Here is a 72,089-nt window from a genome sequence, read left to right as displayed (position 1 = left end):
CCGCCCCACTGTCCACGTGGACGGTGGGGATATACAATACATCATAATGGTGGGCCCCACCCTCACACGTGCATCACGTGTGGGGTGGGTCCTGCATCCTGCAATTAGATGGACAGCATGTATATATATTACATTACGGTGGGCCTTACACCCACCATCCAGATGGACGGTGTGAAAGTAGAATGCATACATCAAGGTGGCCCCACCTCCACACGTGTCACACGTGTGGAGTGGGTTCCATGTGATGAGCACCCTCCCAATAACATAATACTATTATATTATATATTTTATTATTATTATTATTTTGCAGCAGGCTAGTACACCACTGTCGGTTCACACTTCATTGTTGGCCACGTCCAGCATCCAAGGACGCTGGACGGACAGTGTGGATATGTATGCATCAAGATGGGTCCCACTGTCCTGCTGAGTGGACGATGAGGATGTACCACATCATCATAGTGGGTCCACGTCAGTGTGGCCCATCCGGCTGGATCAAACTAACATTTATTTTACCTCCATACAGCAAGTGGGCCTAAAGACCTAAGACGTTAGCAGCACCTCTGATGCTGCTATGGTGTAGCCCACCAAATGGCTGAACCTGGACGGTTAGATCTTCCCATCAGGGCTCAGGTCCTAAAATAATCATTTCAGAGGTGGACGATATGGATACACTATCACGCCCTAAACTCGGGGGCCGAGCTCACAAAATTCTCGATCGCCAAATCTGGCGCCGACAGCCTCCGTAGCACCCCATTCTCGACTCCCGGTACCTATTCGCCAGGTTCTGATCCTGGGATGCTACGAAGAGGATTTTCAACATCAATTTGATTCATAATAAGCATAACTAAAGGCATAACCCACAAACAACAACCAAAAACTGCATCACATTTCCACAATGTTCAAAATTTACAGGTATAGTGCAAGTAAAGGGAAATACAATGATGATAGACAAAAGCTCCAAAATGATCTGCCACGTGCTCTAGCCTTAGCGCTGCTACGATCCAACGTCACCTGCACACAACGGTCGCGCATAAGCTTATGGAAAGTTTAGAGGGTGGTGAAAGTGTGTGCGCAAGATAGTAATATTATTATACAGTATCAGAGTAATGCGGAATATGCTGATGAATCCATGAATACCATTAGCCGTACCAAGGCTATGCGATGTAAGACATGAATGATGTCGGCCATACCAAGGCCATGCAATGTAAGATGCAACTCAAGCATACAAATCCTCATCTGAGTCCACATATCAATACAGTTCAACTCTGGAATATAACCAGGTCTAGTACACTCCAACCAGATTGCCGCCCCATCATGCGCAATAAGGTGAGTGGAAGAGACCTCACTATCCACCTGCCAATATCAGGCTCGGCTCGTCGATAGCAGACCCATTCCTTGAGCTGGTCAGCCTCATCTTAGCTTTACCCCCTCCTCTCGGGTGGGTAAGGATGCACCCCCTTCCAACCAACCACGACACAGTGAAACGCGTGGCCTCCTGGTATTCGGCACTCGGCGCTCATGCATCCACTTGGTCTATACGTTGGAGCAACCTCCTGGTACTAAAAGGGTTTAGGGACTTTCACCCAAGGATTTCTATAACTTCCCATGGTATCCAATCCTGCCAACCATGATACTCCTATGGAGGCTACGACCCTGATGTCACTAGGCCGTATAATAACCATGTCATACATTGTAAGATGCATGAATCACACAATCCAGTCATACAACAAACATGTGCATACCGCACGCTCGTGCGGGCAACTTCCCTTACCAGGGAGTCCATAACAATCTGCCCATTGGCATGTGCTATGATCAATCACTCATCTCATCACAAGCATGCAGATGATGCGTATGGACATATATTATGATGCTATGGTGTCACATACCTATAATTAGAATCGATAAATCCGAATCGATCAATTACATACGGCAAATGGGGCCCACTTATTTGGGTTAACCCATGTAGAGAATGGGCCTAACAAGGCCTAAGGGAAGGTCACAATGAGGACATCAAACCATCATTGCCCATCAATATGGACGTCAAACCATCATTGCTCCCAAGGCATGACCGCCAAAAATATTATCACATACATCATGGTGAAATCTCAATCAATGGGCCAATTCGAATTGGGCTGATTTAAATAGACCGATTCAAATGGGCCGAATCAATTGGCCGAGTCAAATGGGCCAAGTCGATGGGCCGAATCGAATGGGCCGAGTCAAATGGGCTGAGTCGATGGGTCGAATCGAATGGGCTGAGTAAAATGGGCCGAGTCAAATGGGTTGAGTCAAATGGGCCGATTAAATGGGCCAACTAAATGGGTCGATTCAAATGGGCCGATTCGAATGGGTCGATCAAATGGGCTGAATCGATGGGCCTCATGAATATCAAATCGGGCCCACCCTTATGTATTTTTTTGAGATCCGACCTATTTATAAGTTAACATAGAGGTAGATGAAGTGAAACAAATATCAGCTTAATTGGGAACTATTGTGGCCCTTAGAAGTTTGAACAGTGGATGTCACTGTCCGCTATTTAAATGGTGGGGTCCACTTGAACTTTAGATCTGACTCACCCATTTACCTCATACCACAAAATGATCTCACAAATGGTTGTATGTTTTGGATACAACACATGCATCATGGTGTGCCCCACTGTCCAAACAGTGGATGGTGTAGATAACGCACATACATCATTAAGGCCCACACCACATGGATGAAACACATACACCTGGAGTGGATCCCACCGCTAGAAGAGCTTGGAATGTACACATACATCACATGGGACCTGTAGAACTCTAGACATTGAGAGAGAAAGAGAGCAGCTACATGGCTGCTTGTACGAGCAGTATGGCTGCCTCCTTTACTTTTTCTTTTTCCTATTTTTTGAAACAAAATAGAGATGGGTCCCACGTAGGGCCCACCACAACATGCATATATAATATAATATAATATATATATATATATAATATAATATAATATAATATTTATATAATATATATTTTATATCTGACGTCCAGGCCATCCAAGGCCTAGACAGTAACATACATCATGGTGTTGCCCCACATGTGGGGTGGGTCCCACCATCCTTGGACAGTGGACACAACACATACGTGATGGTGTGGCCCACCCCAATGGATGGACGGCGTAAGTGGGTCCCATGGACCCCACCGTTAGCACACACCTCCTGGCTAACCACCTGCACAGGCAATCAATGCCAAGACCTCTGCCTTGAAACGAGGTACCTTTTACTTAGCCTACCACTAGAGCTATAGATCTGGGCGTGGATAACATCTCAAGGAGGGCCCCATACGGACGTGGGTCCCACCGTCCAGGGGCAGTGGATGGTTTGGATAGAACACGTACACCATGGTGTGGCCCATCTAGACGGATGGAGGGCATGGATGGTCCCATGGACCACACTGCAAGCCCACACTCCACTGTTAGCACACCCACTGTCAACCATAATTTACTGTTAGCTACTCCCCGCCACACTTTACTGTTAGCTACTCCCATTGTCAACCACACTTCATTGCTAGCCCACGTCCAGCGTCCCTGGACGCTGGACAGTGTGCATACAACACAAGCATCATGGTGGGTCCCACATGGACGTGGCCCACCTGATTCTAATATTTGTGTTTCTCCTACATCCAGGCCCACCCAAAGACGGTCAGCAAGGTGGGCCTTACGGATGGGACGACGTGGATCAAACATCATAGTGGGGTCCACAATACATGAGAGAGAGAGAGACATCGGCGAGGATGGAGGGGCCTCGCTACTATGGGCCCCTCTTTGATACAAAGCCTACATCAAGGTGGGTCCCACCATAAGTGGGCCTTACATCACAAAAAAGAATAAAGAAATGGAGATCCAAGATCACCCACCGTCTTCTTCTTGCTCCCTTGGCTTCCTTTGCTCCTTAGCTTCGATTCTGATGGAAGATGATTGAGTTTTGATGGTTGAGATGGGAGATGAGAGGGTTGGAAGTGGGCCACACACAAAGTTCTCTTGGAGGGTGAAGAGCTTTGATGTGTGATCTCTTTTCTTGCTTGGGAGAGTGAGTTTGAGAAATGAGACAGAGAGGGTTGTAAAGAGAGAGAGAGATGGGTGATAGAGTAATGGATGTGGTGAGTGATGGGTGTAAGAACTTTTTGACTTTTAGGGTAATTTGTGTAAGAAGGTTATGGGGTGTGTAAGAACTTTTTGACTTTAGGGATTGCTTGGGGATGGGTGTAAAGTGATGGTGTACTTGACATGTACTCGACCCTTGATGAGATTGATGGATTGATGGATGTGACATTCGGTAGAGATTTTCTTGGGTTTTGTAACGCGCGGCGTTTTTCTCAAACCGAACACGGGCCCACATCTCCCGGCCTGGGTATCGCCTTGGCGCGCGAGTCACGGCATCGGAACCGTGGCGATGGTGCGGTCGCTAGGGTACAAGTCTCAGGTCAAGCCGACTCTAGTTGACAGGGCTCAGCTTAGGATCATACACAAACGTCTGATTAAGGTCGAAGGTTGCTAAAATTTGACCGGGAAGACCACGAAAGCCTACGAAACGGTACAGTCTAGGATACGGGGCTTACATACACTACATAAATATCAAGGTGGTACTGGCATTTTCCCATCATCCAACAGCCCAATCGGACCGACAGTCCAGTAGGGTGGACAGCAAGGCCGTCCCACCTGCTGGACGGTCTGGATTGTCCCTACATGTTCCAAGTGGGCCAACAAACTAGGGAAAAGGGGAGAGAGAGAGAGTGGCATGCGATGGAGGGCTCCGCCACTACAAGCCCTCCCTTACAAAACATACATCAAGTGGGTCCTAATACATGTCATCCCTAAATCAAAATGAAATACATAAATAAATAAATGAAAATAACAAAATATAGATCCTAGATCACCCACCATTCGATCTTCTTGGTCCGATGGAATCCCTAGCTCCTCGGCTTCGACTTTGATGGAGGATGATGAAGTTTGGAGGGTTAGGATGAAAGATGTGGGGGTAGGAAGATGGGCCACACCAAGCTCTTCTCATGGAGAGCTTGGACGGTTGGTGTTACATTTGATGGTGGGTGAATGAGAGAGAGAGAGAGAGCGATAATGGGAGAGAAGTGATGGGAGAGAGGAATGGTGGAGTGACATGAGAGGTAAGGTGCTTGTTGACTTTAGGGTACTTGTGTAAGAGAGAAGTAAGGCTAGGGTATGGGTTGCTTGTACTTAACTTTGATTGACAGATTGGTGTTACATTTGATGTAATTGATGGGATATTCTCTTAGAATTTACAACACGTGGCGTTTTCCTCAAACTGAACGCGGGCCCACATCTCTTGGCTCGAATATCGTCTCAATGTGTAATACGCGGCATCGGAACCGCAGTGACTGCGCTGTCGCTAGGGTATAAGTCTCAGGTCGAACCAACTCTGGAATATGGGATATGACACAGGGTCGCGCGCAACTATCGATTATAGATCGCGAGTTGTCGGAATTCGACCGGGAGGACCGCGGAAGCCTATGGAATAGTACGGGCTATGATATGGGCCTCACAACTCTAGCACTGGTGTATAAACTAAAAAAAATTAGAAAATATTTGTAATTACATCTATTTTACTTCTCAAATTGAACCGGCTAATATAAATGAAGCACTTATTGATGAAAGTTGGATATTGGCTATGCAAGAAGAGCTAAATCAATTTGTTAGAAATGATGTCTGGTACTTAGTTCCTAAACCTCCTGATAAATACATAATTAGAATGAAATTGATTTTTAAGAATAAAACTGATGAATTAAGGAATATTATCAGAAATAAGGCTCGACTGGTTGTAAAAGGGTACACGCAAATAGAAGGTATTGATTACGATGAAACCTTTACACCAGTTGCTCGCCTTGAATCCATAAGATTATTTATTTCGCTTGCTTCTTATATAAAATTTAAAATATATCAAATGGATGTTAAAAGTGTATTTTTAAATGGTGATTTATATGAGAGATCTATATTGAACAACCTAAGGGTTTTGAGGACCCCAAATCTCCAAATCATATTCATCGTCTTAAGGAGGCACTTTATGGTTTGAAACAAGCTCCCAAAGCATGGTATGAAAATTTGATTAAATTTTTATTTAGTCATAACTTCAATATGGGTAGCATTGATAAAATTTTATTCGTAAAAAAATATAACGATCATATACTGATAGTACAGATCTATGTTGACGATATAATTTATGGATCTACATGCTCTAACTTATTTATTGAGTTTGCAGATCTGATGAAATCTAAGTTTGAAATGAGTATGGTTGGTGAACTTAATTACTTTCTTTGATTACAAGTTAAGCAGCATGAAGATAATATATTCATCTCACAAACCAAATACGCATTAAATTTGTAAAAAGGTTTAGATTTGAGAATGGAAAGAAGTTTGATACTCCAATGAGTACAACTCTTAAACTCTTAAAAGATGAATCAGGTAAAAGTGTAAAATCTTGCTTATATCAAAGTATGATTGGTAGTCTCTTATACTTAACTGCTAGTAGACATGATATTGCATTTAGTGTTGGAATTTGTGCCCATTATCAATCCAATCCTAAAGAATCTCATCTAATTGCTATTAAGTGGATAATCAGATATGTCTCAAGTTAAGCTAATTTAGGACTTTGGTATCCACATGATACATCCGTTCAAATTGCTGGATATACTGATGCAGACTGGGCTGGAAATATTGGTGATAAAAAATCTATCAGTGATAGATGTTTCTATGTGGGGAACTATTTAGTTTCATGTCTCAGTAAGAAACAAAACTCTGTATCGCTCTCTACTTCTGAAGTTGAATATATAGCAGCCGGTAACGCCTGCACTCAACTCATTTAGATGAAAATAATGTTAGTCGATTATGGCATTGCGCAAGATACAATGACATTGTATTGCGATAATTCAAGCATAATTAATATTTCAAAAATTCAACCCAACATTTCCGTACAAAACATATTGATATTAGATACCATTATATTCGAGAACTTGTTGAAGATAAGAGTGTTGTGCTTGAATATATTCAAACTGAAAAGCAACTTGCTGACATTTTGACCAAACTGCTCGATAGGAATAGATTTTCAAATTTGAAGAATGATATTGGTTTGTGTGTTATTAATTAAGTATTTATGCATTTGTTTGTTTCTTATTTATAATTAATTAAATGCGTATAATACTAATTATATAATGACAATATTTTTTTTAAAAAAATTGGGTTCTTCGACGAGTCGTGCACGTACTTGACCAGTCAAACCCTTGATGGGTCGAGTACGCTGCTCGACCGGTCGAGGACCTTGGGATTTCACTTCTTAAAAGTGAAAATTCACTTTTTTTTCTTCATTTTCATCTTCTTCTTCAACTCGTCGGTGGCCCACTTATAAGGCCCGTATCGTAGTCCGTACTGTTCCGTCAACTCCCGCGATCCTTCCCGACGAATTCCGTCAACCCACGACCTATAATCGACATTTGCGCGCGACCTTAAGTCGTATCTCGTAGATCTGAGTCGGCTTAATCTGAGACTTGTACCATTGCGACTACGCTGTCGCCATAATTTCGACACCGTATATTACGTGTCGAGGAGATACCCTGGTTAGGAGATGTGGGCCCGCGTTCAGTTCGAGAAAAACACCACACGTTTACGACCAAGAGAATCTCTACAACATGTCACCTCAATCAATCCATCAATCACATCAAATGTCAAGTACTCCATCCCATCTCAAATCAAGTACACATCACCAAGCAACCCCAAAGTCAAAGTAACCCATCACTCCATCACCCATCCCTCTTACTCCTTACAACCTCTCTCACTTTCATTTCTCTCTCATTTTCCTCCTAAGCACCCAATGTCTATGGCTTCCAAGAGGAGAAGCTAGTGTGGCCCACCTTCCTATCATCTAATCTCACCCTCCAAAGACCATCTCGACCATTGAAATTGTTCCTTTAGAGCTCTAGCATGCATTGGCGGAAGAAGGAAGAAGAGATCTAAGGTGGGTGTTCTATAGGCCTAATTTCTTTTTTTAATGAAGGGCTAAGTGAGGCCTACCGATTGATGGTATGGATCTCACTTTGGACCCTAGGTGTGGCCGATGGCCCACCTTGATTCTCATGATCATTCCATGATGGGGCCATTCTCCATGGACCCCATCATGATATTTATTTTCTTTGCATGGATAAAGGTCATCTAGACCTTCCATTTTGATGGAGAAGGAATCTCCACCGTTGATCTTTGATTTGGTAGGCCCACATGTATTGGGACTCACTTGATGTATGATTGAATGCAAGGGAGGGCTCATAGTGGTGGAGCCCTCCATCACACATGTCTATTTCTCTCTCTCTCCCCCTCTCTCTTTTATATTTTTTGGTGTGATGATGTGGCCGTGTGGCCCACCCGGATGAACTCCATCTTGATGTATGTATTACCCACGCCATCCAACCCTTTTTTTAGTGGCCCACGTCCATAGGTGGGGCTCACCTTAAATGTATGTGTTGAGCCCAAACCGTCCGACATCCAGGGATGCTGGACGTGAAATGGAAATAAAAATATTAGGTTGGTTCAACAAGCTTTGGGGAGGGCCACTTGTGTAGGCCCCACCTTGATGTATGAACCCAATCCACGCCGTCCATTCCATTCCCCAGCTCATTTTAGACATTGAGTTGATGTGTAAACCCAATTCGATTTTCTGGCGGGCCATAGCATAAAAAATATTGATTTTCACCATTAAAATCGATTAGGACCAACCTTGAGCCAAAACATATTAAATATTGGGCTTGTTTAGTCGATCTTGAGCCATGAAATGTAATGGCTGGAGTGGATTCACCTGATGCGGGCCCCACGTACGAAAAACCATGAAAATACTTCTTTTAAAAAATAAAAATAAAAATACATGTAGCGCTTGCTGCTACTGATGCTGCAGCAGGCTAGGGACCCTAGGTCCCAACCGTGGGCCCCACCGTGATGTGTAAGACCATCAACACCGTGCATGTGATGAGGCCCCTAGGCAGTGGGCCCCCTCCCAAGAATCAACCATTCGTGGAGCTCGGGTGGCCCACACGGCAGGAAATAGTGTGATTGAACGTCTGCCATTGAAACCCTTTTGGGTGTCACAAAAGTTTTGGATTATTATGAAATTTGTTTTTCCTTTTCATCCAGGTCCGTGTGACCTTACCAACAGTTGGATGGCAGGTAAACATTATGATGGGCCCCACGTGGGACCCAATGATGTATGTGTTCTATCCACCATCCATAGCACTAGACGGTGGGACCCACCCCCCACGTGTGGGGTTGCACCTGGTATGTATATATATGTATATATTATATTATATTATACTATATTATATTATATATATATATATTATATTATATTATATAACATACACATGAGGGTGGGCCCTTCGTGGGACCCACCTCTGCCTTTTTAGTGCAACAAGCTACATGTACAACAGCTATATTGTTGCTCCTTTTGATGGTAGCAAGCCCGTAAGCCCCACATTGATGTATGTATTTCTACATCGTCTACTATTTGGACAGAGGGGCCCACTATGATGCATGTATTGCATCCAAACCGTCCAACCATTTTGGCAGATAATTTTAAGGCTTGAGATCAAAATAAGACAGATCTAGGATTAGGTGGACCACATTATAGAAAACAGTTGGTTTGAACGTCCACCATTAAAACCTTGGGAATTTTTATGGTGGAAATCCTTATCACCACTTATATTTGGGTGTGGCCCATTTGATATACATATGGCCCATGTGATGTGGCCCACTTGCCATATTTATGGCCCATTGTTGAGGCCCACCTTGATGTGTATGAGGCCCATTGTTGAAGCCCACCTTAATGTGTATGAGGCCGTTGTTGAGGCCCACCTTAATATATATGAGGCCCACCTTAATATATATGAGGCCCACCTTAATATATATGAGGCCCATGTTATGAGGCCCAATGTGATGTATTCGAGGCCTAGGGGCAAGGCCTGATGTGATGTATATGTGGCTCATTGAGATTGTATGAGGCTCATGGGACGTGGCCCATTGTGATGTATGCAAGGCCCATGGGCGCAGCCCATCGAGATGTATCTGAGGCCCATGGGCGTGGCCCATTGTGATACGTTTGAAGCCCTTGTAGGAAGCCCAGTGTGATAGATGAGAGGCCCATGAATGAGGCCCAATGTGATGTATGTGTGGTCGTTACGTTATGTATGAATCTCTTATGTAGGCCACTCCTTGGGAGCAATGTTGGTTAGATGTCCACATTGATGTGCAATGATGGTTAGATGTCCTCATTGTGACCTTCCCGTAGGCGTTGTTAGGCCCATTCGCACCATTCTCTAAGTGGGTTAACCCAAATAAGTGGGCCCCATTCACCATAGACGGATAGCTCCGTGCCATCAGATTTGATATAACCACGGTTGTGGGCCGATCTTTATATTATGGTTAATTAGCTGTCCATCTATGGACCCCGCTTTGTTTATATGCTGATTGTCGGTGCGATTATCAATGCTGATTATAGGTGCCGATTGTCGAGGCCGATTGTTAAGGCCAATTTTGATTATCGAGGCCCATTGTGATGTATGTGAGGCCCATGGGATGTGGTCCATTGTGATATATTTCCCACCCATATGATGAGGCCCGACTTAATGTATCTTAGGCCCGTGTGAACGGCCCATTACGATGTATGTTAGACCCATGAGATGCAACCCACTTGATGTATATGTGACCCATGAGTGAGGCCCATCGTGATGTGTATTAAGCTCTTGAGTGAGGCCCATAGTGTTGTATATTTGGCCCTTGTGTGAGGCCATGACTCCACTGTATGTTAGGCTCTATATGGGCCATTCTTTGGGGGCAATGTTGGTTAAATGTCCACATTGTCGAGGTTGATTGTCAATGCTAGTTATTGATACCGATTATGAGTATGTAACCGTATAGCATCATGATACATGCCCATACACATCATCTACATGTTTGTTATGAGATGTGGTTGACCATTGCATATGTCATTGGGCAGGTTGTTATGAGACTCCCTGATAGGCGAAGGTTATCTCACATGAGCACACGGTATGCGTAGGATTGACGCATGACTGGATTGTATAACTCATGCATCTTGTATTGTGTGTTGTGATTACTGTACGCCCTTGCGACATCAGAGTCGTAGCCTCTGCAGGCATATCGTGGATGGCCAGATGGGACATTTAAAATACTTGGTTTGAGCATCGGGTTGCCATAGATGGCCCTGGGTGAAAATTTCTAAACTCTCTTGGTACCAGAGGATGCTCCAACATCGAGACCGAGTGGATATACATGAGCGCCCTAGTGCCGGATACCAAGAGACTGGGTCTCCCACTGTGTCATGGTCAATTGAGAGGGGGTGTGGCCTTACCTGCCCGAGGGAGTAGGCATAACTAAGCTGAGTTTGACCAGCTCGAGGAATGGGTCCGCTATCGACGAGCCGGGTAGGTATTGGCAGACTACTAGCCAGGCGGATAGTGAGGTCTCTTCCACTTACCCAGTTGTACACTTGACGGGGTAGTAGGTGACGTGGAGTGTATTAGACCCCGGTGATGATCTCAGAGAGGAACCGTACTGATATGTGGACTTATTGAGCAGGAGTTGCATACTCATTCATTCATTCACTCACTATCCACTCGGGCTGGTGGTGCGCAACAATTTGTTATGTGTACCTTGCAATGGTCAGGATTTCAGTTGGGGCGCGCGACTAACCTGAGATCAGGAGTTTACCATATTAAGTCTGACTATCCAAATTTAGGTATGGGATTAGTTTGGATTTGTGATGGAGCCCATAGCCTGCGATACTACATACTATCATCCCGACTTCACACTCCAGCATGGTCATTCCATTAGCACTGCATATCGCATTACATCCTCAACATATGGCATTTTCGGTTACTATATTTCTTCATTTATACGGCCTAGATATGACTGACGGTATTCATAGACTCATCAGGATTTGTATATTGCATTGCATCATCGGCATCTGATATTTGGTTTACTGTCTCCGCATTGCATAGCTGATCTACATTACTTCATCAGTATATGATATTGTTTTAGTATATTTCTGCATCGCATAGCCTGGATAAGGCTGATGGTATTTATGAGCCTATCAATATGTTTTCGTATTACTCTAATTTCGTATGATTTTTATGAACTTGCCAGTACTTCTAATATTGTATGATTTATGAGCCTATCAGTATATTTTTACTTACTCTGATTTCTCTGATATTGCTTACTTAGCACTTGCCTTGTGCACACACTTTCACCACCCTCTAAGCTTTCTATAAGCTTATGCACAATAGATGCGTGCAGGTGGCATTAGGTTGCAGAGCATTGAGCTTAGAGCGTACAGCAGTCTTCTGGAGCTTTGATTTCGATATATGTATTTTCCTTTCAGCATTGTATTCAAATGTTTATATTAGTGGATATACGATGATGATGTTGCCTTTATGATTTGGGTATACTTATGGTTATGCTTCTCACGAGATAAATGTACGTTGAAAAATCCTTCTTGTAGAATCCCAGGATCGGAACCTGGTGTATAGACGTTGGGAGCCGAGAATGGGGTACTACGGAGGCTGTCGGTACCGGATTCGGCAATTGAAAATTTTGTGAGCCCGATTTTCGGGTTTGGGGCATAACACCACTCGTCGAACCCATCTCCAAACCTTACTTGTAAGTGATTATTTTCCTATTTCTTTCAATATTTAAGTACTCCCTTGCTAGCTAAGTTATCATTTGGGTTTTTTTTTGTTGATTCCAAACCTTCTTTGGTATGAGATTTGTGAAAAATCTGTTATATCCTCAATCTCACATCTCGCATTTGTTATTTCTTGAGCAAATATTATATATGGAGCATCGTACTAAACGTGCAACTACACGAAAAACTCATGGTAGTTCGTCTTCTAGGCCGACTTCATCCAATGTAAGAACCCTAAGGGGTTTTGAAGAAAATGCAGACCAAATTGGGGATTTTGGCTTAAGAGACATTTTTATTGTGCGTAGTGTAAATGCTACTCACATTGCTCCATTTAATCTTATTTCTTTGCTTTCTAATGTTGGTTAGGGAAGTATTTTGGCTTGAGGCAGCAAAGCTTACCGTTCCATTGTGCAATGCATGTATGCATTAATTTGTGAAGTGTCCGAAGAAAATCTTACATTTACAATTAAATTTGTGGAAGGGAACTTCACTGTAGACCACTATTTGATCTCAACCCTAACTGAGATTGCTATTGCAGAGGATGGAATTCCTCTTGACAATCTAACTGATAGAATGTCCCATTCAAGATGGCTAGTGGTTACACATACTCCGTGTTGATTTAATGCAGAATGGCATTTTGGTAATGCTTTGCATGCCAATTAAATGCGGCCTCGATTTCGAGTTCTTCACCGTATCTTCACATCCATTGTGTATCCTCGATCAGGGAATAAGTCAAAAATTACTCCTTTCATGGCTAATATTTTACACTTGGTTGTTTCTAGGGTACAAGTGTGTCTTCCTTCTCTGATTTTCTATATCATAATATAGTTTCATCTTCATCCTGGTCATGGTTCTATTCCCTTTGCGTATCTTATTATTTGTATTGCCTTACATTGTAATGTTCCCATTCCTACGTCTGAGGTACCCGAGTTAGTATTACCATTTAATAATGTTAATATTCACAGGATGAATCTGAGATATCTTCCGGGCCAACGAGACGAGGAAGAAGAGGAAGCACCTGCACCACCAAAAGATACATCTATGGATGATCTTTTTGCTAAACTTGATGAGTCAGATGATCCAGATTTTCAGCCTTCACAGGTTAATGGCCATCTTCAATCTCCGGAAGAGAAGCTCACGGTATTACAGGTTTCACAGGATAACCTGGCGCAAACTCAAAAATCTTCTATGAAGTACATGAAGAAGTACTTCCACCGTATTGCGAGGTGTTTGCATCAGATGGGTCCTTCCATGCCTGCTCCTTCCTCCTTAAGATCTGACTGAGTTGATTTCATTTCTTGTTTATGTCTATGGGGTTGTATAATTGTATACTTGTTTTGTTTGATGACTTGCTACTTTTATTTTGTTTTGATGATCTTTCCTTTATATTATCGATGACTTGATGACTTAATACTTTATTTCTTCTACATATTTACATTTTAACATCCTTCTTTCTTTATTAACTTGTGACAAAAAGGGGAAGAGATTTGAAAGAATGCATGAATATAATAGAGATTATAAATTATAAATGCTAGGAATGCTTTGCTTGGAATATTGTATGTTTTAAAACACGAAACAGGGAAAGCACAACTTGAGGGGGAGAGTAGTTTTTAAAATTTTTTTTTGCCCTCTTCAATTACATCATGAGTTCAAGAATACAGGGCTATATTCAGATTCATGTATCACTAATTGTTTTGTCACAAATTTGACAAAGGGGGAGATTGTAAGTGCCATTATGTTTAATGCATATGTTACACCTGGTTTATCAAATTTCGTCTTGTCAAAACAACTTAGCATAGTATTCTTCAAGTTAAAGACAAGCTTATGTTCAAGTTAAAGTCTAGCTTATGTTCAAGTTGAAGTCAAGCTAAAGTTTAAGTCACGTGGATCAAGATGGAAAGTTCACCTTCAAGTTCAAGTTCTACTAAAATTGCTGTGGAAGATCAAGCTCCAAGTCAAGCCTCAGGTTCAAGTTCAAGTTCTACTAAAAATGATAGTAGTTCTGTAAGACCCGTATCCTAGTCCGTATTGTTCCGTCGACTGCCGCGATCCTTCCCGTCGAATTCCGGTATCATGCGACCTATAATCGACGTTTGCGCGCGATCCTAGGTCATATCCTGTAGATTTGAGTCAGCTTAACCCGAGACCCGTACCATTACGATCGCACCGTCACCGTGGTTCCAACGCCGCGTCTCGTGCGCCAACCCGACGCTTAGATCATAAGATGTGGACCGTGCATTTTAATGGCCGTGGACCACATATTGCGGGACCCATCATCCCATGTGGCACCAATCTCTAGGTAATCATGAGGGTGATGGATGACATCACCCTAGCTATAGCCACCTTATCCTAGCCTTAGCCACCCTACCCTAGCTATAGCCACCCTACTCTTGCCTTAGCCACCCTACCCTAGCTATAGTCACCCTACCCTAGCTATAGCCACCCTACCCCCTAGCTTTCTTACAAGCATTTATTGCTAGCCACCCTCTCTTACAAGTAATCATGACCTACCTAAGCTACCCTCTCTCTCTCTTTACAACCCTCTCTCTCTCTCATTTCTCATCATTTTTCCCAAGCAAGGAAAATCCCACGTCCAAGCCTTCCCATGGAGAGAAAAATGTGATTTGGTGGCCCACTTTCCATACCAAAGATCTTTCATCCAAGCCATTCACTTCTCATCTCCCTCCATCAAAGTGAAGCACAAGGAGATCGGCTTTCGAACGGACCAAGGAGATCGACGGTGGGTGCTTGTTAGGATAGATTTTTCATGTTTTTGATGATGGGCAAAGTGAGGCCTACCGATTAATGGTATGGATCTCACTTTGGACCCTAGGTGTGGCCGATGGCCCACCTTGATGCTCATGACCATTCCATGATGGGGTCATTTTCCATGGACTCCATCATGATATTTATTTTCCTTATATAAAAAGAGGTCATCTAGACCTTACATTTGGTGGAGAAAGGATCTCCACCGTTGATTTTTGTTTTAGTGGGCCCACATGTATTGGGACCCACTTGATGTATGATTGAATGCAAAGAGGGCCCATAGTGTCGGGGTCCCTCCATCACACGTGTCCTTCTTTCTCTCTCACTCTCTTTTTATTTATTTATTTTTGTGTGTGATGATGTGGTCTTATGACCCACTCAGATGGACCCCACGATGAGGCATGCATTTTATCCAAGTGATCCATAAGTGGGAGCCCACTTTATATGTGTAGCCATGTGGTGGCCCACCTAAGCAGGGCCCACCTTAACCTTATTTGTATGCCTTGACAAAAAAAGAAAAGAAAAGAAAAGAAAAAGAGAGTCCAGCGTCTCTGGACGTGAACTGGGAAGGCACAAATACTAGCTTTTTGAAAAGCTTATTGGTGGGCCACTTGTGTGGACTCCACATTGATGTATGAGATCAATCCATGCTGTCCATTCCATTCTCGAGTTCATTTTAGGCGTTGAGCCAAAAAATGAAGCAGATCCGAGTATCTGGTGGGCCATATCATGAGAAACAGTGGTGGTTACCGTTGAGAAACCAACCGCTATTTTTATTCACCAAAATATATTGAATATTGGGCTCATCATGCTTGTCTTGAGCTATGGGGATCGATGGCGAGGTCCGATTTCCCTGATGCGGGCCCCACGTACGAAAAACCTTGAGATCACAGGTTTTTCAAAAAAAAAATAATAAATAAACCAACAGCAGCATTGCTGCTGCTGTGGCGTCAGAGGCGCTGACAGCGCCAGGCGGGCGGGCGGACAGCAGTGACCCACGGCCCCTGCCGTGGGCCCCACCCTGATGTATATTTGCCATCAAACCCGTTCATATGGTGGGCCACCTCCATCAGTGGGCCCCCTCAAAATTTCACCCACATCCAAGACTCAGGTGGCCCACATCATGGGAAACAGTGGGATTGAACGTCTGCCCTTGAAACTCCATTTCTGGGCCACAGAAGTTTTGGATCAAGATGAAATTTGTTCTCCCTTTTCACCCAGGTACGTGTGACCTTATGAACGGATCGGATGGCATATAAACATTATGGTGGGCCCCACGTGGGACCCACAGTGATGTATGGGTTCATTCACACCGTCCGTCCAGGGGACGGTGTGTGCGTGTGCATGTGTGTGTATATATATAATATTATATACAGTATTGTGTGTGTATATATATATATATTATAAACTATATATTATATTATATATGGTATAAGGGATGGTGGACCTTCATGTGGACCCCCCACCATGATGCTTGTGTTGCATCCAAATTGTCTAACCATTTTGAAAGCTCAATCTATAGTCCAAGTGGACCCCACCTTGGTATATATATAAGGCCATAGGATTAGGCCCATCTTGATGTATTATGGCCCGTTGTTGGGGCCCACTTGAGTATAGACATGGGGCCCAATTGGGGTGGCCCATGTGATTAGGCCCATTTGATGTATTTGTGGCCGTTGTTGAGGCCCACCTTGATTTATATAAGGCCCATATGAGGCGGCCCATTTGATGTATCTAAGGCCTATGGGTGGAGGCCCAATAAGACGTATATAGGCCCATTGCAATGTGTGATTCCCTATGGTTTGGGTAATGATATTTTATGGCGGGCCATGCCTTAGGAGCAATGTTGGTTTGACGTCCACGTTGTAAGAATAATGTTGGTTAAATGTCCGCATTATAACTCTCCCTAGGGCCCATTAGTAGGCCCATACTTGTTGATGGTTCATCACTTTGTAACATGCTTAGTATATCTCCATGATTCATGCCCATACGCATCATATGTATGCTTGATTTGAGGAATGTTTGATCATTGCATAAGCCATTGGGCTAAGACATTTACGGGACTCCTTATGAGATGGAGTGCCCCACATAAGCGCGTGATACGCGCGAGATTGCTGCATGACTGACGGTGTGACTCATGCATTTCACATTGTGTGTCGTGGTTCACTGCATGCCCTAGCGACATCAGGGCCGTGGCCTTCACAGACACCTCGTGGATGGTCGTATCGGATACCGAAAATATTGGCTTTAGCATTGTGGACACTTAGGATGTCCTTGGGTGAAAATCCCAGAACCTTTTTGGTACCAGGATATGCTCCAACGTCTAGATCGAGTGGATATACGAGCGCTCGAGTGCCGAATACCAGTAGACCGCGTCTCCCACTGTGTTGTGGTCGGTTGGAAGGGGGTGTGGCCTTATCCGCCCGAGTGAGGGGGCTATAAGCTAGACTGAGTTTGACCAGCTCGCAAATGAGTCCGCTATTGACGAGCCGGGTAGGTATTGGCAGACTACTGGTCAAGCGGATAGTGTGGTCTCTTCCACTTACTTGACTATACAGCTAGGGAGGAAGCAGTCAGTGTGAGGTGTATTAGACCCCGGTGATATCCAGAGAGGAACTGTACTGATATGTGAACTTGACGAGTACTGGCACGCTTGCTTTGCATCTCGCATATGACATTTGGCTACATAGGCCTCGCATCACATGGCCTTGGTATGGCCGATAGCATTCATGTCTTCCATCATATAGCTTTGGTACAGCTGATAGCATTCATGGACTTACCGCATACTTCCACATTACTCTGATATTGTACACTTGGCACTTGCCTTGCGCACACACTTACACCACCCTTTAAGCTTTTGTAAGCTTATGCACGACTGTTGCGTGCAGGTGTCGTTGGACAGCAGCAGTGTTGAGGCAGGAGCGCGCATCTGATCATTTTGGAGTTTTTTTTATCACCTTGTATTTCCCTTTCCCCATTGTACTTAAAAGTTTTTGTATTAGTGGATATGTGGTGATGTTGTTTTGTGACTTGGTTATGCTTGTGGTTATGCTCCCTTACAAAAAAAAAAACTCATACTGAAAATCCTCCTTGTAGGATCCCAGGATCGGAATCTGGCATGTAAGTGTCGGAATCCGAGAATGGGGTATTACGCAGGCTGTCGGCGCCGGATTCGGCGATCGAAAATTTTGTGAGCCTGTTTTCCGAGTTTGGGGCATGACAAGTTCCAAGTGCAAGTTCAACTCCTACTGATGAATCTTCTGAGTAGTAGATCAAGCTCCTTTGAGAACTTCAAAGTTTCTACAAAGTTCAGTCCATACAGGTAATTTAAACCCTAGAAAGACCTTAGCTTTAAGGGCTTTCAAAACATATTTAATTTGAGTTTTTATACTTACAATTGAATGAATTTTGTCTGGTCCAACTTCTGCTTCGACTAGTCCAAGATATTCCTCGACTAGTCCAAGTAACAATTGAAGTATAACAGAATTTCTATTACATCTTCAACCAGTCGAGTGGAGTCCTCGACCAATCGAAGGACCCCCTTCGACCAGTCGAAGGTTCATCGACTCGAAGTCTAACAACTATTATTTATTCAGATTCAGCTCGCTCGACCAGTCAAACAGACTGTTTGACCAGTCGAAGGTCACCCTCGACCAGTCGAACAGAATCTTCGACCAGTCGAAGATCTATTAGAACTTATCTTGCCCGAATTTGAAAATTTGTTAGAACTGAATCTGGTGCTTCGACCAGTTGAAGGAACAGATCTTGTAACTATAAATTGAGGTTTTTTCTCAATCCAAAAATAGAACTTAAGCCTATCAAAACCTTAATTCAAGAGAGAGAGAAGCCTCATTTATTGCCAAGCTATCAAGCGCTATTTATAATTTTATTTATAGCTTTTTCATTAATTCATTTATCTCAAAACTCTGTCATTCTAATTTATCAAAAATAGTGTTTACTCTTATTGAGATTTGAAGGAATTAATGTAAGTAACCTTTGGGTTTAAAACTAATTAAAATCAATTGAAACCCTGGACCTTTTCTATTGGACTGAACATCGATTATTCGTTATTCGAGAAAAGCGATATATGGCTATAGCTTCTTCCTTGGTGAAGATAAGTATCATTTTACTTTTTGTATTTGATTTTTTAATGAGATAGTCAGAAAATTTCATTTGTTAATTTTTCTAAGATAACTAGAAAATCTTAGTGTGGGTTTTTTGTTTGTGATAGCCCTTTAAAATCACAACTGTATCAGGTTTTAAAGTAACCCTGTGAAAACCTTATTTTTAATGAAAGCCAATATCACGTGAGTTGTGATTATTGGGAGTGGAGTAGGTGTGGCTGTTTGAGAACAGTTGGTGTATACACCGAACCACTTTAATTCTTGGTATTTGTGGTTGAATGTTTACTTTTTGCATATGTGGAGAATGGTTGTAATTTTATTTATACAAGTTTGGTGAATGTTTGTAATAGATATCTTTATTATCTCTTGCTTAGTTTGAAATCTTGATCATTATAAACGTTTATGAAATAAGGTTGTCCTACCTAAAACTTTATTTTTTGTGAAGTTTGTCTTACGAACTAAGTTTGAATCAAATTTTCAATATTAGTGCTATTAAGATTTCTGATTTATTTATTATTTCAGTAAGTTAAATTTTTTTTATTTGGCATAGTCCTACCCCCCCCCCCCCCCTGCTAAGACTGTTAAGCTCACCTTTTCAATCACACTTTCATTGTCACAATTAACCGGCATGGCCTCTTGATGAAGACCCAACTCATTCATCATTCCACACAACCAAACACCTTCCTTAAAAGCCTCCGTCACTTCTATTCAGCTTTGATTGTGGAAAGCGCAATCATAGACTAAAGCTTTGACATCCAACTGATCGCTTCATCTGCTAGTATAAATCAGTAACCAGAAGTTGACCTTTTATTATCCACATTTCCTCCATAATCGGCGTCCACACAGCCTATCAATTTTTCCTCTAATTTTTCAAATGTTAAGATGTAGTCCACTTTACCTCGTAGTTAATGAAGTATCTATTTCACTACCTCTCAATGTTGTTTGTCGGGGTTTAACATGTATCTACTTACAACACTGACTATATGTGAAATATTCAGTCTCGTAGAGACCATGTCACACATCAAATTGTCAACTGCGCTCAAGTAGGACACACAAGACATAAACTACTTCATCTGTAATAGGACATTGCTCCGAAGAAAGTCGAAAGTTAGCAGCATGGGGTGTGTTAGTTAGTTTAGTCTTGTCCTTCCCAAATTTCACCAATACCTTCTTAGGATATTCAGCTTGAGACAACTTTACCTGCACATTTCCTTATATTTATGTATATCAATGCCAAGAATCCTCATTGTAGTCTCCGGATCTTTCATTTCAAATGTCCTTAATAACTGAGAATTCAATATATTGATCTCAGACATGCTATGGCTGGTGATAAGCATGTCATCGACATATAATACTAGTACAATTAATTCTTCATCGCTCAGTGCCTTAAAGTAGACACACTAATTATATTTACTTCTGACAAACCACTGACTTACCATGAAAGTATCAAATTTCTTATACCATTGCCTAGGTGACAGTTTCAGGTTGTACGATGACATTCTTAACCTGTAAACCTTATTCTTTGACCCCTAAACCTTGAACCCCTCTAGTTACTTCATGTAGATCTACTTTTCCAACTCCCCATGTAGGAAGACAGTCCTCACATCCATTTGTTCTAGTTCTAAATTGTATTGGGTAACCAACGCCAATATAAATTTAATAGATACCTGCCTGATAATAGGCGCAAAGATCTCACTAAAGTCAACGCCTTCTTTCTCAGCATACACATTCGTAACCAATCTGGCCTTGTATCTATTATGTTTCTTCCAATAGATCCACTTACAACCGATCTCTTTATGCCTAATGAGAAGCTCTTCCAGCTCACATGTCTTATTTTTGTACAAAGAGTCCATCTTGTCTTGCGTAGTCGTCATCCACTTCTCAACATCTGGGTCATCCAGTACTTCTTGGAAGATAGATGGATCCCCCTCATCTGTAATTAGAGTGAATGCAATATTTGAGTCATTTCCATATCTTGCTGATAATCTGCGATCTCTCGATGGATTTTTTTCTCATAGATGGCTACTCTACCTTTCTTATGGCTTGACTTCTTCCTGTGTCTTACATTTTTCAAATTCGACGTCAATAACCGTTAATTTTTATGTTTCCTTGTGTTTATCCTTATGGAATAAGGAATCCTCATCAAACCTGTCGTCACGACTTATCGTGATCTTCCGTGTGATAGGGTGATACAAGTTGTATCCCTTCATACCATCACCATAACAAATGAAGGTACATTTCTGTCCTTTAGTCTAGCTTATCTCTCTCTACTGACAATACATAAGAGTAAGCATTGCAACCAAATACTTATAGCCCTGCGTAGTTTACATCATGATCACTTTAGGCTTCTTTTGAAATTTTACAACTAATCGGCGTAGATGGATACCGATTCACTAGGTTGCAAGCTTTGTTGACGGCCTTAGTCCATACCTCATTGCTTAACACAACGTTACTCAAGATAATTCGGGCTCTCTCCAAGAGAGTCCAATTCATACATTCCACCACATCATTCTGCTATGGTGTGTGCCTAACTATATTATGTCATATGATCCGCTCATCTTTATGAAATTGATTGAATTCATTTGAAGTGATTATCAACTATTGTCTATCCTTAATATTTTCAATTTTCACCCTGTCTGCTTTTTTATAATCGTCTTCCACATCTTGAAGGTAGTGAAAACATTTGATTTATACTTTATATAGTAAATCCAAACTTTTTTAGAGTAGTCATCTTTAAATGAGATAAAAAATGATGCTCCTCCTCTATAAACAACAGGCAACGGCCCCCATACATCCAAATGCACATAATCTAGAGCACCCTTGTTTTCCAGACTTAAAAGACAATCACGATTGTTTACCATATATACAATGCTCACATATATCAAAACTAACACTTTTAAATACATGAATCAAATAACGATTTGAAAGTACTTTCATATCGCACTTGCTCATGTGGCTTAAGCACGCATGCCACAAACGTGCCGATGTGGACTCTACTATAGATGTTGAAGCTCCATCCATTTTGACATTTCCTATCAACTTGTAAAGATTACCGCTCTGCTACGCTTTCATTACTATGAGTTCTCCCTTTGAAATCTCTAGGACACAATCAAATTTGGTGAACTTTCACACAAGTGCACAGAGAGCTCCCAGGGATATCATATTCTTTCTTAGTTTGGGACAATATCTCACATTTGTTAGGATATGCTTTGTTCCATCAAACATCTTAATGTGCATTGATTTGATTCCAACAACGTTACAGGGAAAGTCATTGCCAATAAACACTTGGCCACCATCACACTCGTTGTAACTGGTGAACCAACTCCACTGAAAAGTGATGTGGTATGAAGCGTTGAATCTAAAATCCACTCATTGTTGAGATACCTAGATTTGGATGTGATCAGAACGTTACAACCAGCCACCTCCTCACTGAATTTCGCTATATTGGTCACCTCTGGTGTTTTATCTGATTTTTTCCCTTTATATATTTTAAGATTCTGACAATCTTTTTTCATATGCCCCTATCTCCCACAATTCTAATACTTTAGCTTCCCTTTGCCCTTAAATTTGTACCAAGATCGTGAGTTTTCCTTCTCTCACTCAGAATTTCTTCCCATATAAACCAACACATCCATAAAGGAACCACCTCTATTGTCTTTCTTTATTAACTTCTTCGAATGAAGGGTTAAGATGATATTTTTTATGTTTATGGTTTCCCTACTGTGGCACATAATGTCTATGAGACTCTATAAGACTCTAAAAGAGAGTTCAACAGAATTAGGGCTTGGTCTTCCTCACCAATCTTTACTTCCATACACCTCAATTTGCAAAGTAACTGATTAAACGGGCCAATGTGTGCATCAAGATCCGACCCTTTCATCATCTTCAAATTATAGAATTATTTCTTCAAAGACAGATGATTATTGAAAGATTTCGTCATGTACAAACTTCAAAGACATTATAAAGGAACTCGTCGGATGGTCATAATTGAATAGAGGTTTTCACTTTCTCATTTAGTTCTTCCCACTCCTCATCGCTCATAGTCTTAGGACGCTTCGCTATACTAAGGAGTGTCTATTGCAATCCCTACTAAACTAAACGGTCTCTCATCTTTACCTTCCATAGTTTAAAATTATTTTTCTCAGTGAAGTTTTCAATTTCATATTCAGTGAAGTTTTCAATTTCATACTTAACGTTAGATCTTTTCATCGACATGTCTCATATTCAAACTCAAATCCTAATGTATAGCTCTGATATCACTTATTGGGGGACCGTGAAAGTAAACTCTGAATTCAAATCTAACAAGTAAAAGATAAACGCAACAAAGCATGTAAAGGGACAAATTTTTATGTGAAAAACCCTTGCAAAAAAATACTATGGCACAAAGTGACAACAAATTCACTATGAAAATGAATTACAAGAAATTGATGAACTTACAGATGCAAAAACCTCATTTCCTTCCTTAAAAACCCTAAAATTAGCTTAGCACTCCTTATTTTACTCTAATACCTCAATTATACCCATATATATTGTCACACCCAAACTTAGAAAACGGCTCACAAAATTTTCGATTGCCGAATCTGGCGCTGACAGCCTCCGTTGTGCCCCATTCTCGGCTCCCAGCATTCATATGCTAGATTCCGATCCTGGGATCCTACATGGAGGATTTTCAGTATAATTTTTTTGTAATGGAGCATAACCACAAGCATAGCAAAGTCACAAAACAACATCACCACATATCCACTATATCAAAAACTTTAAGTACAATGCGAAAAGGGAAATACAGGGTGATCAAAAACTCCAAAATAATTTGATGTGCGCTCCTGCCTCAGTGCTGTTGCAATCCAGTGCCACCTCCACGCAACGGTCGTGCATAAGCTTACAAAAGCTTAGAGGGTAGTGTAAGTGTGTGTGCAAGGCAAGCGCCAAGTGTACAATATCAGAGTAATGCGAAAATATACTGTAAGTCCATGAATGCTATCGGCCATACCAAGGCCATGCGATGCGAGGCCTATGTAGCCAAATGTCATATCGAGATGCAAAGCAAGCATGTCAGTACTCATCAAGTACACATATCAGTACAGTTCCTCTCTGGGATATCACCGGGGTCTAGTACACTCCACACTGACTGCCGCCTCCCTAGCCGCACAGCCCAGCGAGCAGAATAGACCTCACTATCCTCCTGGCCAGTAGTCTGCCAATACCTACCCGGCTCGTCGATAGCGGACTCATTTGTGAGCTGGTCAAACTCAGCCTAGCTTACAACCCTCTCACTCAGGCGGATAAGGACACACCCCCTTCCAATCGACTACGACACAGCGGGAGACACGGCCAACTGGTATTCGGCACTCGGGCGCTCGTGTATCCACTCAGTGTAAACGTTGGAGTACCTCCTGGTACCAAAAAGGCTCTCGGACTTTCACCCAAGGACATCCTAAGTGCCCACAGTGCTAGAACCAAGTATTTCCAGTATCTGATATGGCCATCCACGATGTGTCTGTAGAGCCACGACCCTGATGTCACTAGGATGTACAATAATCAAGTCACACATATGCGAGATGCATGAGTCATACCATACAATCATGCAGTAATCCCGCGCGTACCAAGTGATCATGTGGGGCACTCCGTCTCATAAGGAGTCTCGTAAATGTCTCAGCCCAACAGCTTATGCCATGATCAAACATTCCTCATATCAAGCATACATATGATGCGTATGGCATGAACCATGGAGTTATACTAAGCATGTTATAAAGTGATGAACTATCCTTACAATGAAGATAGGCCTAGATGGCTTACACACAACAAGCACGGGCCTATCAATGGGCCCTAGGGAGAGTTATAATGCGAACATTTAACCAACATTATGCTTACAATATGGACGTCAAACCAACATTGCTCCCAAGGCATGGCCCGCCATAAAACATCATTACACAAACCATGGGAATCACACATTATAATGGACCCTAAGGACATCCCGTTGGGCCTCGACCCATAGGCCTTAAATACATCAAATGAGCCACATCACATGGGCCTTATATTGATTAAGTGGGCCACACCAATGGGCCTTATGTATATTACAATGGGCCATAACCCATGGGCATTGAATACATCACAATGGGCCTTATAACATGGGCCTTACATTCATATTAAGGTGGGCCTCAACAACGGGCCATAAATATGACAAGTGGGCCACATCACATGGGCCATATGTATATCAAATGGGCCACACCAATTGGGCCCTATGCATATCAAATGGGTCATACCCAAAGATAAGTGGTGATAATGATTTCCACTATTAAAATCCCCAAGGCCCACGATAACATTTATTTCTCATCCAATCTGATCATAAGGTCACACTGACCTGGAAGGGGTTTTAATGGTGGACAGTCAAACCCACTATTTTCTATAGTGTGGTCCACCTAATCCTAGATCTGTCTTAACTTTGATCTTAAGCCTTAAAATTATCTGCCGAAATGGTTAGATGGTTTAGATGCAACACATGCATCATGGTGGGTCCCACCGTCCATTGATGTGGACGGTGTGGTATACATACATCATAAGTGGGTCCCACAGACCTTGCTGATGTCAACAGCAGTGGGACCCACTGTCCCTACAGAATGGGTGGACGGCACGTATAAAACACATGCACTGTGGTGGGTTCCACTGCCCGTGGACGGTGTGAGTAAAACAATACATCCTTGGGTCCCACATGAGGCCCACCATAACGATTTTTTTTTCATCCAAACCGTTGATAAGGTTACATAGACCCTGACAAAGTAAAAAAAAACAAATTTCATAAGGATCCAACACTTCTGTGACACCCAAAAGGGTTTCAATGGCAGACGTTCAATCCCACTAATTCCTGTGACGTGGGCCACCTAAGCTTTCAATATGGCTGATTTTGAAGGGGGCCCACCAGATGCACGGTGTTGATGCTCCAACACACCTCACGGTGTGGCCCACGGCTGGGATGTGGGTCCCTGCCTGTCCGTTCGCCAAAACGCAGCAGCATTCTGCTACTGCGTCAGCAGCAGCAGGCACTGCCTACTTATATATATATATATATATATATATATATATATATATATATATATTTGAAAACGTGTTTTTCCTTAGTTTTTCATACGTGGGGCCCGCATCGGAAGAATCCACCTCGTTCACTGGTTCCCATAGCTCAAGACAAGCCAAACGAGCCGAATATTCAGTATGTTTCGACACATAGAAACATCGGAGTGGCTTTCAACGGTAATAATACTGTTTTCTATTCTATAGCCCATAAGAAAGTTGGATTGGCCCTATTTTTCGGCTCAACGCCTAAAATGGTCTGGGGAAAGGGATGGACGACGTGGATTGAGTTCATACATCAAGGTGAGGCCTACACACATGGCCAACCCAAATAGCTTTGAACCAAAGCTAATATTTGTGTTTTCAATTAACGTCGAACGTCCAGGGACACTGGACGATTTGGGCATTCCAAGTACAGAAGGTGGGCCCTACTCAAGTGGGCCACCAAATGATGGATGGCATAGATACAACACATATAAAGTGGGGTCCATCCAAGTGGGCCACACAACTAGATCATCACAAAAGGGGAAAAAGAGAGAGAGAGAGAGAGAAATAGACACGTGTGATGGAGGGCTCCGCCACTATGAGTCATCCCTTGTATTCAATAATCATACATCAAGTGGGTCCCAATACATGTAGGCCCACCAAATCAAAGATCAATAGTGGAGATTCCTTCTCCACCCAAAATGGACGATCTAGATGACCTCTTTTCATACGAGGAAAATAAACATCGTGATGGGGTCCATGGAGAATGGCTCCATCATGAAATGATCATGAGAATCAAGGTGGGCCATCGGCCACATCTAAGGTCCAAAATGAGATTCATACCATCAATCGGTAGGCCTTACTTGGTCCATCATCAAAACATGAAAAATCTAGCCTATAAAGCACCCACCATTCGATCTTCTTGGTTCGTTGGAAAGTGAATCTCCTTATGTCTCACTTTGATGGTAGAAGATGAGAAATGAATGGCTAGGATGAAGGTTTTTTGGGAGAGAAAGTGGGCCACACAAAACACCTTTTCTCACACTTGGAAGAGCTTGGCCGTGTATTTTTTTGTTGCTTGGAAATGTGTTTATGAAATGAGAGAGAGAGGGTTGTAAGGGAGAGAGTGATGGGTGATGGATGTGAGATGAGTGATGGATGTGAGGTGAGTGATGGGTGAGGTGAGAGACTTATTGACTTTTGGGGTTTGCTTGACTTGTGGAGAAAGAAAGCATGGGTTTCTTTTGTACTTGAAATGAGGTGATTGATTGATGAGACATGATGTGGAGATTCTCTTGGGATTGCAAGCACACGGTGTTTTCTTCGAAATAAACACCAGCCTACATCTCCCTGCCAGGGTATCGAATCGATATGCAAGATGCGGCATTGGAACCGCGGCGATGATGCGATCGCAATGGTACAAGTCTCAAATTAAGTTGACTCAAATCTACAGGATATGACTCAGGGTCGCGCGCAAGCGTCGATTATAAGTCACGGATTGCTGGAATTCGATGGGAAGGATTGCGGGAGTCGACGGAATAGTACGGACTAAGATATGGGTCTTACATATATAGTGTTACAATCGGAATAGGAAACTAATTGCGCAATTACGTAAAACTGCGCACACCATCAATCTATGTATCGATCGATTGATACCAATCAAGCAACCCTCATTGATCAAGCACCCAAACATGGCCAACGGTGTCCAGAGAGTTAACTGATTAATTCAAAGTTTTCTCGATCAATTGCCCCAACTAGCCTATCAATATAACTTGTTCGAAATTGTCCACAAACCAATTTATTTAATATGTGGACCACTTGATTGATCGACCAGGCTGTTCGATCGATCAAGATCCTTATTTATGATAGATTAAAGACATCTAGACAATAGTTACAACATGTAATCCACCAATATGTGTTACTATTAAGTCCAAAGTACTTCCTTGGGGCAAATATTTTTGTGCATACCTCTCCGTGTTGATCCACGGTACACGAGTATTTCCAAAAGATGATACACACTAGCTAACAATCTGTTGGTCAATATGTCATGGGCACACTGCGAATGTTAGTTATCATAACCATATGCATATGAAATGACTGGTACGGAGTCGCCGGTCCTCATTTTATTTATCCTTTTTAAGTCTCTATTTGTTGGTAACCAACAACCAAATATATGAACTAGCTCATGTTAAAAATAAAATATATATATATATATATATAAAAAAAAAAAAAACCACATAAGGACATGATTTTCCTTGTCTCCTACATTGTTAATGAGTATTCACATTTACCATAAGTAGTTAATTCGTGCATGTATGTGAGAAACCAATGGAGAGTATGAGTTGGTAATGTTACTCTTTTTAACCTTCTTTTATACGTTTCCCATGCTAGGGAGAAGTAGGTTAGGCATGAGACCTAAGGCTGCAACTTGGGTTTGGGTTAACTAAAACCCAATTGACCCAACACGAGTTTGGGTTGGAAAACACCAACCTTATTTGAAATTAAGTTGGGTTTGGGTAGTGTAAATTTGGGTTGGGTTAGGTTGGGTTGGGACTAATCACATGTATTTTGGTCAGGATGGGTTGGATTAAGTATAGAGAAACTTGGGTTGGGCACCTCGGGTTGGAATTCAACTTAATCGGGTTATGGGTTGGTCCTCTTAAGGTCAAGTCGGGCTTGGGTTGACCCTCAACTCAACCTACCTACCTGATTTTCACCCCTAATGAGAACTGGTAAGCTTCCTTAGAATAGGTCCCGTGGGGAGCTTCCTTTGAAGGTAGAAGTGTCTGGGCATGAAAATAGGTGATGTGTAGAGGTTCTTTTGAAGGCATACATATTTAATTTTTTTTTCTTCAACGAACTAATTGCAAAATTCATGGGAGGTTGATTTCCTAGAAGCAATCACACACTCAAACATGCTTGATATAGCGAGATTGTATTAATAAGGGCTCGTTTGCATAGTACTAAATAAGTAGCTTTCATAAGTTAACAAGTTACTTTTCTTAAATAAGTTAGTTTGGTTATTGAACTTAAATGAGTAGCTTTTTAGAAAAAAGTAACTTATTTTTATTGGTGATTTTTTAGTGCCTTTCAACTTCCAGAAGTAATTTATTTTTTTCATTTTCATTGGTTACACAATAACTTAGAAATTTATTTTAGGGAATATGCCCTTTATGACCATGAACCCTTCTAAGTTCATGAGATTGGAAAATCATCTAATGAATGGGTAGATGATCTAGTGGGCCCCACATGACGGATAATCCACATAAAAGATCCACCCCTAATGATGAATGATCCACATTCAAGGCGAGCCCCTCATGATGGGTAGCCCACATTGAAGGTGGGGTCCACATGATGGGACATCCACATCAAAGGTGGCCTCCACATGATGGAAATTAATAATGGTGGGCCCCACATGATGGATGATCTACATCAAGGTGTGCCCAACATGAAGGAAAATCCACATCAAAGGTCGACCTAATGATGAGTGGCCCATGTCCAAGGCGGATCTTCGTTGATGGATGACCCACACATAGGTGGGCCCACCTGATGGATAGTCCACATCAAAGGTGGGATCCACGTGATAGGCAGTGGATGTTGAAATGGGCGCCACATGATGGATAATAACATTGATGGTGGACCCCACATGATGGATGACTAACATCAAAGGTAAGCCCTACCTAATGAATTGTGCACATTAAAAGTGGGCCCTTATGTTATTTGATGTCTTCAATTTGTACATAAAACAGGGTCTCGATCAACCAGCCAGCCTGGTCGATTGATTGAGTGAGCCCCAAATTATATAGATTGGTCAAAGGACAGTTTTAGACAGGTTCAGTCAATTGATCTAAAGGCTCGAGCAATCAACGATATTCAAAAATACTTGTAAACTTTCTGGACACTTTTGAGCATGTTCAAGCGATCAAACATGTGGGGCTCGATCGATGTCAACAGTGTGCACGGTTTTATATAATTACGCGATTAGTTTCGTATTCCTGGTGTTATGCTATATATATATATATGGGTGTAATTATAGGATTATTGTATAACAATTGGGGCTAAGATGTTTTAAGGGTTTAAAGAGAAGAAAATGAAAGTTTTTGAATTATAAGTTCATCAATCTCTTGTACTTTTTGTTTTCATGGTGATTGTTATCACTTTGTGTTGTGATTTTTTTCCCATGAGGGTTTTTCCACGTAAAATTTGTATCTTTTATGTATACTTTGTTGCTTTTATCTTTTGATTGTTTAATTAGAATTTGGGGTTTGCTTCTGCAGATTCCCAACAAGTGGTATTAGAGTTAACGTTAAGATTTGAATTTGAATATGAAATATTCCTATGAAATTATCTAACGATAAGTATGAAACTGAAAAGCTCACTAATAAAATAACTTTGAACTATGAAATGTGAAGATGAGAGGCTATTTAGTTCAACAAGGGTCGCAGCATGTACTCATTAGTGTAGCGAAGCATCATGCGATCTATGAGTGATGAAGAGTGGGAAGAATTAGATGAGATAGCAAAAGCCTCAATTCAATTATGCCCATCCAACGATGTTCTGTGTAATGTTCTTAATCAAAACACCACCTTAAGACTTTGAACGAAGATAGAAAGGTTGTACGTAATGAAATAACTATCGAATCATCTATATCTAAAGAAGCAATTGTATAATCTAAAGATGACAGAGGGGTCTGATCTTAACGATCACATCATTACGTTTAATCAAATACTTTGTAAAGTTATGTGTGGAAGTGAAGATTAATGAGGAAGATCAAGCTCTAATTTTGTTGAACTCTCTTTCATAATCTTATGATAGCTTTGAAGACACTGAGGTGAGAAGGGCCCTTACTTCGTCCGACATAGTGTACTACTATCGGCCCTACCAGGAACATCTACCTACACAAGCTCGATCAAGAGATATGGAGGATTCAACAAAAGTACAAAATTTTGATTGTTTAGAGAATCAGATCGGTTCTATCAAGGACAAGTTGTGTTGATGGGGGGATGATTTCAAAATGGACTCCTCACTCATTAAATAGAGAAGATTGCCAAGATTCGTGATCTGCTACCGAACCTGTTCCAATTCTAATTACCACGATAAGGAGACCATAGATGTTAAAACTATCAACTTAACCCTTTAATCGAAGTAGTTGAGAAAGAATGATAATAGCAATGGTTCCTCAACAGATACATTGGCAGTTAAGGAAAGAAATTCTGTGCGGGGGAAGGGGAACTCATGTTCATGGTCTAAGTCTAAAGGCAAAGGGAATATAAGTGTTGAAATTGTGAGAGATAGGGGCATATGAAGAAGAATTGTCAGAATCATAAGGCCCAGAAAGGAGAAACATCAGATGAAACACCGAAGGAGCCAATGTGATAGAATTTAGTGAGGAAGTGGATGGTGGTGATGTTCTGATCGCATCCAAACCCAATTATCTCAGTAACGACTGAATTTTGAATTAAGGAGCTTCATTTCATATGACTTATCATATAAGTTAGTTCACTAGTTATAGCAAGTGCGATGGTGGCCAAGTGTTTATGGGCAATGACTATGCCTATAAGGTTGTTGGAATCGGATTTGTGCAATTACAATGTTTGATAGAATGGAGCGCATCCTGACGAATGTGAGAAACGTTCCTAAGCTAAGGAAGAATCGCATATCTTTGAGGGGTCTCAATGCACTTGGGTGCAAGTTCACTGGATTTGATCATGTCTTGAAAGTTTCAAAGGGAGCACTCATAGTAATGAAAGAATAATGAAGTGGTAACCTTTACTAGCTAATTAAGAATACCGCATTGGGTGGAGCCGTTGCGTCTGTAGTGGAATCCACATCGGCATGTTTATGGCATACTCGTTTAGGTCATATGAGCAAGCATGATATGAAGGTACTTTCTGATCGATGCTTGATTTCTGTTTATAAAATTGTTGATTTAAATATATACGAGCATTATCTATATGATAAGCAATCAGAGTTATCTTTTAAATCGGAAAAACATGTTAGTAAAGGGGTGCTTGATTATGTGCAGTCTGATGTATAGGGGTCGTCACTCATGGTTTCTGGAGGGGGCATCATTTTTTGCATCATTCATAAATGGTTACTATTGGAAAGTGTGGGTTTACTTCATGAAGTATAAATTCGATGTTTTTACTACTTCAAAGTGGTGGTAGAAAAATAATAAGAGTGAAAATTAAAAGTGTTAAGGACAAACAATGGTGGAGAATTCACTTCAAATGAATTTAATTATTTTTATAAAGATGAAAGGATCGTACGACATAACACAGTCAGGCACACACCAGAGCAGAATGGTGTAATGGAACATAAGAATTGGACTTTGGAGAGAGTCCGAAGTATGTTGGCTTAGGCAATGAGGTATGGACTGAGGCCATTAACAAGGCTTGCTACCTAGTAAATTAGTCTCCATCCACATTGATAAATTATAAAATTCTAGAAGAATCGCGGAGTAGTAATAAAGTTAACTACTCAGAGTTGTATGTATTTGGTTGTAATACTTATTCTTATGCACCATTAGTTGAGAAAGATAAGATAGACCAAAGGGTGAAGAAGTATACTTTTGCGGGATATGGTGATGGTTTGAAGGGATACTGGCTATATGACCGAGTTGTACGAAAAATCACGATTAGCTATGACATCACCTTTGATAAGGATTCCTAGTTCCATAAGGATGAACATAAGGAAATAGAAAAATCAGCTGTTATTGATATTTAAATCGAAAAGGTGATACACAAGAAGAAGCTGAGACGTAAGAAGAGGTACATGAGCAGGTGGAGTAGCCACATCTTAGGAGAAATCTACCAAGAGATCGCAAATTACCAGCAAGATACAAAGATAACTCAAATATTATATCCACCCTCATTACAAATGAGGGGATCCATCTACCTTACAAGATGTGCTAGATGATCCAAATGCTGAGAAGTGTATGGCAACGATATAAGATGAGATAGACTCTTTGTACAAGAATGAGACATGGAAACTAGTGGAGCTTCTCATTGGGGGTAAAGCAAGTAGATCTAAGTGGATTTATAAGAAGAAATATTATACATATAAAGCCAGATTTGTAGTGAAAAGATATGCTCAAAAAGAAAATATCGACTTTAATGAGATATTTGCACCAATTGTTAAAAAGGTGTTTATTAGGTTTGTGATGGCGCTAGTTATCGAATACAATTTAGAACTAGAACAAATGGATATAAAAACTGCTTTCCTACATGGCGAATTGGAAGAGTGGATCTATACATGAAACAATAGAGTAGTTTAAAATTCAATGGGTAGAGAATAAGGTTTACAAGTTAAGGAGGACGTTGTACGGCCTGAAATAGTTTCCTAGATAGTGGAACAAGAAGTTTAATACTTTCATGGTGATTAAACAGGTGATTCAACGGTTCACTAGGAGTGACTATGATCACTGTGTCTGCTTCAAGATACTAAGTGATGAGAAATTCATCTTACTAATATTATATGTTGATGACATGCTTATCGTCAGCCATAACATGTCTAAGATTAATATATTAAACACCCAATTATTAGGGACATTCGAAATGAAAGATCCATGGGCTGCAAACAAGATTCATGGCATAGATTTACATGGAGATAGGGAGAGGAGTAGGTTACACTTGTCTCAAGGAAAATACCTTGAAAAGGTATTAGTGTAGTTTATGATGGACATGGCTAAGCTAGTTAACATACCCCATGCTATTCACTTTAATATTTCTTTACAACAATGTCCCGTTATAGATGAAGAAAAGTAATTTATATATTGTGTGCCATATTTAAGTGAATTTGGCAGTTTAATGCATAACATGGTCTCCACGAGACATTATATTTCACATGTTGTTGGTGTTGTGAGCAAATACATGTCAAATCCCGACAAGCACCATTGGGAGATAATAAAATGGCTACTTCATTATTTACAAAGTACAATGGACCACATCTTGATATTTCATAAATCAGAAGAAAAATTAGTAGGTTATGTGGACATCGATTATGAAGGAAACGTGAACAAAAGAAGGTCAACTTCCGATTACTCGTTTTTACTAGTAGGCGGAGTGATTAGTTGGACGTCGAAGCTTCAGTTGTGATTTCTCTTTCCACTATCGAAGCTACGTATATAGCAGTAACAGAGGCATTCAAGGAATGTATTTGGTTGGATGGAATGAAAAATGAACTTGGGCTTTAGCAGAAGGTTGTGCCAGTTAATTGTGACAACGAAAGACAATCAATTTGGTGAAGAATTCAGTTTACCATTCTAAAACTAAACTTATTGATGTTCGTCATCATTTTATCCGATAGATTCTTGAGGAAGGCGTTATTACTCTTGAGAAGATCCACACGAGTGTGAATTCAGTAAATATGCTTATAAAGGTGGTTCCTGTAGAGAAGCTTAGATTATGTCCTACTTCTTTGAGTTTGGCGAAGGTTTGATAAAGATGGGGTATGAACGAGAAGCGACGATGATGGTGAATCTATGGCGGAGGTGATTAGAGTTAGAGCTTAGAGCTATGGTTCATGCTGATTGAAGCCATGGTCGAGATTGTTGTCTGATGTATTCAATCTATACATGAAACAAGGGTCTCGATCGATCGATTGAGCCCCAAATGCTACAAATTGATCTCTAAATAGTTTTGGATAGGTACAGTCGATCAACCTGGAGGCTCGAGCTATTGACGATATTCAAAAATATTTGTACTCTCTAGGCATTTTTCAGCATGTTCGAGTGATCGAATATGTGGGGCTTGATTGATCGAGAACTGCTCGATCGATGTCAATTAATTAATGTTTAAATTGACAACGCGCACAGGTTTGTATAATTGCGCGATTAGTTACATATTCCAGGTGTTATACTATATATATGGGTGTAATTGCGGGATTAGGGTAGAACAATCGGGCCTGTAACGTTTCTGGAATTTCGAGATGAGAAAATGTGGGTTTTTTGAATTGTAAGTTAATTCATCTTTTGTACTTTTCATTTTCATAATAATTATTGTTACTTTGTGCCGTGGTTTTTTCTCATGAAGATTTTTTCATGTAAAATTTGTATCCTTTGTACATGCTTTGTTGTATTTATCTTTCAAATGTTTGATTCAAATGCAAGGTTTGCTTTCGCGGATTCTCAACACCTAAATGATGAATGACTCACAACCAAGGTGGGCCTTGATAATGAACGGCCCACATCAAAGGTGGGGCCCAGACAACGAATGATCCACATCAAAGGTTCCCCCCACATGATGGATGATAAAAGTGAGGGGGACTAAACCAACTTTCAAAAAATTACTTATAATGATAGAAACCAAATATGTTTTTTTACTTTTTAGATAATAGGTATGTTATTTACCAAACATATTTATCTGCTGATTAAGTAGAAAGTAAAGTAAGCTACTTATGGCATAAGTAGCTTATCTAAAGTAACTTAGAATCCCAACGCCCAAGAAGGCACAAGAAACTAAATGTTTTAGATTGTAATTTAACAATTTGAAAGACTCAACTTGGATTCGAATTGAATCCTGAACAACAAAACTCTGTAACATTTAAAATTTATGGAAATTATAGTCTTCATCAATCTACAAGCCTAGAGTCATTAACCAGTGTTTCTATAAGAAATTTTGTATATAAAACCATTTTGATAATGGGTTTAATCCATTATTTGTACCTTAAGACATTAACATGGTAAGATCCCAGGTGGATGGTACGATTCGAACCAGAGACCATTGTGAGATAATTACAGCCATCATAGGATTACCAAAATCTAATGGTAGAGACACACTAAGCTCCCACCATTCCAAGAATTCCCATTATCCAATGGTTGATAATAAATATCCGAGATTTATATTAACCACTGATTAGTATATTCCCACACTTGCAAAATACTTGTGTGGTCTTAATTAAGGGTGCGTTTGGTTGCACCAAATTTCATGAAATATCATGAAAATTTTCACAAAGTTAGACTGATTAATCATGAAATATCATGATAGTTGGTGCAACCAAATGCACCTTAAAGTAAAACAATATAAGTGATTTGTTGTAGTTATACCTGACAGTTTCATGATCTTCACAGTGTGCTTTTTCCTCAACAAAGACGGCTTTAGCGGACTTTCAGTTTCGACGTGGGGTCCATGGTTCAGTGTTTCTACACATTGGTATGATGGGTCTCACCATGATAATGGCCCATTCACCAAACAACTCCAGATTAAAAGAGATCTGCCTTATCTTGATTGATTGTGACTCGTTGCTGCATTATCTCTTAACCCTCTTTTCTTGAACCTGCTGAAGGGTAAGGACTTTCTACAATATGGGGTGAGGGGATTTTTGGTACATGGGCCACGCATGATGAGGCCCATAGAATCAGCGATTTGAATGACTGAACCCCGCCTGTGAAACCTAGGTTTTGGGATTATGATCCCCATCTAACCCACTGGAAGCTTGTACTGTTCAAACCTACTGGAAGCTTGTACTGTTCAAACTTAGGTTTTTTTTTTGTTTTTTGTTTTCCTAACCATCTGTTTACGTATTTTGATATAAGGGCTTGGATAATTTGATCAGCGGATTTCTAGGGAATCCTCCATCCATGTTGGGGACCATAATATCAATACCTAGGATCAGGGAGCCATGGGCCCCACCTCCACAATTGAGAGAGCCGATTGTGTAGTGAGTAGAGTAAACTCTGTGGGGCCCACTGTGATGAATGAATCATTATCCACACTGTTCATCCATTTTTCCAGCTCATTGTAAGCGGATGAGCCCAAAATTGAATCATATCCAAAGCTCAAGTGGACCACACCACAGAAAACACTGGGGATAATGACGTCCACCGTTGAAACCTCCCTAGGGCAATGATGTTTATCTGTCATCCAACCTGTTCACAAGTTCACATGGACATGTATCATAGATAAACACAAGTTTCAGTTTGATACAAAACTACTTACCCCTAAGAAGTTTTCAACAGTAGGCATTCAATTCCCAATGTTTACTATGGTGTGGTCCACTTGAGATTTGGATATACTTCAATTTTGGGCTCACACCCTAAAATGAGCTGACATGAACAGCATCTATAAAACACATACATCATGGTGGGCCCATAAAGGTTACTACACAATCAGTGTTTCACTTCAGGACAAGTAATATGCATATACTCACCTAATAATTCCTTCCATGATTAGGGTCCTTACTCTTGCTCCAGTGGTAGACTCTTAGGAGTTTCAACACCTGGTCAAGGGTTCGAGTACCCATAGGTGGTGAAATCTCACCCGCATGTGTGGGGGTGAGTGTGCGTGTGTAATTTAAAAAATAAAAATAAATAAAAAATAAAAATTCCTTCCATGATTATAGGTGAGTATATCCATATCCATGATTCCTTCCAAGTCCAAAAGCTATCCATGATTCCATAGAGAGGAGAACATAACCATGTGAGAAGGAAAGATGAAAAACATAGCCAATCCATGTGGTAATCTTACGAACAGTGATGATAGGAAGAGTTTCATAGTTTATTATGATTTATAAGATGCAATTTAGCTACTGATTAAAGAAAAACAAGCCAAAAACAGTCACACAAAGTGGCTGCCAATATGTAATATGGAAGAGTACAAGAACACAAATTGAAGGATCACCCAAAGCTATCACAGGTGGTTCGAATATTAGATGATTTTGAAGCATACAAAAGAAAGAAGCCATCTCGGATGCTAGCTAAAGATGCATATAGTAACATAATGGATATGTTTTCAAATCATTACATATACTATTGCTCGCAGTCACGTCTGTTAATACAGAACAAAAGGATCACCGATCAGTGATATACCATCTCAAAGAAGCATAGCTCCCATGCTCTGACAAAGGAAATACTTGAAAGTCTTGACAGAATCACATACTACATACATCAACCAGAGCGAGTTTAGCCGTCTCCAACATGATACATGGCATTCTTCTGACCAAAATCAGGACATATCAAAATAGAACAGACGTGAAAAGAAACTTCTCAACTGAACTGCTGTCTCAGAAGTCCAAGATCGAAGAAAAACATTTCTTGTGGCCGGGCTCAAACACTTCAAGATTACACAAACTGACTTACAACAATCACACGCACCATACAAAGCATTGAATTACTTATACTCCAACATCTTAACTTCCAACACGAGGATGAATCGGTCTACGACCTGAACTCGGCCCCAGAGCCCCTGATCAAAGAAAACAACTTCTTGGGGCCAAGCTTGAGCACTTCGAGAGTACATTTACTGACTTAAAACAATCACACGCGCCTCACAAAGTGTTGAATTACTCATACTCCAACATCCTAACTTTCAACACAAGGATGAATCGGTCAATGACCTGAACTTGGAGGCAGCCGAAATGAGCCCCCGGAATAGAGCATTTGATACACAGGTCTTATTCTGATTGTTAGAATTACACCTATAATGGCTCCCAAACCACAGACCCCAGCCAGAACGAAGAATGTGAGCCTAAAGCAGTTGGGACCCAAGCATGAACTGCTTGTGCCAAGGAGAAGACTGGCATGCTGCCTTTGTGCCTCCTTATCATACACATACCCTGCAAGCACACCAGAGAAGAGAAGAGCGCCGAGGGGATTGCCAATCAACATGAAATTGTAGATTATACCAAAGTGCTTCAAACCAAAAAGCTCAGAGGCGGTTGGCACCATGATAGAGAATTGTACACCATAACAGATGCCGAGAAGTGCAGTTGCGGCATAAAGGGTGCCACTAAGAAATGAGGCAAACAGAAGGTATGCAACGATCATGATTACTTGTGTGACAGCCATCCAAATCGTCCTAGGAAGCATCTTCAGCCTGCAAGAGAGTATTCTATCATTATGGACAGAGGATCTGTGAAGCTTAGAACACATTATAGTAGAATGAAATGCTTTATCACCGAGAAGAGGAGAATTGTTAAAGGAATATAAAATGATTCAGTATTTTCTGGCTGGGCCCAATAAATGTGTGGCCCACCCTTTGCTGATCCAAATCTTTCATGCAGTTGGCCAGATTGTGGATCGGAGACACCAACCATCCCAACCCACCCACCAGACACTCATGTACATCCAACTTGACCCTGTTAAATGTGGATCATTGGTTGAATCGGATGGCTAGGATAATCTGATGAGGTATAACTTGGGGTGTGGCCCATCCCATGATGTTTCTCACCAGATCACCAATTTATGTTCACTGGAAGGTGGGCCCACCGCCCGTGCTTGATCAGAAAAAGAACAGTTTCCTTTGATTAACATATAACACCTCAAACTGTACTTACCTGACAAAATATTCAGAAACAGCACCACCACCAAGACGGCCGACAAAATTACAGAAGCTGAAGAGAGACAACAGGAGAGTCGTATCAGTCACACCTGCTGCGATCCCAATCTGTGCCAAATTATTGAGAACAGTAACACCAGAGCCAACCCCAAGAAAGTAGACCAAAAACAGAAGCCAGAAATCAGCTTTGATGAGAGCTTCACGGAATTTGAAATCCTCCCCCCTCTTAGGCCGCCTCTTCTTCTTCATGCTCACGGCTCCTTCCCCCTCAGCCAGAAGTATATTCAAATCAGAAGAATCGTCACCCTCCAGGAAACTCCCAAGATTTGCTGTTGATGAAGACAACAACGGTTCCATTTTGTCTGACTCACGTTCCTCCATAATTAGATGGTCCGTAGAAGCAGACTGGCTTAATATACCCGACCTTTTAGGATTAGCTGGGTATAGAGTCATCTTTATGGGGATTGCTAGAGGTGCCAGGAGGAGGAGAACCATTATACCCACAAATGCGTAGGAAATGGCATCATTCAAAGAGAGAACATCGTCCAAAATTGTAGTTGTGAGAAGATAGATGCCTAGGAAAACACTGGCAACTTGGGTGAATAGGAAATGACCATGTTGGGTCGAGTCATCTTCTGTTGCAGGGGTGCAAGGCCTAACCAAGTACATCAATGCCAGGCATAAAGCAGGAATCCCGAGTGCAAGAAAAAGCAAGAGCTTTGTGGAGGAGTTATGAAGCACCCCTGCGTAAATTTCTGTAAAGACTGCAGCACTGAGCCCGACATAACCCTTGAGAATGCCAGCAACAGTGCCCCTACTGAGAGGAAAGTTCTTCATGTTGGTCACAAGCACTCCAGTTCCAAGCCATGCACTGCTGTTGGTAGCAATTACTAATGCGATCCATAGCTGACAAATCATCACAAAAATGGAAAGATAATTTATTTATTATTATTATTATTGGTTTTGGAAATAAAAAATAATGTAAGTTATCACACACAACAGTAATAACTGAAATACTAAGATCCCAGGAGCAACAAAAATCAAATGTTAGACATGGTCAACAAAGATTACTGTGACCCATTAGCAGATAATGTCAGTTTCACTGCCACAACAGGTTAAAGACTATAATATAACATTTTATTTTTAATGGCCGAACAGCATTATGTAATGAGCTTTAGTATCATCACACTCAGATGGTCTCGGGGAATTGAACATTTCAATTGAATTTATTGACAAATCATACTAATTGGAGCCAGATGTGATAGCATACAGTCTTTATATGTGACAATCCTCAGACTAGGTGATTGCATATGCTTGAGAGTGTTATTTACATGGTCATAATAATCAGCAAAAACATGCAGTTTCAGTGAACAACACAGAGACCATTGTGCAAGATTACATGATAACTAATCGAATCCCATATCCAAACTAATGCATATGCGCTGCAACTTAATGTTTGTAAGCAACTGAAAATGTTCTAACATGAAGTGAACAAAATCTCAGATGTTTGTAAACCAACAAGTGCACATTTCTTAGTATGAAAGTTTCATGTTAATTGAACTAAAGAAAATCAAAGGGAAATCCCACCTTAAAAGTTCTTGCTTGTGAATTATTAAATAAGAAAAGACAATTTTATTCTGAATACAGTATATATAAATGAAGAAAGACACTCCCTTACGTAGATTGTCCCTATTGGTAGCTTCATTGGCTGAGGCATTGTTGATAACATTAGCTGCTCTATCAGTATGGACAAATGAAATGATTATCCAAGAGGATAAGTCAAATCCCCCTGCAGATAGATACCACCATGCATGTAGGAGAATGATGCAATAGGGTTGACTTTTGTGGGCCCCACCATGATGTGTGCATGATATCTAATCCGTCCATCAAACACGCCCCATTGTATTTTCCGACTATCCAAGAGGACAAGTCATGAGTTTCATTGTAGATACATAGATGGCACCCTCAATTGGGAGAAAGATCCCATAGTGTCGACCTTTGTGGGTCCCCGCCATGATGCGTGCATGATTCCATTCCGTCCATCAAAAAAGCCCCATCATGTTTGTCCAGGGGCCCAAAACTCAAACCAATCCATTGACATGGATAACATGGATAACATGGACAAATGGGATAATTATCTAGGAGGGAAGGTCATGAATTTCACTGTAGATAGCTAGATAAATAGATAGACAGCGAGTTGTTACAGTCCAGACATCTTCAGGAGGCTATTTCAAGAGTAATCTATGGTTTTGATTTCACATACACATCAAGATGGGCCAACCAGCTCAAACACAGTAACTCAACATGTGAACAAAATCCAGTATGGATATGGGGAGTGGAGTTATATGATATGCAAGCACTCAGAAATTGAACACGTGGCATGCATCACCTTAAACCGATGAAATTGTGGATGCAACTGTTGCTACGTCAGAGTCCCAAAGTCAGATTGGTTCAACAATCCTAACCTCTTATTAGTGGACATTTGCTTGTTGAAATAGGACCATTGGACTTCTTTTTTCTTTTCTTTTCTTCTTTTTTTTTTTTTCAACCATCCAATAGCTTTCCCATTCAAAAGAAGAGACATACTTTGATACTCTGGCAGGACGTGAGGTATGATGAACATGGAGTCAGAAATTACTGCGAAACTGCATACTGGCATACAAGTCAAAATAAACCATCCAAATGGATACCAGTGTAGATGTACCATGAACCAAAAATTACTCTTATTCGGTTATCAAAATATTAGATTGCCAGACATTTATTGGATGGTGTAAAATGAAAATATCCAATGCTATTATCTCAAAAAACAAGTGTGCATGAATCAGAGGTTAGGGTTGTCCAACCAATCTGATTTTAGAGTGATAGATGATATACATGCAGTTAGAAATTACTGATAAATTGTACATGTGGTGTACAAGTAATTCAAAATAAACTGTACAAATTATGGGTAACAGTTTAGACGTATCGTGAACCAAAAAATTATTCTAATTTGATTATCTAAATATTAGATTGCTGGACATTATTGGACAGTTTAAAACGGGAATATCCAATCATTGTATTTCGAATAATGTGTGTCCAAGAATCAAAGGTTAGGATTGTCCAATCAATCCTATTTTAAACTGCAACACCACAGCAGGCTCCACAATTTAGTCAGTTTTATTTGAGTTAATATATGTGACATGTCCCATTTCTATGTTGCATACATATCAAGCATCAAACACAACCGGAGTCTCAATTAACTCCCCTCAAAAGAAAAGAGGAAGCCGGCAGGGTCTCCAAGGTTCATCAATAATATATGCCTCACGGAGTCCAGGCATACACATCCAGGAATACGTCCAGATGATAAACAAAAATGAGAGATCTGGTATGAAATTACACTGAGATCTTATTCTTTAATAATTAGGAATACATCCCACTGTTAAACATCGATTTGGATAATATGAGGTCAGTGTGAGTTGTGGAATAATCTTATTGTTAGGCAAAATCTAAGGGGTGTATTGCACCATATGGAAAGATTAAATATCTGCTGTCTTCTATATTGGCATGTGTGCCTCCATGAATGGCTAGAGCTCCAACATACATGTGGAATAAGAAAAAGTGCTCTTATTGAGTTTTTGTTGTGTATAATAGGAAGAAATAGGAACTTTAATGCCCCTTTGCTGTTTATCGTAACTGATGGGAGTGTTGGAATGAAAACAAGAAGAGGGTGCAGTTAGTCCAAGAAATGAGATTGAGGCGTGCCTAGCCTCTATCCCATGATTTTATGGGGTCTTCAGTGAGAGGGAAGTTTAGCGTCTGTCCTTCAGCATTCCAAGGGGTGTTGTTGGAGCAGTCTGAAGCATGAAATGAAAAGAAAGGAGAGAGAGTGCTGCCAAGTTAACTAGTGTGGTTTATTTATTTATGACAATAACTAGACATATAGTGCCTCTTCTTCATCGGCAGTAAGGAACCTTCACTTGAGAGACATGACCAACACAATAGCAGGTACTGTTTCTTTATTATAGTTTAACAACAAGAAGTCAAGCTCTTCAATGTGAGCTGGTTTGTTCCATACGACTTGCAAGTTTGTGTTCCATGTGATGTTCCTTAATTGGGAAGGCCTGCTTGAGATCTTCAAATGCTTTTTGGCACACCTCTGACCAAACCCATGCTTGATCCTGTAGTTGTATGTGAAGCGGAGAAGCAACAAATTCGAGTACAGGAGCAAGGAAGCGTCTAAGTATATACAGCTAGGACGCAGGAGCAGAAGCACGACTCTGCAGCACGATCCAAAGCAAGAGCACACCTGGCTGGAAGGATCATGCAAGTAAGCCCGTCCTTTAAGAGATCTGCAAGTGGAACGGTTCAAAGTGCTTCCACTCTACTTGCAAGTTCACAATCTGTGTGATGCTCCTTACCCTCAGCAACTTGCTTGGGTCTTCAAATGCTCTTCGGCACTTCAACCAAAGTCACACCTGGTCCTTTACTTTAAGGCATCCATAAGTGGAGAGGCTCAAATGCCTCTTTATAGACAGATGATTGGGGGGAGCTTATGCCATTCCACTCAACTTGTAAGTGCACAATCAATGAGATGCTTCTTACCTGCAACAACTTGCTTGAGGTTTTCAAATGATCTTTAGCATTCCAACCAAACCCATGCTCGGTCCTTCTTTAAGAGATCTATATGTCTAGTAGCTTAAAGTGCTTGTTTGTAGATAGATGATGGGGTGGGGCACTTCTGTTTGTTCCATTCAACTTGTAAGCGCACAGCCTTTATGACACTCCTTACCTGCACAGCTTGCTTGAGGTCTTCACATGCTCTTTGGCACTCGACCAAACCCATGCTTGGTCCTCTTCAAGAGATACATAGGTTGAATCAATCAAAGTGTCTTTTCTATATAGATGATTCCTCATTATCTATTTTGTTAGATTTGTAGTCGTCCCAATTTTGAGCCCTTTTGGTTGCTGCCTTGGTGCTTTAATATAATCAAAACTCTCATTATCGTTAGAAACAAAAATTGACAGGTTTCATAACCGGCATGACTTTTAGGCTATGGATGTCCACATGGTGGCTCTGTAGATTATGGCAGAGTGCCATGTGTATTTGAGGGAGGGAGATAGACCCTTCTAATTGAAGCAAACTATGCTAAAAGGGGAGGACCATAAGGTTATGGGTAGGAGATGTGGAATTCAACATTCTGATTTAGTCCAGAAGGCTTCTAACAATATCTAGGGCAAACATATATGTATGATTTCCATTTGGTTAGAATTATTATAGGGTGATCTTTATGTAATTTATTTAGGCTACAAGGATGGTAAGAACTGCTCAAAGATAATACCTTCAAATATTTGTGCAGTCAAGTTTGGGTGTTGAAATGCATATCAAACTTCCCTAAGTGAATCAGGGAGCCCTTATGTTCCTCACGGTATGACATCACTAATGGCATTTATTGAAGGAATGACTCATCGGTGAAGGACTATAATTGCATGAAGTGTGAAGAGAAGTTATCAAGTATAAATGACAAGAAGTGGGAGCTGGACGACAAGTCCGAAGCATCATATGAAGAGGGAGTGGCACCTATTTAGAAAGATCTTGCAACTAAGTGAAGGACTTGGGCCTTTTTGAAGGACATTATTCATTTTCCATGAGTTGCACCTATAAAGAAGATGGTCATTTGAGACTATCACTGCTAGCGAGTTGATGAAACTTTAACTTTTTTATTTAGATATTCATCTACACTATGTGAGGACTAAATGCATTGCCCCCAAGTTTATTGCAAGTTTTCTCAATAGATCTAGTGTTTTCCTTCTTTTTCCACTTGACTCCTGATGCAACCCAGCTATCGAGTCAATGAAATCTCGATAACCAAATCACAAAGAAATGAACACGTGTACATTCACAAGAAATATTCGAGTAGAAGGGGAGAAAAAACTTTATTAATAATTCAAATTTCTTCTCTTACAAGTACTTCAGAAAACTCACAAACTCAGAAAATGTCAATTGCTCTACGCCTCCAATCCGATAACGCAATTCCGGGAGGAGTCGGTATTAGATTGATTTCAAATCAATCTAATTTATTTAAGATAACAATAATCCAAGAAGATTTGGCCTAAAATAGTGAAAATGCATCTCCCAAATTCTTCAATCATATCTTCCACACTAGCCACCTATCGTCTAAGTACATTGAAATGTAGACTTCGACATTAAGCCCCCGAAACTAGCAACGACTAGCCTAAAATTCAACACATATTGGTCCTATGGTGGGCTTTGGGCCTTCATTATTCTCTTGGGTTGGAGAGAACTTAACTTCACGAGTTAGACGCTTCATACAAGTAATAGAGGTCCAAATCCAATCTTTTTCAATTTGTTGCCCGTGAACCATGTTCATTCAAATAGGGCTTGTTCTACCATTTCACCAAGTATTGTTTGTATTGACCTCATCAAGTGTTAATGGTCTTCATCTGTAACACTTGTTCAAATTCTTCTTTTTGCTTCTCTAGGAGTTATTTGACCATTGTGCAATAACTTTGTCTTGCACATCAAGTGGCTTGCCGTGATATACTCAAACAAATCTATCACATTGAATGATGGCGAAGTATCCAAGTCACCTGGCAAATTCTCATAGGCATTGTAACCCAACTTTCTCGGACTTGAGCTCATTGTAAGTTCCCCTTGGAAACCTTTCATTATGGAGACAAATCATAACCAAATCACCTTCTTTACATATCTTCTCGCAGTGATGTTCATTTGCATCTTACCAGTATTTGACTCTGCTCTCTTTGATATCCTTCTTTCACTTCTTTCTCTCTTTCTTCTTTTGAGCTTCTTTATGCTAGACCATCTAATAGGTAAGAGTTCGGCTTGTTTGGCTAGACTCATTTGGTAATGCGCATTATTCTGTTGTATTTTAAAAGGATTTTAAAATAAAGTGTTTTAAAAATTTGAAATTTTCCTTATTTCTTGTTTTAAAAAGTGTTTTATTTTTAGTGTATCTCTTGTCCCACATCGGAAAAGACCAAAGAAAAACCCAAATATATAAGAGAGAAGTTTTGCATGGGTCTTGAGCCCCTTCTTAGGGGGCATGTGAATTCAGTCCAATGGGGGGACTATGCCATTAGCCTGAACCTATGCCATTGACCACACGTGCGTGCGTGCGCCGAGCCGAACCATAGCCGTGCATGCATGCACTCTGTTCCGGGCCGGGTCCGGGTCTATGTGAGGAGTGAGAGTACACTCACACGAATGGTTTTGTTTTGTACTACGCGAGTATACTCACACCTGTCTGTTTTGCACGAATTTCGAACCAGGGATGCGTCTGTTCGGGTGGTCGCATCAATTGGGTTCAAACCCAATGGACCTAACCCATTTGAAACGATACTTTAAGCTCATAATCGTGATCTATATATAAACCTACTCCTTTTCCGAATAATTTATTTAAAAAAACAACGATTTCTCTCTAGTTCTTCAAAATGTCTCTGGTTCAATGTTGTTTTGCCAACTGAATTTGTTGAACTCACTTCGGTTATACACGCTAGTTCGAGCCCATGAACAACGAGTGCACTGCTGGGATCGGGTAATAGTCGTTATATCCTGGAGGTCAACTGTCCAAGATTCCTTTTACACTTGGGACACAGTCCAAGGAGGACAAATTTGGTTTCAAGCCGAGTGAGCCAGTCACACCTCAACTCAAACAAATAAGTCATCTTTTCTTACTTTATTTTATTATTTAATTTTCTGATTTTCCGAATATTATCTACTATTTTCAACACATTATTTCCAACATATTCAACATGTTCAAACCTAGCACCAAGTCAATATAGTGTTTAATATTCTTCTAACTCTAGCTGAGAGTTGTTAAGGCACCAAGTCTTGATATTCATGAAGGAGCTTTTGCATAAGAGGTGGAACATCTGATTGTATTGTTCCTTCTTTAGCAACTAAGATAAATGTTATCGATCTCCTTCCTTCTTTAGACTTTTTTACACAGAGAAATTCTAACTCTTCTCTTTATCAAATTTTGGTGTTGGAAGCTATTTCATTGGGTGCAACAAGATATTAGCAACATGGCTAGCCCGCTTTTCTCCGGAGGAAAATGTTCCAGTTGCTTGATGCTTTTCCCTATGTGATGGTGTTGTGGTTTGGATGCCTCCTTGTCGTGGGAATTTGCAAGATGAGGAAGTATAGGAGTTCATAAGGCTTCAAGAAAAAGCATCAAGGATGCACTCCAATAATGGGGGAGAGGGATTATATGGGGTGGAAAATCAACAAGTCGGTTCTCCATCTGCTATTTCTACAAAGCCCTCTGAAAAATCCCAATGGGTGAGAGTAGAAATCATACATTCAAGACTTGGTTCTAGAGTGCTCCTACCAAGGTTGTGGCTTTTGTTCGGCTAGTGGGGAGGAAGGTGTAATAATATCCAAAAGAGAAGAAATAGTGACACGAAGAAATCTACTACCACTAAACAAAAGAAAAGAAAAAAGAAAAATAAAAAATGTAAAAAAATCTACATCATACATAAGAAAATTTGATGAAAAATTTCACTTTGGTAAATTCTCAAGCCATATGACACCCATAACTAGCTAAAACTAGAGAAGCAACAGTGACACAATTACTCAAGAGTAGTCACAATAGAGACGATTACATTGAATCAACATCACTACAACCAATCCCTTAATGGTTGATGTTCAACGAAAATCTACCGAATAAAGGGGAAGGTCAAACGAATCCCTCAAGAAAAAGCAAAAAAATAAATAAATAAATAGACGCCATGTATAGATAAATCAATCAAATTATGTTCCTAACTCCACATCTTATCCCAACATCCAAAGCACAAAAATCCAATGCTTTGAATAACATTTATAGCATAGTGCATGGCGTATGCTACTAGCGTAGGTAGATAGCATAAGTACTATGTAGCGTAAGCTACTTGATGCATAGCGTGTTGCGTATGCAATACAATGCATAGTATGTAGCATAAGTCGCGTACTCTACGTGTTACTTTCATTTCTTAAGTCTTTTGGTGTGTTTTGTTGTTATATACATTCAACACCTATTTATAGATGGCGGTGACTCATCCTCATATGTGGCACTAAATTACAACTATCTCGAACATCCAAACTTTGATTTCGATTGTGGATAGAGCATGTCTCTAGATTCACAACTATAATCACATGGCAATAAAGTATAGGCATGCCACATGTATGGGGGGAGTTACAACCATTGTAAATAGTGTAAAACTAACATTAGAATCTAGCTTTTAGGAAACAAAAGCTATTTGAAAGCTACCGAACACACCTTCGACCCCAAAAATAAAAAAATAAAAAAAATCGGTGATTTGATTCTCTTGGTTCAGACATCCATTAAAGATCAAATTCAGGGGGAGTAATCATCCCTACAAGAAGGTTCTATAACTAAAGTTTCATGCGCATTGACGCCCAATCAAATGAGAAGTTTGAGATTCCCCCATTTCACATCCATATAGTTGTAGAGCAGTGGAGCTCAAGATTTAGGTTTTTTTATTGATTTAAAGCTAAAAAGAGGTATGTTTCTTACTCTTAATCTCAGTAAATGAGTTTTATTTCATTTTGATTGCTTTAGGGTATTTTTAGCATTTTTTTTTTCCTCTTTGGGAGGCCAGTTCCCATGCAACATTGTAGAATAAGCTTGTTCTACAACTGTTTCTTCTATGGTGCCTACGATGGTGTGTGTATGGCATGGCATCAAACTCATCCAATCCGTCATGTGGGCCACCACATTACAATGGTCCTTTTTGAGTGGATGTTCATTGTTATCTATAGTGTGGCCCACATGATGATTGGAGGTCTGATTTCTTTTCCTGGTGGTTGTCCGTTGTTTCTATGTTGTGGCCCGGTATCCAGCCTATATACTCCACCAAGGTTGATCCAAACATCATGTGGGCCACCACACTATAGTTGAGAGTGACAATCCATTGTTTCTATAGTGCGACCTACTTGGTGATTGGATACCCTAACTTTTGCAGCATCCCATCATCACAGCTGCACTCACGTGATGCGCAGGTTGGATGGCATACATAGTTACACACAGTGGGCCCCACAATCAGTTACATAACTTCTACTACATGCTTAGTCATCTAGTGATACTTGAGTAGTTGTCTTTTTTCACTAAAGAGTAAAAAAGAATTGTTTATATTTGTTTATGTTAATTGCAATGAGTTGTTATTTTTCCAAAAAAACTAAAAATAAATTTCTTTTGAATATGCTTTTACTTGAAAAAATGAAGGGTACTTTTTTTTCTACACCACTGTTTTAGTTTTGCTATTTTTTATATTTATTTATACTATGTACCATATTTTTCCTATTAATATAATAAAAAATGTAGAAGTATCATGTTGCTTACATTACACACTATATGCTACAAGCTATTTAAAACAGTGCAAAAATCCCTAAGAGATTGACATACAAACCCACCCTCTTTGATAGATACAACCTTTCTTTCTACTTCAGCAATGATGGAACGATAACCAATACATCCAAATCACAAGGAAAATAAGATTCGAAATGGGTAGGCGAAACTCAATAGAAATACAGAAGAAATTCACAGTCATAAAACTCACAAAAGAACCAAAACAGGATCAATACATATAAAAGGCCACATTTCCTCCAAATCAGATGGATCTAGACAATCCGTCTGGTCCAGTCTAAACTTTATGGGCCACCCTGCAAAAGTTACAGACAATCCTTTTCATCTGAAAATGGCAACTTTTCTTTACAACTGTCCATTTCAAAAGCCACAGATGAAATTAGTAGGATCAAAGGACCAAAGTGATTAGATTAGAGAGGTCAGGCCAGCTGAATGAATGGTCCAGATTAATGATTGTCTTTTCTGTCAAAAACAATCCCAACCACCCAATTTGCAGGATACCAAGAGACAACAGGATCCATCAGACTGGTGTCATTTTCACACGCTAGCCCACTAAGAGCTAACCGGACAGAACCAACCATCCAGATCAATTGAATAGACTCTCGACATACCAACTCACTAAAAACCCACCAAAACTACCCAGATCGATTGGTGTTATTTTCACACGCTAGCCCACGAAAGAGCTGGCCGGACAGAACGAACGATCCAGATCGATTGAATAGACTCTCCACATACCAAATCACTAAAAACCCACCAAAACCACCCAAAGAAGCACATCCTTCAATCAAACATCACCAACACCAGCTAAATGAAATCCAAAAAAAAAAAAAAATTGCTACAATTGTGTATCATTTCAATTCCCAAAAGTCGAAAATGGGTGCATACGAAAATCAATCATGGTGGGGGTATAGATAATTGTGTGCCATTTCAATTCCCAAAATGAGAAATGTTTGTGTATGAAATTCAATCCCGGCTGGCACAGATATCAATTCCACCAATAAAAAAATACATTTCAAAAAAAAAAATCTCACCACCCAGTAGGGCAAGGACAGAGTCTGGCTGACGGACAGCCACAGGACGCCATAGCCGACGAAACAAGCGACGGTCCCGATCGAAAGCATGACCCACGGCGGGAACTTGTTGCAGACGATGCCTGGAAGTATGCCGATATTCTCGCCGATATCGTTGGCGACACCGAGCATCGTCAGCTGCTGCTGGTTGTAGCCCAACACGGATTTGAGGGAGTGGGAATAGAGAGGGAAGTTGTAGCCGTTGCCTGATGCTATCTGGACCCACACTGCAGCTGCGAGGCCCACCCATGGTGGCCTGCTCCCTGCTTTCAGCACTGGCATTGAGGTGGTGCGGAAGATCCAACGGTTTCAGTCACTCCGCAGCTCTGCCTCTCTTCTTCTTCTCCTCCTCCTCCCCTGTTTTTCAGCAGCTTTAGACAGGGAAGGATGTGTATATATGCCCGTAGGGGATCCACTACAAAGCTTTGTAAGTTAGCTTAACGTACAACGCAATATGTGGGGCCCAACATCACATCCAAACCGTCCATCTTGTGACACGCTTCATTTTCTTGTCGGCATTCGAAAATCAGTTATATTAACACTCAGGTGGGCCACACTATATGGAAAAGTAGGATGGAGACGAAGACTGCTAGAGACATTTCAGATTGTTTGTCGGTCACGCAATGTAATTTATACGTCATCACATCCATCCATAAGATTTACCCCAGCAGGATGGATGGATACAATAAAATTCATGCCATTAAAATACTCATATGGGCCACAATGTGTAATTTTAAATGTTCTCGTCTTGATTTTGTATGGTGTGGCCCACATATCTTGGATCGAATTAAGTTTTGCTAATCAAGTAGGAAATGACGGAATGCACATGATGAACGGATTGGATTTCATTCAATAGCACCTTATACACCGTTGTGTGTTCAGCTTAACCCGGAAAGCTTTGTACTGTATGCCATCTCATATATTTGTACTGAATCCGACCTGACAAGTCACGACACGCGTGGAGTAAGAATGGGGGAGTAATATGTTGGCGTGGCAAATTCACGTGAGCCTTAAAATGATGTTTGTGTTATCTCCACGCACGACCATCTATTTTTACTGTTATTTCAGGACATACTTAAAAAATAACAGATTCAAAGCTCAAGTGGGCCACACCACAAGAAGCAACATGGATTGAAAACTTTTTAGTGTACATGTAAGCTTTGATCAAGTTGATATTTGTGTTTTCCGTCGGTTTAGGTCTGCGTGACCTTATAAAGAAGCTGAATGTAAAATAAACATCATGGTCGGCCCTAGATAAGCTTCAACGGTTGGCGTCATTGTCTCACTATCTTCTGTGTTGTGGTCCATTTGATCTTTGGATCCCTACATTTTTAGGTTCATGCCCTAAATTGATATGGAAAATCAATGGACGGTGTGGATATAACCATTACATCATGGTGGGGTATACAACTTTACCACGTCAACACAGTACCAATGTGGGTGGAGTTTGACACATGCGCTGCAGATACAGACGCACCGTACGTTCCAATGTGGCATATGTGTGTGGGATCTGGGATGTTCTTTGCGTGATAACTGGGTGCAAGCTATTTCAATACATGAAAATGGATGGTGCAAGTTTATAAATAAATCGACGGTCAGCAAAATGATAACTGATGGTCCATATTCAAAGCGCATCTGTTGATCACCCTATTGGTGGACCTGCCTGAATTTTAGTATGAGACAGATGTAGTAAAGTTGCCATCAGATGAACGTCCCGGATCCAATACATGTGTCTACTTAAGTATACGTGGAGCGTTTGTGATTCGCTCTTGAAGATGGCGTCTGTAATTTGGATTCTTAGTTCATCCACGTAGAGGGAAGCCCTGTAACGGAACTAGAGGCGTGGAGATGGTGAAAAGTCGTGGCTGTGCCGACCTGGTATCTGTGAGAGAGATCAGGACCATTCATCAGGTAGGTCCTCATGAGATCATGTCCTGATCCAAAATTCAGGCATGCAAATTCAATAACTGGTCTATTATTACATGTGAAAAATGACTGACGGTCCACATTCAATTCAAAATTGTGGCCGATATGATCATTTTAACTACTCTTGTAAAATTGGCATGCTTGTCGCGATGCATCTCTACCATCTCCGTCGCGTGCGGAGAGAATGAGACGAGGAAAGTTCGGTGAGGAGGAGAACGTTAGATGGGAAGGGAGGCGGCCAGGGGCGCACTCCGTCCAGACCCGCATTGAAAAGGACAAATCCGTCGATTTATGCGGCTACATTTTCAAGGTAAACTCGACGCATGATTATCGTGGTATGGCCGCTGGAAGGCGTGCCACTTGCAGTACGAAAGTGCTGGATGGGGTGCGTCCTGCCATGTGTACATTTGATGTATTTCTTGTATTTGAAATCAATGAGGTCGATTCCTATTACTGTCACACCGTGAAAATGCTGTTTGTTTTAATTTAATTGAGACACATCATCAGGCACCATTTAGTACAGTAATGCTAATAACGTCAGTGATAATATTCATTGACATTGACCTATCGTAATATAGGAAATAAGATTTATGGCCAGCAAAGGATCCGGATTCATTTGAATGGGGAATCTTACCAAATTCCCGAAGACATGATTGATGGACATGTTTAGCCTTCTTTCTCATTCTTAGGGAGTGTTTGGGCTGTGGGCTTAGAAGGGATTACGTGGGATGGGATTCATATGGTCCTGTGCCGATTCCACTCCATGTTTGGGATGAATGGAATTAGGTGGGTATTAGATTAGATGGAATTGCATTTGGTCCGTGCCAATTTCACTCAATGTTAGCAAGTTGTGTAGGTCCCACCATGATGTGTGGGCTATATCCACACTGTCCACCCATTTTTTGAGATTATTTTAGAGCATGGGCCAAAAAATCAAGTAAATCTAAAGCTCAAGTGGACCCCACCATAGAAAGCAACGGGGATTGAATACTTACCGTTGAAAACTTCTTTGGGGCCACATAAGTTTTGGATCTGCCTCATTTTTAGGCTCATGCCATAAAATGAGGTTATAAAATAAATGAACGGTTTAGATATAACACATGTATGTTATTCTCAGTAATTTCAAATGATGGTGGGTATATCCATTCAATGTACCACCATATTACCAACAAAGCATGGAATTAATCTTATCTCTTGGCAATAGGGGATAATAATTATGTTTTTTGAATCCCATCCCACCTAATCCCTTCTAATCCCACTGCCCAAACACGCCCTTATTTTCTTATCCGGATGAAGTTATTAAATTTTACCTTATCAAAAATGTCCTACAAGCGCTTTGGCAGCCTTTGCAACATTTGAGTATTGAAAAAGTTAAAGGGCGCGGATTAGGTACTACCGTGCCCGTTTGGAGCTGGGGAGAAGTGGAGGCTCTGATGGCCACTGAGAGGCCACCATGATTTATGAACTTTATTCACATCATCCATTCATTTTTTTCATATTATTTTAGAACATTATCCCAAAAATGGAGAAAATAGAAGTCTCATAAGGGCAACACGATGGTAATTAAATTTCTACCATTGAAAAATTCTTAGAGACCACTGAAGTTTTAGATCAAGATTATATTTGTTTTTTCATTTCATCCAGGTGTATATAACCATATCAAGGGGTTGGATGGAAAATAAATGACACAGTGAGCCCTAGGAAGGTTTCAATGGTGGGCATCCTTAGCATCGTTGCTTCTTATAGTGTGGTATACTTGAGCCTTGGATTGTCCTTATTTTTGGTTCAATACTTTATAATGATATGAAAAGAGGGATAGACGGTGTGGATAATATTCATACATCACTGTGACCCCTTAGTAGCCCTTGGAGCCCCTGCCTGTCCCAAGCTCCGAACAAGAGTGGGTAGTACTTAATCCACGCCTAAAGTTAAAATGACACATCCAAATGTACTGGTGAGTTATGAAATTATGATTAGACCCAATCTATAAGAAATTCAATGGGCTTATTGTATTCTGATAGTCTTAAACTTATAGAAAACATTGTTTCAACATAATCCAAACCATATATGGCAGACGTCAGTCGATGACAGTAGTTGTTTATTCCCAACAATTTCCTAAGCGTGCTCCACCTTTATTGTGGTCTTCCCTAAGTCTTGAACCCACGTCCTGAAATGAAAACTCGAATTGAATGGACGGTGTGGATTTCACATATAACTCACAGTAGGCCACACAAACACTGTCCAAATATCCTTTTTGTGGACCAAGCTAGTTTCAAGGATCCCATTTAGATTTTTTTGATTTATTTTAGAGGGAATGCGACTGAAATCCTTCTTATTCATTCAAAGCTTCCTACTACTTCTCTCTGGCCATTACATTCTTTGACATTTCATTCTCTGAAACCTTTCTTCTTTAAAGCTTTCTCAATGGGACCGACCACCACTCTCTGGTGTTCCTTTTCTGGCAAACCATTCTCTAAATTTCATTTGAAATTGAGTGGAATAGTCTACCACATACAGGGAAGTTTGGCGGAGCTATAGAATGAATTGATGAGCCTTAAGAGCCCCCGACCACTTAAAATTTATGTCAATTTAAAAAGACAATTGCTTAACTTGAACTAATTTACCAATCAAACTAAATAATATAATTTAACACTAAGGCTTCCAAGCCAATAATTGATCCAATCACATAGACTAAAATACATATGTCAATCTTATAACTAGTCTAAAGGAAATAATAAGCTTATATGTGCATTACAAGTTAAGTGCTTAGCATACAATCCAATTCAAGCATTCACGTGATTTAATTAATCAAACACATAAGCATGAATTAAACATATACGTAATTCACAATAAAAACCACAAGCATGTAAGTGGTTCGATTTTCTTACTCCACTCTCGTCGGATGCACTTTCCTTAAGTGTACCAGTATTCACTATCGGGGGTTTTCAACAGATTCACCACTAACCTTTACAGTTCTACACAAAGACTTACATGTACACTCCCGCCAGAGGCTTCCTTAAGAGGCTTTAGTTGGCTTTTTTATTGACTAACCAACAACCTCAGTCCTAGTTTAAGGACCTACGTTTAATCCCGCCGAAGGCTCCCACGGAAACTAACATGTACGCACTTATGTCCAGTGAATTTGGCCCTACACAAGAGCCTATATCTTACACAAGAAAAGAGAGTACATCACAAATCTTACCATCAATCTTACATAAGGAAAGAAAGTATGGACTCACTTATCGAATTGAGCCCATTTGATGCACCACACTTGAGTTACTTGATTGATGCTCTCTCATGCTCTAATAAGCTTCCCTTATGCTTTCTAATCGTTGAAGTCAGTCTTATTTTACTTCTTTAAATCGGCTACTTTAAAATTGATGCTCCAATGAGTTTACCAAGATAATGGGAGGGGTTTGGTTGAATCTTTTATAACTAAAGGCTTAATTGGTTTCCAAATGGGAATTCACCTAGATGAGAATTCTAGAGGTTTGAAAGATAAAGTTTTTCCTATTGAATTGGTGTCTATCCTCTAAAGAGTGCAAGGAAACAAGTTCATCTTTATAAGGAACTTAGAATACTCATTAAAGTGATTACGCACATGCAAGATGACTTAAATCTCTATGGGTGAGAGCTTAGAAGTGTTGGAAAGCATTGAGATACACTAAGGCTTTAAACTCACTAAAAAAACTATCATTTTTCCCAAGGCCTTTATGCCCCTTATAAAGGAATCTAGTTCCAACGATAAAAAAAAAAAGGAGCATAAATCGGTCAGTTCGATCATCGATGGTATTGAAGACTAGTTTGATGGCATTAAGAAAATTCAGAATATAATTAATTTGTTATTGGACGTTTCTGGGCACCTTCAATAGATCGATTGAGAGATCGAGGATCTATCGATCAATCAATCAAAGATTGCATAATGACCGTTGTTTGGAAAGTTTGTTTCATAGCAGCTCGCACATATTTTAGCATTATCATGTATCAATTTTAACTATTAAGGCTATGGATGATTAAACAAGATTTACTCATAAAATCATCATCATCTAGAGGTAAAAGATTGTTTTGGGTCAAGGTTAGGGTCACCAAGGCTCCTTGCAAACATTTTCTTTGCTCCTTGATGATCAAAGTCTTCACGCGTTTTTGATCTTCAACTTTCAAAGGCTCAACTGACTCTCTAACACACAAATGCTCGTGATCGACAAATAATGTGCATAAATAAGTGTATTAACAATCTCTCATTTATCAATTACATGACAAAAACCTAATTTAAATAATGTTATGGTTCACACCAATGACATACCAAAACAACTATAAATATTACATCTCAAATAAAAATTTGCAACTCGATTACAAACAAGACATGTAATACTTGCAATGCTCTCCCATACTTGCTTCCCTTATCTCCATCAATTCCCTACACAAAGAGATCCTACAAAATAGAATATACTTGTTTTGATAAATCTTGATCTTTCTCTCCCTTTTTGTCAGTATTTGACAAATAGTTAATTCCACGAACATAGTAATAAAAACATAAAATTGAACAACTCTATTAGTCATGGATTTACCAATTATAAGACACATACTAATAATGGAATATAAATATTAAATACATGGAGCATGCTTATTATGATCATTTAAGAGAAATACCAATTGAAAACATGAATGACCAATGATAGACTAAGTTAAAACATATAATACCAAAATTAAGCAACTTTAAAGCTTAAACTATCAAAACAAAATGAGGCTTAATCCTCATATTTAACTATAGTACTCACAATTGAGGCTGAAATCCTTAAATATAACTATTAAGCACAAGATAAGGCTAACATCCTCTGATTTACTAATGATGTTCACATAAAATGAGGCTTAATTCCTCATATTTAATTATAGGCCCACATAAATATCTAGGGATCACCTATCTCTCTTCACCACCCACATGGGTGTAAATTTTCTAAGACTCAAATTAATTTCGAGAAAGAAGTTTCTTTTCCTATATTTACTCTCATAGGTGCATCTCTACTAGGAGATATATGTTTAATAGGAGATTTCTTTCTTTGTTTCCTACCCTTATGATTATTATCCTGACTAAGGATTTTCTTAGTACATTTAGTTAATAGGGCATCATGTTTCATCAACACCCTCATTTGGTTGTGCATTTTTGTAGAGGATGTGAACTTTTCCTTTTTTGATGATCGTCTAAGAGGACTCTTCTTAACGTGTGTCATTTTCTTAATTCTAATAAATTTACCTATACGGTTCGTGACTAATATGAATTGCCAATTTTTATTAATTCGACATTCAAATCTCAAGTAGCCTGTTTCTATAAGAGTGATACATGGGAGATGATTTAAATTTACTCTCTGAAACCGTGGAGTCCTTTTGAATTACTATTAGGATAGAGGTTGTAACATATATAATCCTATTATTTCTAAGACCTCTATTATTCCCACAAGATTTACTGGCATTAAAAGATTTACCTATATATTCATTTTGAGCAACCTTGGCATCGATATGATAAGATTCAAGTTGGATAATTTGAAATTTCATGTCTTGATTTTCATATTTAACTTTATCAAGTTCTAATTCAATACCCGAACACCTCCTTAAAGTCTTGTCAAGGTCAGACTTAAGATTTTCATTTTCTTGTGTGATGGATAAAATTTCAAATTTAACTTGTTCTAATCGGTTAGCCAATTGAATCTTTTCGGCCTTTACCAACCCTAACATTTTTATCATTTTTATTCTTTTCTTGAAAAGTTGGTCATATGGCTCTTGTAACTCATCCTATCCATCCTCATCATCTTCTTCACTATTGGAGGAGAATGTTTATTCTTCATCTAATGAGTTATGGTCGGATACTTCTCTTATGTCTTTAGTTGTAGGGAGATTAGAGGTATTGGAGGCCATTAAGGTGCGCATTCATCTAAGCTCTCTAACACTATGAGATTTTTCAGAATTTGATTTAAAATTCTCAAACTCATCACATTTTGCTACCATGTCTTTTCCTTAAATTTTCAATATGTTTGGACATGAGAAAACAACATGACCATAACTCTCGTAGCTATAACGATGTTTTTTCTTTAATTTTTTGAAAGATCTATCTATATACATCGAGTCAAAAGATGTACCCTTCATGTCACAACTCCCTCTATTGTTAAACATCATTCCAAAGCTCTCTTTTCGGATCTTACTTTAGAGTTTAAATCCTTAAAAGGAGGGGTAGTGGTGAATTGGACCACTTAAAATTATACTGATTAAAAAAAATTGCTAAGCTTAAACTAATTTACCAATTAAACTAAGTAATACAATTTACCCCAAGGTTTCCAAGCTAATAGTGGGTCCAATCACATAGATTATAATAGATATGTCAATCTTACAACTAGTATATAGGAGATAATTGAGCTTGTGTGTGCATTACAAGTGAAGTGCCTAACATACAATCCAATTTAAGCATTCAAGTGATTTAAATAATCAAATACAGAAACATGAATTAAACATATACGCAATTCATAATAAAAAACACAAGCATGTATAGTGATTCGGTTTCCCTACTTCACTCTCAACGGACGCCTCTCCTTTAGTGTAGTGGTATTCACCATTGGAGGTTTTCAACAGGTTCACCTCTAACCTTTACAACCATACGCAAGGACCTACACATGCACTCCAACTGGAGGCTCCCGCAAGAGACTTTAGTTGATTTTCTATCAGCTAATCAACAACCTTAGTCTTAGTCCAGATCGACCAACCATAGAGATGGTTAAACTAAAACTCTCAAAGAAAAACATAAAAACTAAGTAAAACCAAAAGATTGAAGAGAATAGAGGACTCATTGAAACTCCACAAGTCCTTACTCTACCTCGACCATAATTCATGCTTAAAAACACCTAAAATATCCATTTAAATAGGCTTAATTCACACAGATTTCAAAACTACCTCAAATTTACGTAATTATCACAGCTTCAATGGCATCGAGCTCCCATTTTAGAGTTCGAGTTGAATTAGGAAACTGTCCAGCAACTAACTTTTGAATTTGCATAATGTCTCGATGTCATCACATGTCTTTTGATGACATTGAACATCTCCTCGATGGTATCGAAGAATGCTCCAATATGTCCAGTGTCTAAACTCAGAAATTCATGATTTTTACGATGAGATCGAACTGGCTTTGTTAATATTGAACACTCGTTCTATGTCATTGAACACTCTTTTAATGGAATAAAAGATTGCTCAAATATGTCCAGCAAGAAAATCAATTTTTTTAATTTTTGCGATGGGATCGAACTACATTCGATCTCATTGAACGCTCACTTTGGTGGCATCGAACTGCTGATTTAAGCACATCCGATTTTCTTCACTTTGCAACTTCGATTTTTTTCTTCTTCATTTGGTTTTTTTGGATCTTGGACTCTTAAAATATTCAATCTTGACCTCCATAGATTCAATCTTCACTTTGGTAATCCTTTGAGCATTAAATTTATACTTTAAATACTTTAAACATCTTTTTCTCTTTAGCTTTCAAAATCACCTTGCAAGAGAAAACATGTGAAAATAGATCGATTAAGCGTATTCATGTTTATAAAACCAAGGTCTAACAAGGAAAAAATATGTAATATTTCACACTCAACATATTCCCTTTACCCTTATTTTATAGGTCATTCTTCCATTTCTACTAGTTTCTCTTGAAGTGCCCTTTTATACCATAATACAAGCATCCGTTCTTAGCTTTTTATTTCAACATAAACTTTTTCTTCTTGTTAGATCGAGATTTCTCCATAGATCTCTCACGTTGTTAACCCCCTTTCACAGCTAACCTTTTTACCTGAGAGTCATCAGCGCTTTCTTTCTTATCTCATTGGAAATTAGAGTCGTGGTGATATCTTCCAGCTTCATTGTAATATTCTCATACAATAGAGTAGTAATGAGATGGTTGTATGATGTGAGAAGCGATGCTAGAAGTAGCACCGCTTTGTTTTCATCCTTGATCGTCACACCAAGCCTTAACAAGTCCTTACATACCTTCGTAAATGACTTCATGTGCTCCAGGAGATCGAACCCTTCATCTGTAACCCGAAATGTTTTTTTTTTTATTAACAAACAACTTATTGGTGAGGTATTTCTCCATGTATATATCTTCTAGTTTATTCCACATCTTTAAGAGAGATTCCTCATTCATAATGTTGTATATGACTTTATCTGATAGACATAGGTAGATGGTTCTCATAACATTCTCTTCAAGTTTACTCTAGTTATCATCTGTCATCTTCTCCGTTTTAGTCTCCAGCAACATCTTACTCAACTCTTGTGATATTGGAATATCTTTAACTTTTCGTTGTCACAAACTAAAATTGTTCTTCCCATCAAATTTCTGTATATCAAACTTTGACCCTGATATCTTCACAGAATTCTCGAGCGTCCTTAAACTTGGCTCTGATACCACTTTGTTAGAGTTTCGGCTCATCTCACATCATGTCATGTAATCTCGAGATACAATAAATCCAGATCAACTATTGGTATCAGAACTTTGGATATAATACCACCGTTAATTTGTGCACTTTGTGAATTTAACGAAGATAAAACAATCGAATACATAATAACTAATAAAGCAATCACAAAAAACACAAGATATTTAATGTGGAAAACTCTTACAAGAAAAAAACCACGGTACAAAGCGATAGATGAAACTTGATCTCCTCTTTTGATGCACACCTAGGAAAACCCTAGCCCTTTTGAGAAAATCCATTTTCAAACCCTTACAAGTGATTAAAACATGCTCACATCGGAAAACTCTTGCCCTTAAAGAGAAAACACATGTATTATTAAATCTCTAATCGAAATTGAACTTAAATACCCCAATTTGCATTAATCTGCAAAACCCGTCGGTCGGACCAAATGGGACCTTCAGTTGGACCGAATTAAACCAATTCACACTTTTCGGTCAAACAAAAAATGTGCAAATCTTCACAACATGCAAACTAAGAATCCACCCCTAATTTGGTTAGACCAATGAGATACTGGTCGAACCGAGATAGGGCTTTTTTGCACTAGCTGATTGGTAGAATCTAAGGCTTCTGCACAACGATGTGCTTGTCTTGTTTGCTAATCGCAAGGCGCATGTCCATGCACATGTAACAATGTGGCACACAGTGCTTGAGTAAGCTAAGCGTACTAAGTAAACACTGTCGGGCCCACAGTGATTTATGTATTTTATCTGCAGTGTCCTTCCATTTTATTAGATAATTTTAAGGCTTAAGCCTAAAAAATGAAGCATATCCAAAGCTCAGGTGGACCACACCATAGGAAACAGTGTGAATTTAACATCTACTATTGAAAAATTATTGGGGGCCAAAGAAGCTTTAGATAAAACTAATATTTGAGTTTTCCCTTCATGGGTGTCTGTGCGAAATTATAAATAGGTTGGATGATAAATAAACATCATTATGGGTCCTAGGAAAGTTGCAATAGTTTTCCTGTGATGTGGTCCACTTAAGCATTAGATATGCTTTAATTTTGAGCTCAACTCTTAAAATGATCTGGAAAAATGGACGGACGGTGTGGACAAACCTCGCATACAAACATACACGGTGGGCTCAACAAAGTTTACTCAGTAAGCAATCGGATGAGCTCAAATCCGATTTCCTTATTAGGAGACATTTATTGCCTCGGCGCTTGTCACAGGAAGCGCTTGTCACCGGAAATATTCCTGAAGCAAGACAAGAGCTGCCTGCATACTAAGTAATCCGTGGGCCACAAGCGACGTATGTGTCTTATCTGCAGTTATTCAGTTGCACAATTGAAGTGCAAAACTCAAGTGAACCACACCATAGGAAATAATGGAAAAAAAATAACCTCCCCATATGAAACCTGTTAATAGGCTACACAAATATGGATGAAGTAAAAACACAAATATCATCTTAATTCAAAACTTTTATGGCCCTAAGAAGTTTTCATATGTAAGTGATTAATTCCCACTTTTCTTATGATGCGGTTCACTTAAGCTTTGGATATGCTTCAATTTTAAGCTCATGCTCTAAAATGAGCCGGACAAAATGGGTATAAAGCGTGAATAAGATACATACATGACAGTGGGTCTCACAGAATTTTCTCAGTACAGTACTATAGCATTACTCAGTGCAAAATCTGGCCACATGCACAGGCTTTGTGGGGCCGGCCCACTGTGATGTACGTGTCCATGCGTGCAGTTCATCAGTTTTGTCAATCTCATTTAAGGGGTAAGCCCAAAAATAAGCAAATCCAAAGTTCATGTGGACCTAACTACACGAGACGGTTGAGATTGGACACCCACGATTTTATTTTTATTTTTTTAAAAGTGCCAGAGAAGTTTTGGATCAAGCTAATATTTATGTTTTTCATTTATCTAAGTGTATTTGACCTTATGAGTAAGCTGATGGCAAACAAACAATATAATGATCTCTAAGAAGGTTTCAACGGTGGGGATGTCCACTTCCTTTTTGAGCTCATGCCTTAAAATGAGCTGGCAAATCGGATGGAGATACGGATAAAACACATACATCACCGTGAGTCTTAGAGATCTTGGTCCACTTCCTGCGCCAGGTGATCTACTGCGTATATGCTTTTTCCAAAAGCGAGGCCAGCTTACTCATCACGTCGACTAGAGAACTTAGAAAAAAGAAAAAAGAAAAAACATGCGGACAGCCAAAGCAAGTCCCTTTAACTATCGAATTCGTTTCGTACCCTTTGTCCCACCTGATGAGTCGACCAAGCTTACTTTAGGGACAGCGCATGTGCACAATGGAACCGGCCTGATCTATGGCTCAGATATCCCACACGCATGCCACGTTACCATATTGGCTAGGCTATACGGAGCAAGACTCACTGGTAGTAGTGTATGTACTGATAGTTTACGAGAACCCCGTGATGTCGTTTGTCATGTCATGCACGTGACGTTGGACGTAAATTTTGTGAGACACGTGAGAAGATTTAAGCACCGTTGAGGTGTTAATGGCATGGGCCTGGATCCGAGAGGGTACGCTGGTGGACGGTTGACGCCGGGCATACGTAGTTGCATACGCAGGGTACACGCGTGTGGATTAGGTGAGGCAAGGGTATCAGCTTAGTGGGTAAGGCTCTTACAGTAGGTCCACCTTGATGTATGTGTTGTATATCCAGGCTGTCCATCCATTTTTCTAGAACATTTTGGGCATGATCCCAAAAATGACGGGAATCCACATGTAAGGTGGACCACAGCACAGGAAAACAGTAAAGATTGGACGTCTCCATTAATAACTTTCTATGGCCTACTGTAATGTTTATTTATCATACAACCTGTTGGTAAGGTCACACAGACCTTGATGAAGGTAAAACATAGACAACAGCTTGATTTAAAGCTTTTGTGGCCGCAGAAAGTTTTTAATGTTTTCAATTCAACTCCTACCTTGTGGTCGACCTCAAACCTTAGATTTAGATCTACCCATTTTTTGAAACATTCTCTCAAAATGAGTTGGTAAAAAGGATTGCCAGTATGAATATACAACACAGATTGACGTGAGTCTCACGTTCAGGGCCTCACCATTATGCTTTCGCCCCTTCCTCACCTAATTACATCCATGAGTAACCCGTGCGGTTTGGGTATTATCTTCACCAGGACCTAGCTACAGATAGGACGGTCATGTTAGGGTTCACTTAGGGCCACCGTAGTGTATATGTAATATCCATGTTGTCCATCTATTATGACAGACTATTTTAGGACGTGATCCTATAAAGGAGGCATATTAAATGCTCAAGTGGAACACACCATAGGAAGCAATGAGGATTGAACTCATATCGTTGAAAACTTATTGAGGGCCACAATGATATTTATTTTCCATCCAATTTGTTCATAATATCACATAGACCTGTATGAAGAAAAACCTAAATATCAGCTTGATCCAAAACTTCTGTGCTCCCAAGAAGTTTTCAATTGTAAGCTTTCAATCCCCACTGCTTCTTGTGATGGGTCCACTTGGGGCTTCAATCTGCTTTGTTATTGGACTCAAAAACATAAAATGATATTTCAAAATATATAGATGGCGTGGATAAACCATATACATTGTGATGGGATCCACGGATCCCCTAACAGTACCACCAGTCAATAGCTAGGTCCTGGTGGGGGTAGTACCCAATCTACACCCATGATTAACATATGAAACTGTGTGAGCGCCAGTTGTGACGGATCATGTGTTAAAATCTTACATGTATTTAGTCACGTGACTAATGGATATATTGGTGGATATTTAACTGATTGGTTAAAATAAAAAATAGTTGACGGTCTTGATGAAACGAGCATATATCCATTAATCAGAGGCCAAAATCATTTAATCAATATGATTTCTAGAGTGGGTCGACCCTCGTTTTTTATGGCTTAATTCGACTTAACATAGAAGCTCTCATATCATCCTCAAACTTTACTTGAGTAGCAAGTAACTCCCAGTTGGCATTACCCTAATAAATTGGTTGGCACATATGCTTTGATTTTGGAAAGGCCAGCCCAAGAGATTGGGAGAATGAAGTGTCCCACTTATGTGAAAATTACTAAAACAATCAAAACAAATGAGTCACCAACACTACTTTGTTGATTCCCCAAACATAACTTTAAATAAAATATTTTTAAAAAAAAAGGTAAAATAGAACTTTAATTAAACGTTGAAGGTTTTAATACTCTAATGGAAGGAAATGAATGATACGCAGACACTTAGAAATTGTATACATGGCGTGGAAGTAATTCAAATTATGGATCCCATGGTAGATATATCATCATCATCCAATCATCATTCCGTGTAGTCTGGGTCGGCTATACAAATCCTTATCCACCGTTCATCTCAATTAAATCTTGGCGTTGTTAGGTGGTTTTTACCATTTTCATTCATGTCCTTTCCGGCCTTACCCCTGCTGCCCTTATAGGGCTTTCATTATGATATGCCATGAATCAAAAGCCATGCTCATTTGATTTTCTGCTCATCGGATTGATTGATGTTTATTGGATGGTTAAAAAAAAAAAAAGAGAAAAAGCAAAGAAAAGAAAACAAGTGCCCAAAAATTAGGAGTTTAGATTATTCAATCAATTTGGACCTAGCAACAGTGGGTCCCACAGTTTAGTTAGTTGAGTTTGAGTTAACATAGAATACTAGCTTGTACAATTTCTTAGTGCCTGCATATCAAGTATCATACACTATCATAGTATCAAAGAAGTCTCCTTTTATATACCATGTATCATTTATTTTATCTCTCACACATCACAATCAATGGGTGCTCCAACTCATGACCTCGTGTTGAAACTCTTGTGAGTCTACCAAGGCATGAGTAAGGTGATTAGGAACTACCCGCTTGTTCGGAGCTAGGGACCGTGGGAGGCTCTAGTGGTTAATGATTGGTCACCATGATGTATTAATTCTATCCACACCATGCGTCCATTTTTTTCATAACATTTTATCATACTGACCAAAAATAAGGCAAATCTAAGTGACCACACCACAGGAAGCAGCAGTACTAAGGATGCCCACAACCTTTTTAGGGTCCACCGTGTTGTTTATCTGCCATCCAACCTGTTGATATGGTCATATACACCTAGATGAAGTAAAAAAAGAAAATATCATTTTGATTCAAAACTGTTGTAGCCCCCAAAAATTTTTCAATGGTAGGAATTTAATCCCCATTTTGTGGTCCATTTGAGCCTTGCATCTTCATTATTTTTGGGTCATAAACTAAAATGATATTTAAAAATGGATGGACGGTGTGGATGAAATTCATACATCATTGTTGGCCCCTTGGTGGCTCACGGAGCCTCTGTCTGTCCCGAGCTCTAAATAGGCGTGGGTAGTACCTAATCCGATCTCATGAGTAAGGACCCCATACCATGCATCAATTAATTAATATATAACCACATTGATTGAAAGTTAAAATACCTTTCTTTTAAGAAATTTTGCATGGCTAGCTAAAATACCCTTGCGTATCAATATAAGTTGCTCAAGTCCCATGTATACTTAGAGCTATACACGAACCGAGTTAGCTCCGTTAGCTCGCTTGACTCGATTCGAAAAAACTTGATTCGACTTGTATCGAAACTAAGTTTGAGCCAAGTTGATCTGATTTTTTGAGTTCAAAAAAATTTCGAGCTGAGTTTGAGCTTGCCCGAGCTCGACTTGACTTGGATCGAACCCCCAACTCGAATTGAACTCGGATCAAACCAGTCCGATGACTCGGTTATTTTGATATTGATGTTGCTCAACAAGTGTTTAATGAAATGACTCAACAAAGTGTTGGCAGGTGGCAAGGAAGGTATGTATATGAAATAAATACCCTTGTATCTTGATTTTTATGTTGCTTACTGAGTGTTTGATGAAATACCTATAAATCGATGCTGCTGTTTTACTTTTCGTGAGAAATTGAAGGTGCACACTATGTGTTTGAGAAAATACCGTAGAAGCTTGATCTTGACTCGAACTCGGCTCGAACTGGCCCGAGTTGCTGACCGAACTAAGCCAAGTTGGCCAGTTAGGCTCGAGGACTGAGCCAAGCCGAGCCAAGTTCGAGCTGGGGTTGGCTAGTAGCCGAGCCGAGTTGAGCTGTGCCAAGCTTGACTCAGTTCAACTCATGTACACCTCTATGTATACTATCCCAGTACTTTGGATTATTTATGGCAAGCCTCAAAAGTCTATGTATAATAAGCTTATTCTAAAAGTTAATCCAAGTGAAAAAAATCTATTAGCCTGCACGTCACCTACCTATTTACTGATTCAATCACTAGCTTATACCCTATTGCTTCTGTTAGCCGGCCCATCATCTTGGGTGTACGCCAGTCAACCGTGGTGATTAATGTCCCAAAAATCAGGCCCATATAATCATTTGATGTGCCACATAGTAGAACGCCTCATGTGGGGTAGACTATAAAATACAGAGCAAGCCTCATTGGTAGTGTATGTACTGGCATTTTAAGATAAACCCATGGATGTCAATTGGCATGCACGTGAGGTTGGGACTTTGATGTAAGGAGAGAAGAAAATAATATATTACCTGGGCCTAATTAATGGATACTTTCCTTTTTGTAGGCACTTTCCATTGAGATGTTTGGTTATATTTCCGCTAGGAAAACAAGAAGTATTGGTTTAATCAAAGGTCTCATCTTTATTGCAGATGATGTAATCAAGATGTCTAGGAAAGCTACTAGGTGGAGATCTTCGGTAAGCAAGCCATTTTCCTCTTGATAGTGAAATGGTTTCCTGGGTGTCTGTGTAGTTGTAAAAGTTTAAGCTGATACTCTCGCTTATTGCCGTATAGTGTCCAACATAGATGTCTGTTTGCACCAATATTGCATATAAATTGTAGGAATCATGCTGCAGATTTAACCAACCTATGAGATTTCCCATATTCTATACAATCTCATGTCGACTGGGTTCGACTCGTGTACACCTCTAGGCTTACACGACTGAAGATTCCACGATTCCGTACAGGTGGCAAAGTCTTAAAACCATATTTTCACATTTGTGAAACGTTGGAGAGAAAAAGAAAAGTGGCTGGATCAATCGGATACAGCAGCTTTATCTGACAAAGAGAAAGATTAATGCAACGTGAATAATTTGATTTTGAGATGGTGACCTGTCTATGGTTGGCACCGTAATTTGAATTGATTCATGCCACGTATACAAATCCCGAGTGTATGCTTTCATACATAGAATATTCTACGTCCAACAAGTACCATCTAAAGGTTGAAAAGTCACGTCGATGGCACATGCAACAGAGACATGACCAGTCAAAGAAGGAGATACAAGGATCAACGTTCAAACAAAGACGTGCCGCTGGATTATTGGTGGGCCGACTAGATTTTTGGGCCTGGGAAAGTAAACAGTAAGCCTACCGGCCAGCGGATTGCATGGGTCACGACGGCACCATGTTAGCACATTTTCCAATTCAGAGAAAAAGTCGTGTAAGAAATTCTCCAAAACGAAAGTCCGTGTGCAGAGGTGTAATAAAACCTTGAAGATTCGGCAGGGTGGCGGATCGGGTGGTTCTGCCGGCACCATTCCCAGCGTTGGCTGTGGGGTCCAACATGATGCATGTGTCTTATATCCACGCTGTCCATCAGTTTTGTCTCCTCATTGCAGGGCACGAAACAAAAAATGAAATAGATCTGAAGCTCAAGTGGACCACACTATAGGAATGAGTGGTGATTGAACATCCACCATTAAAAACTTGTTGGGGCCACAAGAGTGACCTTGCATGCCCAGGTGTGCCACTCGGGTACCATTGCATGGCCTCACATGGCTTTGCATGGCTTGGCTTGGGTGAGCGTGGATGAGCCTCTATGGCCTGGCATGTGTATGTAGGGCTGTACATGAGCAAGGTTAGCTTGGTAGCTTGCACGACTCGACTCGAAAAAGCTCAATTCGGGTTTGAAACCGAGTTTGAACCGAGTCGAGTTGATTTTTTGAGCTCGAAAAAATTTTGAATTGAGTTCGAGCTTGCTCGAGCTCAACTCGACTTGGATCAAACCAACTCAAATTGAACTTGGATTAATTCAGTTCGGTGACTTGATTACTTTGATATTGCTGTTGCTCAAAAAGTGGTTGATGAAATGACTATCCTCCCCCCTTCCCCTTTCCTTTTTTCTGGACTTCTATGTTGCTTATAAGGTGTTTGATAAAATACCTATAAAACCATTGTTGCTGTTTTATACACAGTGAGATTTTGAAAGTGTAGGCCATGTGTTTGTGAAAATATCGTACTGGCGAACTCGGCACGATCTTGGCTCGAACTGGCCCGAGCTGCTGACCAAACCAAAGTAAGTTGACCAATTAAGCTTGAAGACCGAGCCGAGCCAAGTTCGAGTTGGGGTCAACAAGTGGCCGAGCCGAGCCAAGTTCGAGTTGGGGTCAACAAGTGGCCGAGCCGAGTTGTGCTGTGCCAAGCTCGACTCATGTACACCTCTATGTGTATGCAAGCCCTTCTCACCCATCACAGAGCCACGCATGGGTTGCATGTAGGTCTAAGTGACCTTGATCAATGGGTTTGTTGGATGATAAGTAAACACTATGGTTTCTAGCGTGTGGTGAGCTTTGAATCTTGTTATTTTAAGTTCATTTCACTTGAGCTTTGAATCTTGTTATTTTAAGTTCACATCGTAAAATGAGGTTGGAAAATAGATGGACAATGTTATATGTATAAAATTCGACCAACGACACCCGACACATCAACACACCACCGCACCACCTAATCCACGTTCATCCAGCGGGTGCCATGAATGACAGGGAGGAACTGAGACATTAAGTGGGTTGGAATTAACAAAAATGTAATAATTATATGGTGTCAGCAATCGTAGCGTAATCCCCCGTCCCACTTCATGTTTGGACGAAGCACACCAAATCAATGTGTTTTAACCCCGCCACTACGGGTTCATGCTCTATGAGCCCCACCATGATGTATGTGTTTCATCCATACCATCCACCCATTCTTCCAGATCATTTTATGGTATGAGCCCAAAAATGAGTTTGATCCAAATCTCAAGTGGACATCATAGTGTTGATTGAACGCCCACCGTTAAAAACTTCTTAGGGGTTACAAAAGTTTTGGATCAAGCTGATATATATTTTTTCCCTTCATCCAAGTCTTTATGACCTAATCAACAGGTTAGATGTCAAATAACCATTACAGTTAGCCTTAGGAGGTTTTTAACGGTGGAATTCAATCACTACTGTTTTCCATGGTCCAACCAAGATTTATATCTATCTCATTTTTGGGATCAAGCCTTATAATTATATTTAAAAATGAATGGACGGAGTGGATAAAATACATACATCATGGTGGGGTCCACATAGCACCGACCACTAGCCAACTTACGGTACCCAAACCGCGTCTATTTGCTATTGCCACGAACCACCACAGCACGCTTGTGCATCACCCAGTTATGTCAACCCATTATGATGTACGTGTTATATCCACACCATCCATTCATTTTGCGAGATCATTTTATGGGATGGGCCCAAAAATGAGATGGATTCAGAGTTTATAAGGACCACACCACAGAAATCAATGGATATAGTAACACCCACACAAAGTCAAAGTAGGATTATGGCAATCCCTTGCCAAGGGGCCGATTCCAAGAAGGAGCTTGGAAACCCATATCTGATGTGAGTCCCAAATATGACTTTGCAATGATCCATGCATCTTAAAACCCACTCCTACCTAATCCTCTTTAAACCCAAGCGCAAACGCCTGGCATAGTAGTAATTCGAATTGAACCGTCAGTATAATGGATTCAAACTTACACGTGTCATAAACTAAAAAAATGACACTCATTCAATTATGTAATTGTTGGATTTGCCGACACGTGCTAGATGGTTGGAATTAAAATTAAGCAACGGTCCTATTTCAAGAAACAAGTGTCCACCAATAATAGGTTCAGATGTTGGCTTGGTTTTAGCTAACCTCTTCCATGGAATATGAAAGCAACCTGCAAATCACCACATGGGCAAGTAAATAGCAATGACACAAACAGAGTATCCTGATTTGATGGACGCGACCTGTCTGTGGCCTCAGGCCATAGGAAGTTGCCGTGGTCGGAAGCTACGTGGACCACAGAGATGCCCTGACAAATCCACACATTTCATCATTTTTGCAAGACCACAGTAATACAGGAGTCCAAAAATTAGATAGATCTACAGCCAATGTGTCACTTGTAGAATATCTGATCCATGCAGAAGGTGGAACGTACCAGGATAGTCACCTTGAAGGAAATAAGTGTCCATGGACAA

General features: G+C 40.1%; 1 protein-coding gene across 1 annotated transcript; it reads right to left on the bottom strand.

Annotated features, from left to right (window-relative positions):
* Window positions 1-38,279: 38,279 nt before the first annotated feature.
* Window positions 38,280-51,789, bottom strand: LOC131254732 (protein NUCLEAR FUSION DEFECTIVE 4). The gene is made up of 3 exons (XM_058255448.1): window positions 51,361-51,789; window positions 39,946-40,853; window positions 38,280-39,485 (listed from the first exon to the last, which is right to left on the bottom strand). Exons 1-3 carry the CDS (start codon window positions 51,679-51,681, stop codon window positions 38,999-39,001), a joined length of 1,716 nt encoding a protein of 571 aa, XP_058111431.1. The 5' UTR covers window positions 51,682-51,789; the 3' UTR covers window positions 38,280-38,998.
* Window positions 51,790-72,089: the final 20,300 nt, after the last annotated feature.

The sequence above is a fragment of the Magnolia sinica genome, chromosome 9, assembly GCF_029962835.1.
Source record: "Magnolia sinica isolate HGM2019 chromosome 9, MsV1, whole genome shotgun sequence".
Taxonomy (NCBI): Eukaryota; Viridiplantae; Streptophyta; class Magnoliopsida; order Magnoliales; family Magnoliaceae; genus Magnolia; species Magnolia sinica.
This window is presented reverse-complemented; position numbering and strand designations above follow the sequence as displayed.

Coding starts and splice junctions, on each gene's coding strand:
- LOC131254732 (XM_058255448.1), bottom strand. CDS start 51,681: ATGCCAGTGCTGAAAGCAGGGAGCAGGCCACCATGGGTGGGCCTCGCA. Junction 40,854..51,360: donor TGTCCTTGCCCTACTGGGTG/GTGAGATTTTTT, acceptor ATGATTTGTCAG/CTATGGATCGCATTAGTAAT. Junction 39,486..39,945: donor GTTTCTGAATATTTTGTCAG/GTAAGTACAGTT, acceptor ACTCTCTTGCAG/GCTGAAGATGCTTCCTAGGA.